The sequence below is a fragment of the Erinaceus europaeus genome, chromosome 19, assembly GCF_950295315.1.
Source record: "Erinaceus europaeus chromosome 19, mEriEur2.1, whole genome shotgun sequence".
NCBI classification, from domain to species: Eukaryota; Metazoa; Chordata; class Mammalia; order Eulipotyphla; family Erinaceidae; genus Erinaceus; species Erinaceus europaeus.
In genome coordinates, this window is record NC_080180.1 from 43,486,738 (window position 1) to 43,558,826 (window position 72,089).

Here is a 72,089-nt window from a genome sequence, read left to right on the forward strand (position 1 = left end):
ATTAAACTTAGAAATCTCATATGCTATTTATCAAGCTACTTTCTTTTAAAGATTTATTTTGTCAAACTAGATTAAGAGTAGAATTTTTAAAAAGCTAATTCCCAGAACTTATAGGGGGAAAAAATCAGAATTTTTTTTTCCCCTCTAGGGTTATTGCTAGGGCTCAGTGCCTGTACTAAGAATCCGCGGCTCCTGAAGGCTATTTTTCCCACTTGGTTGTTACTGCTATTGTTGCCACTGCTGTTGTTCTTGTTGGATAGGACAGAGAGAGGTCGAGAGAGTACGGGAAGACAGACACCTGAAGACCTGCTTCACCACCTGTGAAGCGAACCCCTGCAGGAGGGGAGTCAGGGGCTCAAACTGGGATCCTTACACAGGCCCTGTGCTTCGTGCCATGTGCGCTTAACCACTGAGCCACCGCCTGGCCCCCCAAAATCAGAATTCTTAAATGGCATGCATGAATTTTCAAAGTCTGAATGTTGTAAGTCTACTGTTTATCCACCTTCACTTACACCACTGATTTTTTTACAATACTGAACTCTTAGTAGAGTGTTGAGTGAATAGGCTTATGTCTCTGCATTATTTCGCTTTTTGTGTATTTTTCTCTAATTCCTAATTAAAGTTTTATTTCAGTATTATTTCCTAAGTTAAATATTCTCTAATACCCTGATCATTGCCTTCCCTCTACTATTTCCTCATGCTTTTTTTTTTAATTCTAGGGGTGTCCTAATGGCATGTTTCAAGAATTATCCAGCAGACTGTAAATATATTAGTGTCAAGCGTCATGACTTACTCACTCTGTTTCCGACAACCAGCAGAGAAACTGAGGTGTACTCAGTCTTGGTATGTTTTTACTTTACAAATGAATGACTAAGTGTCACCTTTCTATATAGACTTATGCCTTGAAATATACTACCCAATTATTTCAAGAGATGCATTGTGGAGAGACTGAGTCAGTCTCTGGCTACAGAATATATATTTAATTTTTTTCCTCACTCAGTTACTGTCATTTATACAAAGTGTACATGCTTTTTCACTTTCATTAAAATATATCATTTATATTTGGGAATTTACTTCCAATAGTGAAAATGATAGATTTATCCATTTATGTATGAACCCACTATAATTCAATGGGTTTTAATAGCTTATAAAAAGTAAAAATAAAAACCACAATTAATGCAAGGAAAGAGATACTACACTATGAAAAACGATATAGGGAGTGGAAACTTGATATTTTACTTTGTTAGGAAATAAAGGCTATTAAACCAGAATTTTTTTCTGCTGTTTTAGTTACAGTACACTTTTTTCTTCTTTTAAAATATTTATTTATTTATTTTTCTCTTTTGTTGCCCTTGTTGTTTTATTGTTGTAGTCATTGTTGTTGTCGTCATTGTTGGATAGGACAGAGAGAAATGGAGAGAGGAGGGGAAGACAGGGGGAGAGAAAGACAGACACCTGTAGACCTGCTTCAACACTTGTGAAATGACTCCCCTACAGGTAGGGAGCTAGGGGCTCGAACCTGGATCCTTACACTGGTCCGTGTGCTTTGTGCCACTTCTTTTATTTTCTATCACTTGTTTCCCTCTTTCCATTATTCTCATTTTATTGATTTTCCTGGTCTAGAGGGTTTTTGTAGTCTCTATTCACCTCTTCCAACGATTCAACGATTTTATAAGCCCAAAAAAGGTCATTAGTGACTATAATTAGAGTTTTAAAAAAATCACTAAAATATAAGAATGTTCTGAAGACCCTTATAATTGATAAAAGGGGAAATTTTAAAAATTTAAAAAAATTTTAATATATATTTATTTATTTCCCTTTTGTTGCCCTTGTTTTTTATTGTTGTTGTTATTGATGTCTTTGTTAGATAGGACAGAGAGAAATGTAGAGAGGAGGAAAAGACAGAGAGGGGGAGAGAAAGATAGACACCTACAGACCTGTTTCACTGCCTGTGAAGTTCTGTACCATTCCCACCACCAGAGTTCTGAATCTCCAGTGGGAGGTAGTGATTTTCTGTGTCTTCATCTTATAGATTTTAGAAAAGTTATTGATTTCTTCATCTAAACTAGCTTTTGATTATTGTTAGGACAGAGAGGTAGCTTCTAACACCCTTACATGAAAAATGAAGTCAATTTCAATTTTAACTTCAAATAAGTAAGTTTGAATTTTCATCAGTTTCACTAACCACACTTCAAGTGTGCAGTGGCTACAGACTAAATTTCTAGCATACTGAAGAGCACATTCCCATCATTTTACAAAATTCTCCTGGGTAGGGTTGTATATCGAAACACAGTGAAATCGTGTTACAACAATTGAAAGCTATTGGGGGGGGGGGGATCACAGTTAGAAAGATCTAAAAGATAAATTGTTACATGAAAAGAAAACACTAGATAAATCCCTAAATAACCAAGAATATCAATTTTAAAAGACCCTTCTTTTTTGCAAAACACAGAAACTATCAAGTTGGTCAACTAGTTAAAAGTCAGCATTAATCATTTTAATGTTTAAAAAAATTCAGTTAGGACAGTTACAGTTGGATAAAGAGAAAAAAACAAAAGGAAAACTTGTGGCTGTCATAAGCAGTGGATTCATAGTGAGGCTTATCAATAGCAGCAGTGGGGAAAAAATTCTACTTGGGAGGCTGGGTGGTAATACACTCAGCTAACCACACATAGTACTGAGCACAAGGACCTACACAGGAATCAGTTTAAGCCACTGGCTCTCCATCTTCAGGGGAGATGCTTCATGAGTGGTGAAGCTGGTCTGCAGATGTCTATCTTTCTCTCCTCTCTATATCCCTATCCTCTCCCAGTTTCTCTCTGTTCTAATTTAAAAAAAAAATAGAAAGAAAAAAAGAAAAGAAAAAAGTGACTACTAGGATCCATAAAAATTCGACTTGCATCTTCATGAAATTTTATATTTGGTTACTTGTACTATTTGAAGGAAAGACACTAAAATTGTTTTTGCTCTATACTGAAAAATATTTGAAATAGCAATTCCGTTTAAGAGAAAGTTCACTGGCCGCAGTACAAAAGATTTAAGCTTTGTTCTTATTACTGACACTTGTTGATGTGACAAGATTCACTTTACCTCTCTGTACCTCAGATTTTCCAAGTGTAAAAGTACTGCTTTAAACTAAATCAATGATCTATAAAGTGAAAATGTCTTTTAATACTCTGTAGACATTACCAATCAACTATATCACCCTTTATCATGTAGTCAAGACACAACCTCAATATCACTCTCAATACCATCAGACAGAAATTTACATCCAATTAATTGCTATTTGCACAGCTTTCATTCTTGTGAGTCTTTTACAGGTATAATGTTCTTTAAAATTGCACAAGATACATTCTCTAAAAATAAAAAATCATAAATGAAATTGGTGATTCAATCATAATTAAACACAGTAAAGATTCTGTGGACCTAAATAAATTTTGTTCCAAGGAATTACACTTTTGTGAAATGTATGTGATCTCCACAGAAGTTGTTTAACCAATTGTTTATCAATGCAGATACACAGAAAGTGTTGAGTGACCAACTTATTCAGTCAAGATGCTTACATTCAGGTCAAGGGATAGTCTACTGAACTGTGTAGTTATCTAAATTTATTGTTATACTGAATTGGATATCCTCTTTGGTGTCTTCATGATCCACTCCTATGCTCAGTGTGTGTGTGTGTGTGTGTTTGTGTGTGTGTGTGTGTCTGTCTGTCTGTCTTTTTAAAGGTCAATGATGATTTACAAGACAGTTGTTATCACATGGGTACAATTCATCATCCTTATGTGATAGGTACCTGCACATAATTGTATCCACCTACTTAGGTCCTCCTCCACCATGGTGCACCATGATTCTTGATTTATGGTATGGTGATTTGGCTAAATATTTCTGTTTCCCGGCTAGAAAATAACAAGTTCAGAAACTGACTCTTACTACCAAGAGTCCAACACTATCTGGACTTAAAATCAGAATAGACATTTACTAGTTTACCTAAGAGGATTTCAGTGATAATTCAGAGTCCTTCATATCACTCTGGTCAGGTAAGAGGCAAAAACATTCATAATCCTATCAAAGAACACTTTATTCACCTCAACAGATGTTTCCTAAAGGAGATGACATGTGAGCTGAACTTTAAAATAAGTACTAGCCACCGAGATGAAGGGAAGCATTGGGGAAGGGAATTGAGCAGAGTAGCTAAAGACTCTTTGCTATGGCTGCAAAGTGGAATTTTTTTTTTTTTTTTGGTAACTTTAGGTTTGTTCATGAGCTACAATTCATTTGAAAATGAGTACCAAAAAAGTAAGGTTATGGTTCACTTATGAATGATTATGATGGGGGACATTATGACATTAAAACACTTTAGTGGAACAGTGAGATCGGCAAAACTATTTCTTGAGGTATTCTGTGTTGGGGTTAAGAGAAGGAGGGAACACCAACCCAGAACAAACAAACGGACCAGAGCAAGGAGCTGAAAATATGTGACACACAGAGATACTGTGCAAAGTTGGATAGTTTATCACTGACTAGCCAGGGAAAATGAGCCAATGTGGTGAAAAAGTCTAAGATCTTAACAGCATAGACTTATCCCTTCTCATTCAAAACCCTAAAAATGGCCTTGTAAAATACTTTAAGTCTATCATCTTAGACCCTCTCATGTATAGAAAAAATCAACAGCTGCCTTTATTAATTCCATTAGTTCATTAGTAACTATTAGCACAAGAATTCGCTCAGTAATGTTTTAAATGAGATTTAGAGATGCACATAATTCAGAAAACAACTGCAGATTTTCCACTGGGAAAAGTGTCATAAACTAGTCACCATGTATGCAAAATTTAATGTTTAGTTATAAGATTGATGTGTGATTTACCTGCTGGTTACTACAAATTTGGGTATTGTGGAGAAGTCATCAGAAAAAGTGACACACATGATTGATTTATCAAAAAATTAATTGGTAGAAGAGATAAACTTGGGGAGTTTTTTGACCTCCACAATTCTATAGTCTATTAATAAGTATCAGCATGGATGAGTTATGATCTAGGCCAAATAAATGTGTCCATATCCCTTACCTCTCCCAAGGAGTGCACTATTTTTTCATCTGGGTTATGTTTCCTATCTGCACAGAGGTGGTCTTCCTCTTATAGTTTCTCACTTCCTGCCCTATCTGTCCTAGATAATGAAGAGAATAGCATGGTGCTGATCTATCTTAATGATATGATTTTATAAAAATCACTTAGGATTTTCAAATCTCTCCTCTTACTTTGAAATGAGAAATACTATCTGTAGGGGCTGGATGGGGACTAACCTGGTTAAGCATACATGCTAACAGGTGCAAAGACCTGGGTTCAAGTCCATAGCCCTTATCTGCAGTGCATAGACACTTCATATATGGTGAAGCAGGGTTGCTGATGTCTCTCTTGCTTTCTCCTTCTTTTATCTCCCCTCTCAGCTTCTTTCTTTCTCTATATTACATCAATAGAATATATTAAAAACTAAAACTATTTTTAAAAAGGGATAGTATGGGCTTGTAAATTTTTGTTAAATGCATGTTTATCACTTTTCTTTAGGCCAACTTCCTAGTAACTTAATAGACTAAGTCATGTGGCCCAGGAGGTGGCACAATGGATAAGGCTTTGGACTCTAAAGCATGAGGTCCTGAGTTCAATCCCTGGCAGCACATGTACCAGAGTGATGTCTGGTTCTTTCTCTCCTGTCATTTCTGATGAATAAGTAAATAAAATCTAAAAAAAAAAAAGTCACTAGTATATTTATTATTATTTCCATTCTGTTAAGATCATATCTTTTGGAAAGTGAGAAACTCTTAATGTGAAAACTAATTTATACTGACATAACCTAAATGTTAACAATGTAAATGTGATAGGTCCTACTATGAGTTACCAAGTAAACATTTACAACTGATGAGTACACTTTTCCAATGAACATTTAACACATAGCTCCTTTTGGTTATATCCTTATTTCCACCCACCCACCTCTACTCCCCACAGGGACTTACTTCACCCTCTAGGCTGGCTTTATCAAATATAGAGACAGAGAAAGAAACAGTGAGACAGAGGGAAAGAGAGAAAATATCAGCATGGAACTTCCTCCAGTGTGGTTGGAACTAGGCTAAAATCTAAGCCTTACAATAACCTATGCATGGATTGATCCCTCCCAGGAAAATTATCTTTCTGATGCATGTTCTTGATTTTAAATGTTATTTCTCAAAAAAGTCAAGTTCTACGGCCAAATTTAGGAAATTCTAGGTTTTGAAAAACCAATAAATTTAATAAAATGTTTTTTCTGTAGTAGTACTTTAATACTTTCACAAACATTATGAGTGTTAAAAAAAAGCCATAAGGAAACAAAAAACTGGATTATATGAGCTGTTATCGGGACTTGAATTCCACAATATAATCTAGGAAAACCTTGTAATTATAAGAATTTCATGTATCCAACAGGAGAACTTAAGTCCTTTTACTCTACAAGGTCAACCTCAAAATCATTTAATTGATACCCTATAAAACCACGAACACCTATATCAAGACTTCCTGAACCGTCTAGTCAAATCCTTAGTCATAATTTTAACATTTCTTAGATAGAACTAATCCATCTCATCTTTCTTTGTTTGTCTCTGAAAATTACTTAAATTCAATGCCCATGTTCAGCGGGGAAGCAATTATAGAAGCCAGACCTTCCACCTTCTGCATCCCACAATGACCTTGGGTCCATACTCCCAGAGGGATAGAGAATGGGAAAGCTATCAGAGGAGAGGATGGGATACAGAGTTCTGGTGGTGGGAACTGTGTAGAGTTGTACCCCTCTTATCCTATGGTTTTGTCAGTGTTTCCTTTTAATAAATAAAAAATAAAATAAATAAAAATTTAAGACTTATTTAGAAGGGTTCCCAAAATAGTTCACTTGGATAGAACACTACTTTGCTAAGTTTACAGCCCAGGGTCAAGCTTGGTTCCCCACTGCACTGGAAGTTGTATCAGTGCTGTGGTTTCTTTCCCTCACTATCAAAAGAGAGAAGATGGGAGAGGAAAGTAGAGAGAGAAGAAGGAAGGGAGGGAAGTGGAAAGGACGGAAGGAAACCAGGTAAGCCTTGAGCAGTGGATTACAAAAGATAACCATATAGACACACACACACAGACACACACACACAGACACACACACACACACACACACACCTTGCTTAGAAAATGTATATAACTGAGCCTGTCTCCAGTCTCTCTATCTTTGCACAAAATATCTTAACTTCATCTGCTGTTAGATACTAATGCTCCTGATTTCATCTCCAATAAGTTCCCAATTATATCCAGATAAACAAGACCAATGCCTGTGCATGCTTTCTCTAAAAACATCACATAAAGACTTTAAATAACTAAAATGCATGAATTGTAATTTATGTCATTTTTTTGCCTCAAATACTTTTCCAAAATAAAAGTGGTAGCCAGTAGCAACCTAGATGTCAATTAGTGCACATGCTGCTCTCCAGCTGATGCAAAAATATGATTACTTACAGTGAACAAAAACAGAAGAGTGGGTGAATTTACAATTATGGTCAATTGCCACATGTGTTGCTTTGCAATCTGGGAGCTTAAAGAGAAAGGTAATCTTATAACAAAGAGTAGCCTTCAGAATACCTGGGGTTTGGTGAGAAAAAAAACACACATTTTATTAAAAGCCACAGGAATAGAACTAAAACAAATAAATGACCAAAAAAGAAGTGAGATTATTATCTAATCCAAGCAGTTTTTTACTATCTCAAAAAATCCTGCTCTGTTATCCTCAGTTAGATAAATTTAAAATGATCAAATCTTTAAATATTTTAATAACTTTCTCATAGAAATATGAATATTTCTTAAGAAATATGCCTTTTTCCATTTTATTTTTAGCTATAAGCAGGTAATATAGGCATTTTTATTGAAGTTTTCTTAAGGAACAATCTATATGGCAAACGGTAGCACTTTTGGATGTATTTACATGCATTATCTTATTTATAGAGGTATTTCTATAGTTTTACAGACTTAATCATAGACAAAATAGTTCCTAATATGGGGGGAGGAGATGAGGTAAATGCCAGAGCTAGGATTCCAAATCAGATCTTCATGATTTCTGCCTGCATTCCTTATTCCTACTCCTGAATGAATCACAAATAAAACTTCACAGTCTGCTACAAGTGCCTAGAACAAGTCCACACTTGGGCTTATCTTCTTCCCACGTGAGAGTTCTTAAAGCTGTTACTAGTAGGTTCCTTTCCATACTTCCTAAGAGTAAACTGTACATTTGAAAACACACTGTTCTACATTGTCTTGACAATAGTTGCTTTAAGTTTTGCCTCTATTCACTGATAATCTATCTGTTCTGTAACAGTCGTAACCTAAAATATACACTGACTAGTGATCTAGCAGTGAAGTTGAAGGTAATGGGACTCCCTATGTGAAACTGTTGAAACTTGTAATAAACCTTGTAGTTACTTAACATATATGTTTACATTGAATGATAATTGAGAAATAGGTTGTTTCACCTGGCCCCTGCCATATATGGTCTTCACAGTTACAATTGTGAAGGCCTTATCTTTATAATTAGAATTGTGATGACCATACACAATTCAATAGAATCTCATTCTTGAATCAGCACCAAAGTATATTAGAAATTGAAATTACTTTACAAAACATCTAGTTATACCCTTCATTTTATAGAGAAGACAAACAAAAATAAAAGAAAGATGATCTCCAGGAACAGTCTTCCTCACTGAGAGTACAGCTTCATTTATTTTTCTATCTTCAATCACAATTATTTTTGAGCAACTGAATATATTTTATTTGTAGATACAGATTTTTAGTATATGTGAATATTTTTTAAAGTATTTATTTATTCCCTTTTGACACCCTTTGTTGTTTTACTGTAGTTATTATTGTTGTTATTGATGTCGTCATTGCTGGATAGAATAGAGAGAAATGGAGAGAGGAGGGGAAGACAGAGAGGGAGAGAGAAAAACACCTGCAGACCTGCTTCACTGCCTGTGAAGCGACTCCCCTGTAAGTGGGGAGCTGGGGGCTTGAAGAGAGTATATGTGAATCTTAGAGAGGACAGCTTAATCAAAAGAAAGCTTCAATAAGATTTCTCATGCAAATAATAAGAAAATACTTACACTTATCTCTATAGTAGTAGGCACCCTTCCCCTGAATTAAGCATTTTCATTCCTTTTACTTAAGCTCATTTTGAATACACAGTTAGATTAATACTACTGTGCTCTTATACTCTTTTTTTTCCAAAATTTTATTTATTAATGAGACAGGATGAGTGAGAGAAAGAACTAGTCATCACTCTGGTACATGGGCTGCCGAGATGAACTCAGGACTTCATGCTTGAGAGTCCAGTGCTTTATCCACTGCACCATCCCCTGGACCACCTCTTTGTACTCTTTTATAAACATGTTTCTGTTCCCAAGTAAGTTACTTTTGTGTATTTTCTTCTAAAGTTGGCAGTGTCTGACTGTTAAAGGAGATAATTATGGACAAAATTTAGACCTCCTAGAACTCAACTGTCTACAATTCTATTGTATAATTTTCCTCTTAAAACCTATAGATGTAAAACAGCAAGGGCAACAAAAGGGGAAATAAATAAATAAATATTTTTAAAAAACATCTATAGATGTACTTCCAAATTTTACCTTCACTTTAAAAGACAGAAACTGTGTAAGTAGAAAATATTAATTTTTGAAAAAGGATGGGTCAAGTATAAAAAAATCTGACATTCAGCTTAGTCTCATGGGATGCTGATGAAAATACGTAGTCCTTTTAAATTCAGCATGCTTATCTATAACCTGGAGCTAATAATACCTGTCCTACTTACCTCACATGGTTGATTTGAAATTAAATGTGATAATGAGGATGAGTGTGCTTTGTTAGCTGTTAGTCACTACCAATTAAATGATTCATTTATTCATGCATTCATTTATCTTTTTCCTTCTTTTTTATACCTTTTTTTAAAAAATATTTATTTTATTTATTTATTCCCTTTTTGTTGCCCTTGTTGTTTTATTGTTGTAGTTATTATTGTTGTTGTCGTTGTTGGATAGGACAGAGAGAAATGGAGAGAGGAGGGGAAGATAGAGAGGAGGAGAGAAAGATAGACACCTGCAGACCTGCTTGTGAAGACCACCTGCAGACCACCTGTGAAGCGACTCCCCTGCAGGTGGGGAGCCGGGGTTCGAACTGGGATCATTATGCCGGTCCTTGTGCTTTGCGCCACCTGCGCTTAACCCGCTGCGCTACAGCCCGACTCCCTTTTTTTACCTTTTTATAGCTCCTCTCCTATATCAGGCTCTCACTAAGCATAGGGACATCTTAGTAATCCAGTGATATGAATCCTATCCTTGTGGGTCTTACAGTCTAGTGAGGGAGACATACATGAACCACAAGATAGAGAAACAGTTATATAATCAAATTGTGATCAGTTGAAGGGAAACACTAAGATGCTTTGGCGATTAAGAATGGAAAGCTACCCTAGGTTAAAGGAAAATCTCTTTTAAGTTAAGAAAGTTTACACAAGTATGAGCAAAAAGTAGTCAGCTGAATTGTAGGTTAAGTATTCTCTGAGTATAGAACCTCTATACATATTTTATAATACTCTCAAAGAAAAATACTTTCTCAATTATTCAGAAATAACAAGCAGGTAGAAGAAAATGGTATAAGCCAGTGCTGGATAAATAAGAAGAAGCCAGAATACTCAGGATATTTTGTTTCTTGTGAAAATATTTGGTTTCTATTTTATGTGCAATAAAGTGCCATTAAAACAGTTATTTATACACTGGCATAGTATCAGCAGCATTTCTGAGGAACACTTCAGTGTCTATTTACACTGTATTCAAGATACAATTTTGTAATAAAAGAGAGAGAGAATGAGTGGTAAACTCAAAATTGGCTCAGATAAGAAATTTAGTATTTCTTTCTCTATTGAGGAATAACTGGATATAAGAACTACATGGGAATGCTGAACAAATAGTTACAGGTTTGAAGAAGGATCTGTAGTTTAGCTACAGTTTTCTTGCTTTTAAAAATATATGTTGTACTTGGGGAGAACTATTGCAGTTTCTGCTAGAGGGGGGGTGAGGACACAGAACACTGGTGGTTGGAAGAGTGTGGAATTATACCCCTATTATTTTACAATTTTGTAAATCAATATTAAATCACTAATAATTTGCTTAAAAACATAATGGTAAGATACTCCTTTACACTTGTGAGAATATCATACAGAAACAAGTATTGGTTGAAGATGTGGAAGAAAAAGGAATCCTTCTCCACTGCTGGTACGATTGTAAGTTGCTCTAACTCCTCTGGAAAACAAGCTGGAGAGCTCTTAGAACACTAGACATGAACTCATCCTATGACCTGACAATTCCTCTGCTAGGAATTTATCCAAAGAAAATGAAAACTATCCAAAGTGATTTCTGTACACCTGTGTTCAAAGCAGTGCAACCTGTGATAGTCCAAACTTGGAAGCAACACAGAAATCGTACCCATGTATTAACAGCTGTACTGTAGACTATTATTCACCTCCCCCCAATAAAAGTTATTTGGAAGGAAAAGAAGAAGGAGGAGGAGGAGGAGGAGGATGGGGAGGGGGAGGGGGAGAAGGAGATGGAGGAGGAGGAGGAAGAGGAGGAGGAAGAGGAGAAGGAGGGGAAGGAGGAGGAGGAAACTGTTGTCATAATGTTCCAAAACGCACATATATAACTAAGGCCAAATTGATGAGATGGTCTATTAGTAAATGGTGTTATTTAAATATCCCTTTTTTTAAAAAAAAAGAGTGAGTTGGATGGCTCCAAATATGTCTGTACAATTTGGGAACTAGTGAAAAAGTTCTTTCAACATCTTTCTCTTCACTGCATCTTGATTAGGTTTATGGAGTTTACAATTTCATTTTGTCAAGACAATGAGTTTGAAAATTATCAAATATAATTAAGTTGTCATAACTACATTGTCAACAAAAGTTGACATAATATAATCAGATTTGGCAGCAAAATCCACCCCAAACTACTATGAGGCACTGGAATCTATTTCATCCTACTTAGTTTGACTCTATTTCACAGAAATATAAACATATGTTATAAAAAGATGTCATAAATATTGCCTGCTGGCAATACTGTATAATATACAATAGATGTGCCTTATTGTCTCTCTCTTCTTCTCTCTCTCTACCTCTCTCCTCCACAGTTATCATAGGGGCTCAGTGCCAGAATGATAAATTCACTGTTCCTGGTGGCCATTTTTCCCCTTTTTATTGGATGGGATAGAGAGAAATTGAGAGTGGAAGTGAGATAGAGATAGACAGCGACTTGCAGACCTTCTTTACCATTCCTGAAGTGGACTCCCTGCAGGCGGGGTGGGAGGCTCAAACCTGGATCCTCTCATGAATCCTTATGCTTAGTACTATGTGCACTTAACCTGGTGCACCACTGCCTGGCCCCCAACTTACTTTCTCTTTCTTTCTCTCTTTCCCTCCCTCCTTCTCTTTCCTTCCTTCCTTCTTTTCTTCCTCTATTTCTTTTTTAAAGTTTTTTTAAATATTTATTTTTTATTCCTTTTGTTGCCCTTGTTGTAGTTATTACTGATGTCGTTGTTGTTGAATAGGACAGAGAGAAATGGAGAGAGGAGGGGAAGACAGAGAGGAGGAGAGAAAGATAGACACCTGCAGACCTGCTTCACTGCTTGTGAAGCGACTCCCTGTAGGTGGGGAATCCAGGGCTTGAACCGTTATCCTTAGGCCAGTCCTTGCGCTTTGTGTCACATGTACTTAACCCACTGTGCTACCGCCCTACTCCCCCTTCCTCTATTTCTTTCTTTCTTTTTTTATATTTATTTTTATTTATTTATTCCCTTTTGTTGCCCTTGTTGTTTTATTATTGTAGTTATCATTGTTGTCGTTGTTGTTGGATAGGACAGAGAGAAATGGAGAGGGTAGGGGGAAGACAGAGAGAGGGAGAGAAAGACACCTGCAGACCTGTTTCACCGCTTGTGAAGCGACACCCCTGCAGGTGGGGAGCCAGGGCTTGAACCAGGATCCTTATGCGGGTCCTTGTGCTTAGCGCCACCTGCGCTTAACCTGCTGCGCTACAGCCCGACTCCCTATTTCTTTCTTTTCTTTTCTTTCTTTCTTTCTTTCTTTCTTCCTTCCTTCCTTCCTTTCTTTCTTTCTCTCTTTCTTCCTTTCTTTCTTTCTTTCAGACAGAGGTGGGGGGGGAGAGAGAAAGAGAGAGAGAGAGAGAGAGAGAGAGAGAGGAAGATAGCGTCAAATTTTCCTAGATGGCACACATAGCAAAACAGCATACTATCCAAGTGAATATTTTTCAGGCCCCATTTCCTTTCTAAACCTAAAAAAGTCTGAATCCAGATATGTATCTGGACTTAAGGAATTCTGATAAGAGAACATGGCCCTGTACAATATTTACCTTCTTGAGAATTGTTGAGTATTTTTCATGAAATCACTGGTTAACAAGGGGAAATGGTGCACCTCATTGAATGCACACATTACAATGTGCAAGGACCCGAGTTCAAATCCCTGCCCTCTTCTTGCAGGGGAAAACTTCATAAATGGTAAAGCAGTGCTGCAGATCTCTCTCTTTCTCTCTCTCTCTCTCTCTATATATATATATATATATATACCTGTTTTCCCCTCCTTTCTCAATTTCTATTTCCTATCAAATAAAATTAAATATATAAAAAATGGTTTCTGTTATTACTGCAACTTCCAGGTAAATTTCCAAGAAAACCAACTGTGCTAAAAAGATAATTTAAGTCACATACTCCTTACTCTTATCTTAACAACAAAAAGATGAGGGATTTTTGGATGAATCATTTATGTTTTTCATTTATGTTTTTTGAAAGTAAATAGTTAAATAATAATTTAACTGATAGTTTAATTGTAGACAAGTAATAAGAAAATGTATTATTACTAGTCCTTTTTACAAATTTTCATTTACTGTTGATTCTGATTTTGTTAGGCCTAAATGTAACCATAGAACCAAGGGCCCCTCTGAGTAGACAGAGTCCAGAATGAGAGAAAGTTGGCAACTTGGGACTTTTTTCTGCTTGGAAAGAAGTAATGTATGTGACTTTAGTCCCCAAAGAAAAAATTCTTACCACATCCTTGGAGTTAGGAATCAAATTTTCATTATCAGTTTGACTTTTGAATGATCTTTTCTCTCTGCCCAAGTGAGAATACTTCTATGTCTTCCATCAAATGTTAGTGAAGCAAGCATGAGAACAGTGTCATAGTTCATATATACAGAGGCCAGAAAGTAGGAAAATAAAACCTCCATTAGCATAATAAGATCAAGTTCTGAATGCTTGCTCCAGCAAAATGGATCTGTTTTCCCATTTACCCAGACAGAAAGCAGTAATATACAGAAAGTAGATACCATGCAGTAACTGTATTGCTAGTTTTAGCTTTAGAAAATTGGAACATGGCTAAAAAGACAAAAAAATAACTATGATAATTATTTTAATAATAATTTAAATTGGCAATTACTATTATCTTAAAAAGTAACTAGCCTTAAATGAGTACATTCTTCAAGCTCTCAGTTAGATAGTGCTGTGCTTACTCTCTCTAATACATACAACAGCATTGTAAAATAGACTTTGTTTTATATTTTCATATTCAGAACTACATGCACAGAGATTAAGTAATATGCCCAAGGATGCCCATATTGTTAGAAGTCAAAGGATTGTAATTTAACAGAGGTCCACAGTAGTCCAGGATTTAAAATGAAATCTACTCTTGGAATAATAATTAAAATTTGGAAAGCATCTGGCAATGGAAAATGTGTTTTATTCCTGATTCAACAATTTATATGTTTAAAAAATGTTTAAGACAGAGACATAGGGGCAGGGGTAGATGGCATAATGGTTATGTAAAGAGCCTCTCATGCCTGAGGCTCCCAAGTCCCAGGTTCAATCCCCTGCACCATCATAAGCCAGAGCTGAGCAGTGCTCTGGGAAAAAAAAAAAAAGATAGAGACAGAGGCAGAGAGTGTGAAAGAGATTACAGCATTAAAGTTTCCTTCAATGCAGTAGAAGCCAGGCTCAAACTTGGTTAAGCACATAGCAAAAAAGCATGCTATCCAAGTGAGCTAGTAACCCATCCTCTATAAAAGATATTGAAAATGGTACTAGATAACCAAATATAGAGATCAGTCATTTTCCTTAAGCCATTTAGTTAGAGATTCTCTCATTCACTGTGCACTTTTGAGAATTTTATAGCCTCAATATAGGTCAGAAACTTCAAAGTCATAAAACTGCTTCTTGATAGTACCTTTACATATTTTCCTTTAGGGGGCTGGGTGGTAACACACACTGTTAAGTGCACATAGTACTAAGCACAGGGACCTGCTCAAGGATGCAGGTTTGAACCTCTGGCTCCCCACCTGCAGGGAGATGCTTCACAAGTAGTGAAGCAGGTCTGCAGGTGTCTTTCTATCTCCCCCTCTCCTCTCAATTTCTCTCTGTGCCATCCAATATAAAAGAAAAAAATGGCCACTAGGAGCAGTAGATTCATTGTGCTGGCACCCACCCCAGCAATAACCCTGGAGGCAAAAAAAAACTCCTTTACACTAACATCTTCACTTTGGAACTTAACTATCAAACCCTGCACATCCTGGTACCTCAGTCAAATGTCTGATTTACCCATTTAAGTAAAAAGGTGCTGATTGCATAGCACCCTCTAAAGCATATAAACTGTCAGTGAGGATTTAGCATTTTTTACTGAGTTAATTAACAAGATCCATATCCTATTATAATAAACCTCTTGGCAAATGCATCTGATAGTCACTATCTTATTTTAATAACTGCAATCTTTTCTTACAGCTTATCTAGAGCAGAGCCAAAGCTACAAATTTCATTTCCTTTCCTAAGTGCTGACTGAGCAACTTCTTTCTATAGACCTTGTTCTCCACTAAATCAAAAAAATCAGGGACAAGAGATTGAACGTACAATGGACAAGCAGAGAGGAATTTGAGGTTTAGAGGTTGAACAGACAACATGTGAATTTAAATTTTTCTAACCCAACCAAGCTCAACTATTTACTCAAATCAGAATCCTGTTAAACCCATTAAAGTTCAGAAACTAAAGTTACCTGCTCACCCAGATATTTCAGGTATAGGAAACTAGATCCAAAAGAACATTTGAAATATCTCTTAAGTTCTCTATTTTTTTTTCAGATATATTTCTCTTGAGTAATTTAATTCTGTAAAAAAACTGTTTTTCTTATTCCTCCTAATCTTATGTTCACTGCAAATGCCTGCTATAAAGAAGGATCATCGGTAACACACCAGGTTGAGCACACATAGTATAAAGTGCAAGGACCCACCCAATGATGAGGGTTTGAGCCCCCGGCTCCTAGCCCCTGTTCCCCACTTGCAGGGAGGCTGCTTCACAAGCAGTGAAGCAGGTCTGTAGGTGTCTAGTTTTCTCTCTCCCTATCTTGCACTCCCCTCTCAATTTCTTTCTGTAGTGCAGCAGGTTAAATGCACATGGCACAAAGCACAAGACCAGAGTAAGGATCTCGGTTCGGGCCCCTGGCGCCCTACTTACAGAGGGGTCGCTTCACAGACAGTGGAGCAGGTCTACAAAGTCTATTTTTCTCTACCCCTACTGTCTTTCCCTCCTCTCTCAATTTCTCTGCCCTATCCAGCAATAACAACAAGGGCAACAAAATGGGAAAAATGGCCTCCAGGAGCAGTGGATTCAGAGTGCAGGCACCAAGTCTCATAGATAACCCTGAAGGCAAAGAAAAAAAAGGATCTATTTAATGCAATTGTGTTTGGGGGCGTACATGATCTTTACGAATTCAGCCAAAAACAATCATTTGCCTAAGGGATAAGATAGAAATGTTTTTTTAAAAACAATGTAAAGGAGAAGAGGAAATCCTTGGTAATTTTATGCCTATTTGTCAAGATAGTATTTTCAAGAAGTAAAGTCCCTAACAGCTAACAACCTCGTCATTTTTAATAGCTGAGTAGTATTCCATCGTGTATATATACCACGATTTTTTAACTACTCATCTAATGTTGGACATCTGGGTTCCTTTTAGGTTTGGGTAATTACAATCTGTGCTACGAGATATACGCAGATCTCTTCTGATAGGTATTTCTGTCTAGGTTGTTGTTTTAAGAAATAGTTTCTCTGGTGCTTTTCTCCCTACCCCCCTTAGCATAACAGTAAAGATCATGCCTTGAAGACACAGGTCATTTAGCACTCTTGTAAAGAAAGTACCCTTTACTCTCTGGAGACTGAGGTCCCATGTATTACCCCAAAATACAGGATAACAAAAATACAAGTCTGCTTCTTGGAGCACAAGGTGACAGGAACTGGTTGAGAGCATTTGTGTCACCAGATACTGTCTGTTTGCTTACAGATTTGTTTCATCATCATATTCACTATTCTTTGCAAACAAAATCCTATAAACAAAAGCATTCAGAATTATTATAAGCCATCCCTTATCCCTTTCCTTGCCCCACAGTTGTATCAGAAAGCTTTCTTTTGGGGGACTGGCTTCAGATTGTTGGGCATGGGTATTTTAGTTGGAAAATGGGGAAAATCCAAAAGCAAATAACTTTATAGGGGTAATCTACTGCTATTTTATTTGACTGGATGGGGGGAGGAGTTGGTTCCTATTTTTGGTGGTGAGTCTGGTGACTGACACTGGTCATGCATAGTTGTGAAATTATACTTCCCAAAATATTATAATTTTGTAAAACTCTACAAAGTCAATAATTTTAAAAATAGTATGCCTCTACGTCAGAAAGGACAGAAATGACAAATGTTGGAGAGGATGTAGAAAAAAAAGGGACACTTCTTCACTACTGGTGGGACTGCAAAGTGGTCCAACCATTGTGGAAAGCAATTGAGATACTTATTCGAACATCAGGAATGGACCTACCTACCCTAAGACCCAGCAATTCCTCTCAAAGGCATTCCTCTCCAAAGGAGACAGAAATACCTATCAGAAGGGATCTGTGTATACCTAGTATAGCATGGATAGTAACTGCCATAACATAAAAGGAACCCAGATGTCCAACATTAAATGAATGGTTTAAAAAAATGTGATATATATACACAATGGAATACTATTCAGCTATTTAAAATGATGAGGTTGTCTCCTTTGCATCCTCTTGAAAGAAACTTGAGGACATCATGTTGAGTGAGATAAGCCAAAAAAAGAAGGAAGAATACCAAATGATCTCATTTATTAGTGGGACTTAATAAAATAGGGATGGGGAGGGAGAGTGCAAAGTGAAACACGGACTGGACATGATATACTGCACCAAAGCAAAGGACTCAGGAGGGAGCGAAAGGGAGGATAGAAAGAAAAATCTGGGAACATATTATATAATGAAATTTTATGCATATGTCAATGAAGGCCCTAAATCTATAACCCCCTCTGTTAAAAAAATAGTATGCCTCTTGGGTTGGCAAGATAGCTCACCTGGAGTGCTGTCTGCTTTGCCACACATGATCTGGTTCCAGTCCACCACAGAGAGGAACTTCAGTGCTATGGCTTCTTTCCCTTTCCCCCTCTGTGTCTCTGTCTTTCTCTTTGTCTAGCAGAAGAAGTCATTCTAGAGTCATCAAGCCCCATTAGTGAGGGGGAGAAAAAGTAAGGTTCTTTTTTATTGAATAAAATAGTTGTTATGAAAGGGGGGGGGATTACAGAAGATGGTGGAATGAGAAGCTGCTAGTGGCTTGAGCTCCGACCACATCTACTGGAAACAGTAGGATTTTTTGCCTCTAGTAGGCCAGTCAATAAGGGGTCCTAGTGGTGACACCAAGGAGGTGACTATAACTCACTTTGGGTTAGAAAATAGAGAAAAAAGAAAGGGGAAATTTTTCTTTTAAATTATTATTCCCGAAGCGCGCCCCCTCCCCCTTATTCCCCCCCATAACCAGTCCCTGGGGACCAGAGATCTGCTCCTAGCAGGCTCCCCTGCTGAGCTTCTTTCTTTACCAAGATTCCTGTCCCACCAGGGAGTGTCATTCATTCTAATTCTATTCCCTTCTGAAACCTTTGGCCTTTTTTCTTTCTAAGTAACCAATCAGCTGCCTCTGCTCAGGGGGCCTGAGGCAATCTGGAGCCATCCAAGCTGAAGACAGAACAGGTTTTTTACTCTGTTCTATTTTATTATTAGTACAAGATAAACACGTACCCCTTTTCCCGTCTCCTTCAGGTTGACCAGAATTAACTCTTAGTGTATTTTCTATTGCTAGGGGACAGGGTGTCTTATTCACTGCTAAAATAACTTGTTTCACTTTTCCTACCATTCATACCCATTCTCTCCCTCCCCCCCCAACATAGCTAATTAAATAATAAAAATAAATAAATAAATAAATAAAAACTCTTTCCTTTCACTGATCTTTTATTACCGTTCTTTTTCTTATATTTTTCTTTTTTCTCTCTCTTTCTTTTTTTCTTCTTTTTCTCATCCTTTCTTCCTTCCTCCTTCAGCTTTCTGAATTCACTGATAACGTTTAGGAATTATTTTGGGGAAGAAATCTGACTCAGAGTGGACTCTCTCTGCGTGTATCTCTGTTCTACTTCCCTTTCTCCTCTAGCTACCCCTAGAATATACAGTGGATAGTAGATTTGCATAACTGTCTATTCCTGCTATTCTTGTCTAGTCCTGAGGGTTTTTTTGTTTTTTTTTTTCTTTCTTACAATCAGCTGCCTCTGCTCAGGAGGCTTGAGGCAAACTGGGACAGGTTTTTTAACCTGCTCTAATTTATTATTAATATTATTTAAAGGTGTATATCTTCCCCCTCCCTCCTTTAGGTTGACCAGAATTAACTCTTAGGATATCTTTCATTGCTAGGGGACTGGGCATCTTATCCATTGTGAGAGGAACTTGTCTCAATACTCCTACCTCCTCTACAGACTCTCCCCTTCTCCCTTCTCCTAGCTAATTAAAAAATAAAATAAAATAAAAAATAAATTAATCAATTAAAAAACTTTCCTTTCACTGCTCTTTTATTACAGCTCTATTTCTTATCTTTTTGCTTTTCTCTCTCTTGTTTCTCTTTTTTTTTATCTTGTCTTCCATTTCCTCCTTCCTTCTTCTTTGTCTTTCTGAATTCACTGATATTCATTTGTAAATTATTTTGGGGAAGAAATCTGACTCAGAGTGGACTCTTCATGTGTATATCTCTGCTCTACATCCCTTTCTCCTCTTGATACCCCTAAAATATATAGTGGAAAGTAGATTTGCATAATTGTCTATTCTTGCTATCCCATCTTTCCTTTTTCTTTCTTCTTCACTTGGACTTGGTTGCTATTTTTTCACGGACTGGAAACATTGTTTGGCTAACTGGTAGTGACTAAACTGCGTCAATACTTGCTTCAGTTGCTATTGTAATTCCTGAGGTTGGTGATTGCATTTGTCATAAAGGTATTTAGTACAGTGTTGCCTGTACTCAAAACACAACAACTGAGGAACAACAGAACATAAAAATAAGAAGCACATAAATAAAAAAAATGGGTAGATCAAAATCAAATAAAACTGCTACTCCAATGAATGAAGATTGACAGACTAGACCTCTTGGACATTTTCAGAGCCCTTCACCCCAAAATACTGGAATACACATTCTTTTCAAATCCACATAACACATACTCAAGGATAGACCACATGTTAGGCCACAAAGACAGCATCAATAAATTCAAGAGCATTGAAATCATCCCAAGTATCTTCCACAATGGAAACTAACTAACATTTAACAACAAACAGAAAATTATTAAAAGTCACAGAATTTGGAAACTAAACAACATACTCCTTAAGAACTACAGGGTCAGAGACTCACTCAAGCAGGAAATTCAAATGCTCCTGGAAAAATATAAATGAAGACACAACCTATCAAAATATTTGGGAACAGCTAAAGCAGTATTGAGAGGGAAACTTATAACAATACAATCACATATTAAACAACAAGAAAAAGCTCAAATCAATGACCTTACTGCAAACCTCAACTTAGAGGAAGGGGAACAAAGGAACCCTAAAGCAACCAGAAGGACAGAAATCACTAAAATTAGAGCAGAAATAAACAACATCGAAAATAAGAGAACCATACAAAATATCAATGAAGCTAAAATTGACAAAGCTCTAGCGAGACTCACCAAACAAAAAAGAGAGAAGACTCAAATTAATAGAATTGTAAACGATGGAGGACATATCACAACTGACACCATAGAAATCCAGAGAATCATGGGAAAATTCTATGAAGAACTATATACCACCAAGCTAGAAAATCTGGAAGAAATTGAACAAGTCCTAGAAACATATGCCCTTCCAAAACTGAACCAAGAAGAACTACAAAACCTAAACGCACCAATCACAGACAAAGAAATTGAAACAGTTATTAAGAATCTCCCCAACCACAAAAGTCCTGGACCAGATGGCTTCACAAATGAATTCTACAAAACGTTCAGGAAACAGTTAGCACCCATACTTCTAAAGCTTTTCCATAAGATTGAAGAAACAGGAATACTCCCTTCCACATTCTATGAAGCCAACATCACCCTGATACCAAAAGCTGATAGGGACAGAACAAAAAAGGAAAACTACAGACCAATATCTCTGATGAACATAGATGCCAAAATTTAAACAAGATCTTGGCCAACCGTATACAACAGCACATCAAAAAGATTGCTCATCACGACCAAGTGGGATTTATCCCAGGAATGCAAGGTTGGTTCAACATACGTAAGCCAATCAATGTCATTCACCACATCAATAAAAGCAAAGCCGAAAACCAGATGATTATCTCAATAGATGCAGAGAAAGCCTTTGACAAAATCCAACACCCATTCATGCTCAAAACTCTACAAAAAATGGGAATAGATGAGAAATTCCTCAAGATAGTGGAGTCTATATATAGCAAACCTACAGCCAACATCATACTCAATGGACAGAGGCTGAAAGCATTCCCCCTCAGATCGGGGACTAGACAGGGTTGTCCACTGTCACCGTTACTCTTCAACATAGTATTGGAAGTTCTTGCCATAGCAATCAGGCAAGAGAAAGAAATCAAAGGAATACAGACTGGAAGGGAAGAAGTCAAGCTCTCACTATTTGCAGATGATATGATAGTATACATAGAAAAACCTAAAGAATCCAGTAGAAAACTACTGGAAATTACTGGCAATATAGCAAGGTGTCAGGCTACAAAATCAATGTACAAAAATCAGTGGCATTTCTTTATGCAAACACTAAATCTAAAGAAGACGACATCCAGAAATCACTCCCATATACTGTTTCAGCAAAATCAATCAAATACCTAGGAATAAAGTTGACCAAAGAAGTGAAAGACTTGTATATTGAAAACTATGAGTCGCTACTCAAGGAAATAGAAACTGATACCAAGAAATGGAAAGATATCCCATGCTCATGGATTGGAAGAATAAATATCATCAAAATGAATATTCTCCCCAGAACCATATACAAATTAAATGCAATACCCATCAAAGTTCCACCAAGCTTCTTTAAGAGAATAGAACAAACACTACAATCATTTATCTGGAACCTGAAAACACCTAGAATTGCCAAAACCATCTTGAGGTAATGAAACAGAAATGGAGGCATCACACTCCCAGATCTCAAACTATATTATAAAGCCATCATCAGCAAAACAGCCTGCTACTGGAACAAAAATAGTCACACAGACCAGTGGAACAGAATTGAAAGCCCAGAAATAAATAGCACACCTATAGACATCTAATTTTTGATAAGGGGGCCCAAAGGATTAAAAGGAAAAAGGAGGCTCTCTTCAATAAATGGTGCTGGGAAAACTGGGTTGTAACATGCAGAAGAATGAAATTGAACCACGTTATCTCACCAGAAACAAAAATCAACTCCAAATGGATCAAAGACCTGGATTTCAGACCAGAAACAATCAAACACTTAGAGGAAAACATTGGTGAAACACTTTCCCACCTACACCTCAAGGACATCTTTGATGAAATAAACCCAATTGCAAGAAAGACTAAAGCAGAAACAAACCAATGGGACTACATCAAATTGAAAAGCTTCTGCACATCCAAAGAAACTATTAAACAAACAAAGAGACCCCTCACAGAACAGGAGAAGATCTTCACATGCCTTAAATCAGACAAGAAACTTAACACCAAAATATATAAAGAGCTCAGCAAACTTAGCACCAAAAAAGCAAATGACCCCATCCAAAAATGGGCAGAGGATATGAACAAAACATTCACTCCAGAGGAGATCCAAATGGCTAACAAACATATGAAAAACTGCTCTAGGTCACTAATTGTCAGAATAATGCAAATTAAGACAACATTGAGGTACCACCTCACCCCTGTAAGAAAGGCATACATCAAAAAGGACAGCAGCAACAAATGCTGGAGAGGATGTGGGGACAGAGGAACCCTTTTACATTGCTGGGAATGTAAATTGGTCCAGCCTCTGTGGAGAGCAGTCTGGAATACTCTCAGAAGGCTAGACATGGACCTTCCATATGATCCAGTAATTCCTCTCCTGGGGTTATACCCCAAGGACTCCATAACACCCAACCAAAAAGAGGTGTATACTCCTATGTTCATAGCAGCACAATTCATAATAGCTAAAACCTGAAAGCAACCCAGGTGTCCAACAACAGATGAGTGGCTGAGAAAGCCATGTATATATACACAATGGAATACTATACAGCTATCAAGAACAATGAACCCACCTTCTCTGACCCATCTTGGACAGAGCTAGAAGGAATTATGTTAAGTGAGCTAAGTCAGAAAGATAAAGATTAGTATAGGATGATCCCACTCATCAAAAGAAGTTGAGAAAGGGGAGTCGGGCTGTAGCGCAGCAGGTTAAGCGCAGGTGGCGCAAAGCACAAGGACCGGCATAAGGATCCCAGTTCGATCCCAGGCTCCCCACCTGCAGGGGAGTCGCTTCACAGGTGGTGAAGCAGGTCTGCAGGTGTCTATCTTTCTCTTCTCCTCTCTGTCTTCCCCTCCTCTCTCCATTTCTCTCTGTCCTATCCAACAACGACAACAACCATAATAACTACAACAATAAAACAACAAGGGCAACAAAAAGGGAATAAATAAATAAAAATAAAATATTGAAAAAAAAATTTAAAAAAGAAGTTGAGAAAGAAGATCTGGAAGGGAAACTAAAAGCAGGATCTGACTAAATTGAAAGTAGGGCACCAAAGAAAAACCCTGTGGTGAGGGGTAGACATACAGCTTCCTGGGCCAGTGGGGGGTGGTGGTGGGTGGGTGGGATAGAACACAGTCTTTTGGTGGTGGGAATGGTGTTTATGTACACTCCTAGTAAAATGTAGTCATATAAATCACTAGTTAATTAATATGAGAGGGGGAAAATTTAACTGTATGTCTCAAAGTTCTTAAAACACACTGAGTCTTCTTAATATATTGGCTGTGTATTTGATACGCGGACTCCCTCAAAAGCCTAGACCAAGTCAATCAGGAGCAACCAATGGCACAGCTACATACAAGATACTGGGTACTATACAGCAAACCCTAACAAAAGGATTTTTCAAAATTAACCCAATTACCAAATAATGTGATGATAACATTAATTATCCATTCTCTTTTTGAAGCATAAGACAGCAGGAACCTCACAGGAACCTCTCCACTATAGAGCCTATATTTCCCCCAGTCCTGGAACCTTAGGATAGGGCCCACTTTCCAGCATGCCTCCCCCAATACATATCAAATAATATTGTAACTCCCGATCACAACCTAATCAATGCAATGATTGCCACCTCAACATGCTTCAGCTCAGACTGTGTCCAGAGACTTCAGGTGTGGAATGACAACCCTTCAGTTCATTACTCGGGTGAGACCTTTCCTTTCATAGTATTCTCTAATTCCATCCCAGGTGGTTCACTTTCTAACAAAGTCCCAAAACCTAGATATACACCAGTTTCTGTGAGAAAGAGCATATGTTCACACGTATCCATAAACTACTGCAAAATATATACCTGAAAGCAGAAGTACACTAGAGTTTGCAGTGAGTACCTACCTAACACTTCCTCTCCACTATTCCAACCTTTGGGTCCATGATTGCTCAACAATTTGTTTGGCTTCGTATGTTAACTCTCTTTTCAGCCACCAGGTTCCAGATGCCATCAGGATGCCGGCCAGGCTTCCCTGGACTGAAGACCCCACCAACGTGTCCTGGAGCTCAGCTTCCCCAGAGACCCACCCTACTAGGGAAAGAGAGAGGCAGATTGGGAGTATGGACAAACCAGTCAACGTCCATGGTCAGCGGGGAAGCAATTACAGAAGCCAGACCTTCCACCTTCTGCAACCCACAATGAGCCTAGGTCCATACTCCCAGAGGGATAGAGAATGGGAAAGCTATCAGGGGAGTGGATGGGATATGGAGATTGGGTGGTGGGAATTATGTGGAGTTGTACCCCTCCTACCCTATGGTTTTGTTAATTTATCCTTTCTTAAATAAAAAATAAATTAAAAAAAGAAAGAGAGAGAGAGAATAAAGATGACAAAACCAACAGTTGAATATCTGCATCTAAATATCTTTCCTTGGCTTTCATTTCAGTGAAAGGAGAATATTTCCAATGATTTGGAAGGTGTCCACATGAAACACTCATCCAACATCTACTCTTCTGGGTCAGCCATGTCCTTGGATCTGTGGTCAATATGGGTAAGAGTGATGTTCCAAGATTAGACAGTATCTAGACAGATACTGTGTATGTCCTCACTTGGCTTAATTTTTTTCTGATGGAAAACACCTTATAAATAATAAATACTTTCAATTTGATCACTTTATTAGGAGTTAATGGTTTACAGTAGTTTTGAAGTGTTATCTGAAACAAATGAATCATAAAAAGAAATTACAACGTTCTACTTTAGTTAGCGATCACAGAAGATGTTTGAGTATCATGTAATTAAACTGAGGCCTAAAATAAGATCACATAAAAATGTGGGGTGAAAATGTCAGGCCAGAGATGGGTGGGAAGTATATTGTGCAAATAAGCCACCTAAAACAAACAAATAAACAAAAAACTATGACAGAAAGAGCTTTGAGCAGTAATCGCATAGCTGGAAGGAAAAAACAGTCTAACATTTGAGTAGCAAGCTTGAAGAGATGTAGATATGTTATAACCACTAAGATTCTTGTGCATTATGCGTAGTGAAAAAATACATGTATGTCTATATATAGATTACAGTAAGATTAGTGTAACTGTAGTGTAAGACACAAAAATGACATGACTCCCTTGAAGTGCAACAGATAACGATGTGAAGCGTTAGATTAGACAGCAGACACTACTAGTAATCTTGGCTAAAAGAGATGACTTATTGTCTTTTTTTTTTTTAATAATAAAAAGGAAACACTGACAAAACCATAGGATAAGAGGGGTACAGCTCCACACAATTCTCAGCACCAGAACTCCATATCCCATCCCCTCCCCTGATAGCTTTCCTATTCTTTAACCCTCTGGGAGTACGGACCCAAGGTCATTGTGAGATGCAGAAGGTGGGAGGTACTTGCTTACCTGCTGAACATGGACCTTGACAGGTCGATCAATACTCCTAACCTGCCTCTCTTTCCCTAGTGGGGCAGGGTTCTGTGGAATCGGAGCTCCAGGACACATTGGTGGAATTGTCTGTCCAGGGAAGTCGGTTTAACATCATGCTAGCATCTAGAACCTGGTGTCTGAAGAGTTAACATATAAAGCCATACAAATTGTTGACTAATCATGAACCTAAAGGCTGGAATAATGCAGATGAAGAGTTGGAAGGGTATCCATTTTGTAGATAGCTAGTAGGCATATTTTAGTTATATTCCAAAGGGCCTATGGCTATACTAGTTTTTTTCTTTTTTCCCCCGAGACTGAAATCTGATGTGCAGGTGGATCCAAGTTATTGTCTGAGGAGATGATGTCATGGCTGGAAAAAGGACCAGAAAGCTGGATCAGGGAAGAGAGCAGCTCCCAAATATGGGAAAGGGGTATAAATATTGTTGATTATAAACCCCATTGATTTGATGTGATCTGGGGCCCATATTCAGCTTAGGAGTCTATGTGACCTCTGCATCCCTGTAGATCTGAGCTCACATTCTGTGGTCATGAGTAGGAACATTCCATGCTGCCCCAGTATCAGGACCCATATTACTCAGATGGAACATAGAGTATGTTGTCCATCTTCCCTTCAGAGGATGGAACATTTTCTACCATTGTTGAACCAAGTTGAGGGCAAGGTCCTATGTGGGGCCCACAAAGGGGTCTATTTTGTTGTTCCTGATAAAGATGACTAGTAACAATGGAGAGAGGGATTTATTCAAGGTCTAGGCCCATCATGTCTGTTTGGAAATCTCAGGACTCCCCGAATAGGGAGGGTCCCAGCTGATGAGGTGGCCTGATAGTGACTAAAGAGTCATCATTAAAGTATGCCAGTCTCTTGCCCTTATTCAGCTTATTCAGCTTTTGCAGTCCTTACTTTGCTAAGTTTAGCTTTGGAGTGAGTGAGGGAAGTGTAATAGGAAGTAGGTGAGGAGGGTATCTAAGTCTAAGTAGACACTATTTCATTATGAAATTTATACTGACTCACTGTAGACTATTGTGTTCTTTTGCTTTCAGGTATATATTTTGCCCTAATTTATGGTTACATGTGAACATATGCTCTGTGTCATGGGACCTGTATCTTGAAGATTTAATTAAATGCTAAGAGAACTGAGGCCTCCCCCCAAAGGAGGACAAATACTTAAACCTGTCTGTGGGGCACCAGGTTAAGCGCATATAGTAAGAAGGTTAAGGACCCGAGCAAGGATCCCGGTTTGAGACCCCTCCCCACTCCCACCAGCAGGCGGGTCACTTCAGAAGCAGTGAAGCAGGTCTACAGGTGTCTATCTTTATCCCTCTATCTTCCCTCCCCTCTCAACTTCTCTTTGTTCTATCAAAATATACATATACATACATATGTATATATATATTGAAAACAATGGTCCCAGGAGCCATGGATTTGTTGTGCAGGCACACAGCCACAGTGATAATCCTGGAAGCAATAGAAAGGGGGTAGGGGTTAAGGTGATGAAACAAAGATACATATACCATTATATAACTTGACCAAAAGTTACACCACTATTAATAAACTCAAAGATATTTCAGTCTAGAAATGAAACTTTGATTCAAAGTATTTGAAAACTTAAATTCCAATAAAAGGTAATCAGGCACATAAATAAAACTAGTCAAAACCTTCCATAGGCATACTGATTGAATTTTTCTCATATTTTCTGATTACATTTTAGCTTAATATTTCATATTTTTCTTTTAAAAATGTTTTTTTTTCCTAGAACAAGATTTTTATTTTTTTTATTATTTTTTTTTATTTTTTATTTAAGAAAGGATTAGTGAACAAAAGCATAAGGTAGGAGGGGTACAACTCCACACAATTCCCACCACCCAATCCCCATAACCCACCCCCTCCCATGATAGCCTTCCCATTCTCTAGCCCTCTGGGAGCATGGACCCAGGGTCGTTGAGGGTTGCAGAAGGTAGAGGGTCTGGCTTCTGTAATTGCTTCCCCGCTGAACATGGGCGTTGACTGGTCGGTCCATACTCCCAGTCTGCCTCTCTCTTTCCCTAGTAAGGTGTGTCTCTGGGGAAGCTGAGCTCCAGGACACATTGGTGGGGTCTTCAATCCAGGGAAGCCTATCCAGCATCCTGGTGGCATCTGGAACCTGGTGATTGAAAAGAGAGTTAACATACAAAGCCAAACAATTTGTTGAGCAATCATGGATCCCAAGCTTGGAATAGTGGAGAGGAAGTGTTAGGGAGGTACTCACTGCAAACTCTAGTGTAATCCTGCTTTCAGGTATATATTTTGCAGTAGTTTATGGATACGTGTGCACATACGCTCTCTCTCACAGAAACTGGTGTATGTCTAGGTTATGGGACTTTGTTAGAAAGTGAACTACCTGAGATGAAATTAGAGTGTACTATAGAAGGAAAGGTCTCACCCGAGTAATGAAGCTGAAGGGTTGTCATTCCACACGTGAAGTCTCTGGATACACTCTGAGGTGAAGCATGTTGATATGGCAATCGTTGCTTTGGTTAGGTTGTGATCGGCGGATGCAATATTATTTGGTTTGGATTGGGAGATGCATACGGGAAAGTGAGCCCTATCCAAGGGTGCCAGGACTGGGGGAAGTAGGGGCTCTATAGTGAAGATGTGAGGTTCCTGCTGTCTTAGGGTTCAAAAAGACACTCAATAGTTAATATTATCATCACATTATTTGTTAATTGGGTTAACTTTGAAAAGTCCCTTTGTTATGGTTTGCTGTACAGTACCCAGTATCTTGTATATAGCTGTGCTATTGGAAGCTTCTAATCTACTTGGTCTAGGCTTTTGAGAGAGTCCGCATATCAAATATGTAGCCTATCTATTAAAAAGATTCAGTTTGTCTTTTGAGAACCTTTGAGACATACAATTGATTTCCCCCTCTCATATTAATTAATTACTGATTTATATGTCTACATTTTGCTAGGAGTGTACATAAACACCATTCCCATCACCAAAGGACCATGACCCATCCCTCCCGCCCACTCCCACCCCCCACTGGCCCAGGAAGCTACATGTCTACCCCTCACCACTGGGTTTTTACTTTGGTGCCCTACTTACAATTTGATCAGGTCCTGCTTTTAGTTTCCCTTTCAGGTCTTCTAAGTCAGCTTCTGTTGATGAGTGGGATCATCCCATACTCATCTTTAACTTTCTGACTTAGTTCACTTAACATAATTCCTTCTAGCTCTGTCCAAGATGGGTCAGAGAAGGTGGGTTCATTGTTCTTGATAGCTGCATAGTACTCCATTGTGTATATATACCACAGCTTTCTCAGCCATTCATCTGTTGTTGGGCACCTGGGTTGCTTCCAGGTTTTAGCTATTATGAATTGTGCTGCTATGAACATAGGAGTACACACCTCTTTTTGGTTGGGTGTTAGGGAGTCCTTGGGGTATAACCCCAGGAGAGGAATTATTGGGTCATATGGAAGGTCTATGTCTAGCCTTCTTAGAGTTTTCCAGACTGCTCTCCACAGAGGCTGTACCAATTTACATTCCCACCAGCAATGTAAAAGGGTTCCTCTGTCCCCACATCCTCTCCAGCATTTGTTGCTGCTGTCCTTTTTGATGTATGCCATTCTTACAGGAGTGAGGTGGTATCTTAGTGTTGTCTTAATTTGCATTTCTCTGACAATCAGTGACCTGGAGCAGTTTTTCATATGTTTGTTAGCCTTTTGGATCTCCTCTGGAGTGAATGTTTTGTTCATATCCTCTGCCCATTTTTGGATGGGGTCATTTGCTTTTTTGCGGCTAAGTTTGCTGAGCTCTTTATATATTTTGGTGATTAGTTTCTTGTCTGATGTATGGCATGTGAAGATCTTCTCCCATTCTGTGAGGGGTCTCTCTGTTTGTTTAATAGTTTCTTTGGATGTGCAGAAGCTTTTCAATTTGATGTAGTCCCATTGGTTTGTTTCTGCTTTGGTCTTCCTTGCAATTGGGTTTGATTCATCAAAGATGTCCTTGAGGTGTAGATGGGAAAGTGTTTTACCAATGTTTTCCTCTAAGTATTTGATTGTTTCTGGTCTGACATCTAGGTCTTTGATCCATTTGGAGTTGATTTTTGTTTCTGGTGAGATAAAGTGGTTCAATTTCATTCTTCTGCATGTTTCAACCCAGTTTTCCCAGCACCATTTATTGAAGAGAGCCTCCTTCTTCCATTTAATCCTTTGGGCCCCCTTATCAAAAATTAGATGCCCATAGGTGTTGGGATTTACTTCTGGGCTTTCAATTCTGTTCCACTGGTCTGTGTGCCTATTTTTGTTCCAGTACCATGCTGTTTTGATGATGATGGCTTTATAATATAGTTTAAGGTCTGGGAGTGTGATGCCTCCATTTCTGTTTCTTTTCCTTAGGATGGTTTTGGCAATTCTAGGTGTTTTCAGGTTCCAGATAAATGATTGTAGTGTTTGTTCTATTCTCTTAAAGAAGCTTGGTGGAACTTTGATGGGTATTGCATTAAATTTGTATATGGCTCTGGGGAGAATGTTCATTTTGATGATATTTATTCTTCCAATCCATGAGCATGGGATATCTTTCCATTTCTTGGTATCAGTGTCTATCTCCTTGAGTAGTGACTCATAGTTTTCAGCATACAAGTCTTTCACTTCTTTGGTCAACTTTATTCCTAGGTATTTGATTGATTTTGCTGAAACAGTAAATGGGAGTGATTTCTGGATGTCTTCTTCTTCAGATTTAGTGTTTGCATAAAGAAATGCCACTGATTTTTGTACATTGATTTTGTAGCCTATACCTTGCTATATTGCCTAACAACTTCCAGTAATTTTCTACTGGATTCTTTAGGTCTTTCTATGTATACTATCATAGCATCTGCAAATAGTGAGAGCTTGACTTCTTCCCTTCCAATCTGTATCCCTTTGATTCCTTTCTCTTGCCTGATTGCTATGGCAAGAACTTCCAATACTATGTTGAAGAGTAACGGTGACAGTGGGCAGCCCTGTCTAGTCCCTGATCTGAGGGGGAATGCTTTCAGCTTCTCTCCATTGAGTATGATGTTGGCTGTAGGTTTGCTATATATAGACTCCACTATCTTGAGGAATTTCCCATCTATTCCCATTTTTTGTAGAGTTTTGAGCATGAATGGGTGTTGGATTTTGTCAAAGGCTTTCTCTGCATCTATTGAGATAAGCGAAACTTCTATAAAGAACTATATGCCACCAAGCTAGAGAATCTGGAAGAAATGGAACAATTCCTAGAAACCTATGCACTTCCAAAACTGAACCAAGAAGAACTACAAAATCTAAATGCACCAATCACAGACAAAGAAATTGAAACCGTTATTAAGAATCTCCCCAACAACAAAAGTCCTGGACCAGACGGCTTCACAAACGAATTCTACAAAACTTTCAGGAAACAGTTAATACCCATACTTCTTAAGCTATTCCATAAGATTGAAGAAACAGGAATACTCCCTTCCACCTTTTATGAAGCCAACATCACCCTGATACCAAAAGCTGATAGGGACAGAACAAAAAAGGAAAACTACAGACCAATATCTCTGATGAACATAGATGCCAAAATATTAAACAAGATCTTGGCCAACCGGATACAGCAACACATCAAAAAGATTGTTCATCATGACCAAGTGGGATTCATCCCAGGAATGCAAGGCTGGTTCAACATCCGTAAATCAATCAATGTCATTCATCACATCAATAAAAGCAAAGCCAAAAACCACATGATTAAAAATGTTTTATTGCCTTTACTTATTTATTGGATAGAGACAGCCAGAAATCGGGAGAGAAGGGGGAGATAGAATGGGAGAGAGACAGAGAGTCACCTACAACACTGCTTCACCACTTGCAAAGCTTTCCCCCCATAGGTGGGGACCAGGAGCTCGAACCCGGGTCCTTTTGCACTTTAACATGTGCACTCAACCAGGTGCGCCACTACGCAGCACCACATCTTTCTAAACTTAAATCTGCACATTATAACATTGTAGTTGATGCAGTCCTCTGGGTTTTATATAATACTTATATGTGGAGAAACTCTGTTTCATAACGTGTTACAAAATGAAGAAGCTGACTTCCCACAGAGTCAGCATATGGAACCTCCTAGTCATTTCTTTAAGCAGCTGCCACTATATTAACCATGAAATTAAAAGGCTTCCTTGGCATTGCTTGTTTTTAGTATATAATAGCATATACAGAGTAGTTACTGGTTTGCATTTTGCAGAAAGTTAAATAACTTGTCATTAAAATTTCAGAGCAGGGGAATCAGGCATTAGGCAACGGGTTAAGCGCATGTGGCATGAAGCGCAAGAACCAGCCTAAGGTTCCCAGTTCGGCCCCTGGGTCCCCACCTGCAGGGCAGTCACTTCACAGGCTGTGAAGCAGACCTGCAGGTGTCTATCTTTCTCTCCCCCTCTCTGTCTTCCCCTCCTCTCTCCATTTCTCTCTGTCCTATCTAACAACAACAATAATAACTACAGCAACAATAAAAAACGACAACAAGGGCAATAAAAGGGAAAATAAATGATTTGTTTTAAATTTCATATCAATCAAATTGATGTTTATTTAACACATACCATGGGATGCACAGATTTTCATTTGTTTCTCAAATAAATTTTCAGCAACCATGAAAAAGGTTTGCATAGGTTTTTTTTTTCCAATTTGTACAAGGTTATAAGATTAATTAAGAAAATCTGTAAAAAATTTCATCATAATTGTAACATAAAGATCCCATCTCCCTTTCAAAGCCCAGTATAATATAAACGTAACTCTTCAAGATAAACTTTATGAAGAAGAATTTGAAGTGTCGCACAAACATTTCTCATTTTTCTATAGAAGCATCCCACAATCATATCCCTAATAACTTTCAACAACATATAAAAACAGACAAAGCAGGGGCCGGGCAGTAGCACAGCAGGTTAAGCAAGCATACATGGCGCAAATCTCAAGGACCAGCGTAAGGATCCTGGTTCAAGCCCCCAGCTCCCCACATGCATGGGAGTCGCTTCACAGGCGGTAAAGCAGGTCCGCAGGTGTCTGTCGTTCTCTCCCCCTCTCTGTCTTCCCCTTCTCTCTCATTTCTCTGCCCTACCCAACAATGACAATATCAATAACTACAATAATAAATCAACAAGGGCAACAAAAGGGAATAAATAAATACTTAAAAAATGAAAATTAAAAAAAAACAGACAAACTTCATGGTATAAGAAGGCATAAAGATTTGGGAAATTGAATAGAAAAAATGTATATTTAAAAGACTTCTAGAATAAAAGGCTATAAAACCCCATTTTCCATAGTATGAAAGTGGTATACATTTAAGATTACTCTTAAGAACTTGAGAAACTGAAAAATTTCTATCTTGATCCAGTAGCTGTAATCCAGTCAATGGATGATAACCACAGTAAAATATGAACACTCTGGGACCCAGGAGGTAGGCTGACATTTACTATAAGTCTGAATAGATCACAGGGCTATATTCAGTAACCACTTTCACAAAGTTGAGAGAGTTTCAGTGCAATCTAGTAGACACAGTCTGAACTCTGTAAAATGCATATGCATGGAAGTAAACATAATACACTTGAAGCATAATAAATTATTCACAAACACACCCCAAGCATTTCTTACAGATTTATGAAGTGATTTATATGGAAAAAAAAATATATATATATACATCCTATTTCAACCCCTTAAACTCATACCACTCTAAAATTGACCCAAAAATAAAATAAAAGGAAAGGAAAAGAAAATCTCTATGGCTTATAGTTTTGAAAAATGCATTCAAGTTTTTTCAGGTAAAGAGACTTTTTTGAATATGGTATAATAACCAAGATAAAATCTTTCTTGGAAGATTATAATCACGGGCAAATACTAAATTTAGTATTTGCAATATTCATTATCTCCTAAACAAGAAAATTATGTTTATGTCTAAGGAAATTTATTAGTAAACTTAGTAGACCAAAACAATGAGAAGATTAATTTCCTCTGACCCAAGGTAATGAAACTGAGTTGAATTGCTACTGGGTTCACTTTTGGTTTTATAGCTGGAATTATGATTCCTCATGGAATTTAACCTTTAACAGGAATAATTATATTCAATACAAGAAATATATTTATTTATACTTCCTCATCTGAAATTTCTAAACATTTGTCTCCCTAATTAAAAGTTTCATTTTATAATCTTACAACCATTATACATAAAATCTATACTATGTATTTTTCCGAAGAAATATATTCTAATATTTAGAGAAAATAATGAAACAGTAATGCAATTAATTAAAGATAGCCAGAGTGCCTAACACTCTGCTGAGAATTACATATATTATTGCCTTTAATAATTCAGGTTAAATGTGAAGGAACACCTTCTGACGTTAATTTCTTTGATATAAAAAGTACTCTTAATTAAGCGCAGGTGGCGCAAAGCACAAGGACCAGCATAAGGATCCCGGTTCGAACCCCGGCTCCCCACCTGCAGGGGAGTCGCTTCACAGGTGGTGAAGCAGATCTGCAGGTGTCTATCTTTCTCTCCTCCTCTCTGTCTTCCCCTCCTCTCTCCATTTCTCTCTGTCCTATCCAACAACAACGACAACAACAATAATAACTATAACAATAAAACAACAAGGACAACAAAAGGGAATAAATAAATAAAATAAATATTTTTTTTAAAGTACTCTTAAAAGGAAGTACAGGACTTTTTTTCTCTGCAGTCTTCTGAATACAGTATTTTTCTTTATCTTAGAAATGGTCTTGCCATGGTACTGCATAGTGGCACACCTGGTAAAGGACCTGAGTTCAGGCCCTAGGTGCCTACAGGCAGGGCAGCAGGTATCTTTCTCTCTCTCCCTCTCTGTCTCCTCATTCTCTCTCAATTTCCTCTGTCTCTATCCAAAAATAAATAAATAAATAAATAAATAAATAAATATAAATAAGAGGGGCCAGGTGGTGGCACATTTGATTAAATGCATAAGGTTCAAGTCCTCAGTCTCCATTCCCCAAATTTGAGCGGAAGCTTCATGAACATTAATGTAACACTGAAGGTGTCTATCCTGAGCATTAATGTAGCACTCAAGGTGTCTGTCCCTCTCACAATCATCCCATCTTCTCTCAACTCTTCTATCAAATATAAGAAAAATAAATCAATAAATATTTGCGATAAGGAGAGAGACAGAGGTAGAGAGAACAAGAGAGAGGAGAGAGAATGAAAAATAAAAATGGCCACTGGGAACAATGGATTCATTGCACAATCACATAACCCCAGCAATAACCCTGGTAACAATAAAAACAAACAAACAAAAACCAGAAAAAGAAATGGCTTCAATAGTAGTCAAGGAAATTACCACATCTTGCACCAAAAGAATGAGAACATTCCATAAGTCATATTATTATTATTATTATTATTTTATAGTCCCAAGTTATACTGGATCTCTCATTGTCCTATTGAACAATTATCATCAAATTATTATCAAACCATAGGTGATAACTCAATTACTATGGACATTTCTATTGTCAAATGATCTGCTAATAGCTACTTTAACCATCAAAAGCAACAATTGTCTGTCTAGCTCAGGTTTTCTTTATCTTTTCTAACACCAGAAGGGCAAACCTCAATATTGTTACCTATTGCCTATTTAAAAATATATATATACACACACATGAGAGAATTATTGAGGAGTATATTTATATACTTAGCATGAAGATAACCATTCTCACGGTTGGCTATGTGAATGATGCTATAAAGCTTAAAATGAATCGAGGAGGGAAAGTTTCTGATTTTATGACACAAACATCTAAATTCACAGGTTATGAATATAGTCAGCACACTGAGCTTTATAAGCACAATTGTTCAGTGCTTGTTTTGGAAAATATACAGAATAAGATTAATGCATTGAAAGTAACTTTTTTTTGTTCTTCTAGACTTGATCAGAGGGTTTGAGTCAAATCTGAATCAAAATAGAGGACACTCCAAGAGTTGTTTTTTTGTTTTTTGGGTTTTTTTTGGCTCCAGGGCTATCCTTGGGACTCAGTGCCAGAACAAACCCACTGCTGCTGGCAGAGATTTTTTTTCCCATTATTTAATTGGATAGGACGGAGAAAAATTGAGAGAGGAGGGGAAGATAGGGAGAGAGAAAGAATAGACACCTGCAAACCTGCTTCACTGCTTGCTAAGCAACCTCCACTGCAGGTGGAGAACCGGGGACTCGAGCCAGGATCCGTGTGCGAATCCTTGAGCTTGGTACTATGTACACTTAACCTGGTGCACCACCACCCAGTCCCTACAAGTCCCTTTCTATCTCAGAGACAAGATGGCAGCTAGTCCATGAAGGAAGTAGTTTACTACAGCGTTGTGGACATCAGGGCATAGAGGATGTTTAATCACTATCATACAAATTGAGCAGCACCAATAACTTGTGGTTAAATATGAAAAAGAAAAGTTTCAAAAGGAGAAGATTTTGCTTGATGGGTAGTAAACAGGTTTTTTCATTTAAACGAAAGTTGATTCTGCAGCATCAGCATTATCAAGCAAAAATAAAAAGAAATGAGTACTTTGTGGCAGAACCATACAGAAACAAATAGTTTCAAGGATTTTGTGTGGGAATTTACATTCTAGAAATCAGAAGAACCCTACTGTTTGTGCTTTGAGCAACACCAAATTGAGAACTAAACTGTAGCATGGTAATTACAGTGGCATTGGAAAGACCTTCATTCAAATAGGTTCCCAGAATCTTGGTTCTCTTATTTCCAATTTCAGCAGTGCCAATCCACTCTCTGTTTCTCACTTGCTGTGTGACCTTGGGTGAGTGATGTAACTTCTTTAACCCAAATGATATTAAGATGAAATGAAATACTTCACTGGAAGCAATGCAGAGCACCTGGCACATATTATGTATTTTAATAAGTATTAACAGTGAGAGGTATAATTAAAAGTTTCTTCCTAAAGACTGACTCTCTGAGGCAATCAATTTTGAGAGACAAGGGTAGTATGAGAAAGAGAATAAACAGACCTAGGTAAGAAGGTCAGCACAGAGAGGCAGCCTGGGGGGGGGGGGGGGCACGGGGAGAAGTAATGAGAGTAGACAAAACAGAAATAAGAGAGGTGTAGAAAGAAAGCACAGAGCCAGGGAGAATGAGAAAGAGAGGGGGAGAAAGAGAGAGGGAGAGGGAGGGGGAGAGAAATGAGGGGGAGAGAGAGAGGGAGAAGGAAGAGGTTACAGGGTGCATGCATACCATGTCTGAAAAGCTGAGCACATAAAAAAAAAAGAAGGAAACATGAAGACAAGAATAGAGTAGATTTAGCTGCTTTAATGATTTAATGAAAGTTAAATGTTTATGAAAAATATATAATAAATGCAGTTGTCCTGGTGCTTGATTAGAAGTGAGTGTTTTGCAGATACTTATCAAGAAATGAGAAATTCTGCTCATGTATCAACAACTATACTGTAAACCATTTGTTGCTTCCATACAAACAAAGTAATTTTTTAAAAAAATAAACATAAATTCAAAGTGGTAAAAAAAAAAAAAACAGACAGAGAGAGCGAGGTTGGTTGGTGGTGCAGTTAGTTGAGCACCTTACAATGCAAAAGGACCCAGGTTGAGTCCCTGCCGCTACCTCCAGAGGGAATGATGGAATGATTCACAAGTGATGAAGCAGTGCTGCAGGCATTTCTCTTTCACTCTCCCCATCCCCCCTTTCCCTCTTGATTTCTGGCTATCTCTACCCAATAAATAAATAAAGTCGTTTTTTTAATTTAATAAAAGTAAAATTAAAACATAATATTTTCTTTCACACATTATTAAAGAGGTTTTAGAGATGGATATATATATATATATATATATATATATATATGAATATCTGAGTAAAAAACCATGTTAACTGCCTGGACCTGCCCTCACCATAAAGCAACCATGGTAGGGACAGCCCCAGTCTCCGAAGGGAGGTTGGGGTATCCTGCCCTGCCACTCAAGGAAGACTGGACCTGAAATGAGTGTACTCTGAAATGTTCCCAGCTCTGACCATGAGATGAAAGCTCAGACCAGCTGGAACTCAGAGGTTACACAGTTCTCAGGGGCTAAATAAATACATTTGCTCTGGGTCAGGTAGATGGAGGTAAATAGTTAATTTTATCCACAGAACTTTTCTCAAGAATGGGAGCTACTGACTTCCCTAATCTAACTTTCTAGCCTTTTTCTCTGCTCTGACACCATTTTTTCAGACAATATTCTTATCTAGCTTCAGGCTAGCTATCAAACTCAAGCAAAACTACGGTAATTGTTTGTCCCTAGGAACATGCCTGAAATAGACTTTCCAGCTTTCTTCTACACTAAAATCCTTAATCTCATCTACTCTACTCCTACCTTTGGTTCCTGTTCATTAACCATTTGTCTCAATTTATGTCCTGGCACCTTCCGGACACCAAATTGCAGATGCTACCATGATTCTACCCTGACTTCTCTGGGCAGGTGACCTCACCAGTGTGTCCTGGAACCTTACCTCTCCAGAGTTCTGGCCCACTAGGGAAAGGTATGGGCTGGGGGTATGGATCAACCTGCCAATGCCTATTGCCCATGTCCAATGAAGAAGCAATTACAGAAGCCAGACCTTCTACCTCCTGCACCCCAAAACAACTTGATCCATACTCCTAGTGGGGGAGAAGCGATAGGAGGAAGATAAGAAGGCTCTGAACTCCAGCTCCATCAGCATCCTAAGAGAGAGGAGGAAAAGGAAAGGGACATATGGAAGTAGTAATGTTGTCATGAGTGGCTTAGAAGGGAAGAGAGGATTGGATCAGAGAGAAAAATGGGACAATTATGTATAAATGTAGACAGATAATTGTAGAGATGATGGTTGGCTCATGTCTACAACCTTGGGGAAAACTGTGGTGGCTTACTGTGGGGAGTATTTCTTAGGATAATTGGCAAGAAAATTAAACATAGTTACTGTTGTCATCTTGAGCTGAAAACAAGATAGATGAGCTCTTCCCAGACTCCTAGAAATTTGGTTCAACTATGATTGGATTATTCTATCAATGAATCAAGAATGAGTAGAAGTGAGGTCACCTCCAAGTTTCCCTGGACTGAAGACCCCACCAATGTGTCCTGGAGCTCCACTTCCCCAGAGACCCACCCTACTAGGGAAAGAGAGAGGCAGACTGGGAGTATGAACCGACCAGTCAACGCCCATGTTCAGCAGGGAAGCAATTACAGAAGCCAGACCTTCTACCTTCTGCAACCCACAATGACCCTGGGTCCATGCTCCCAGAGGGATAGAGAATGGGAAACCTATCAGGGGAGGGGGTGGGATATGGAGAATGGGTGGTGGGAATTGTGTGGAATTGTACCCCTCCTACCCTATGGTTTTGTTAATTAATACTTTCTTAAATAAAAACATAAAAATAAAAAATAAAAAAATTAAAATTTAACAAAATAAAGATGCACCACACCCTAATTTACTTGTATGTGAAAAATAAGTATATCCAGCTAAGTATTTGTATCTTCAGTTTTACTTGTTACAAGTAGTACAAATAACATAGACAGCTCTTAATACTATTCCTTTATAAGTATGAATACATATGAATTATATTTAAGAATATGTAGCATCACCTAAACAGTAATACGAAGGGACAGTGAGTTTTACCTACTAATAAAATGAATTATAAAATTAACTGCAGACCATTCATTTAATGGCCTACCTTGCAGAAATTAAAAACCATGCTCAGTTACATATGGAAATGTATATAAAGCAGAAGGCTAAAAAATAACAGCGTCCAAATCTGTCTGTGGCATGTAACCACAATTTATATATTATCAGCGTAACTTCAGTTCTCTGGAGGTGTTAGAATTACAAGCAATTTTACGTTGCATTTTTTATTCTCCAAATATTTTAGAACATTAATTGGCTATATTCAGAAACAATGCATTCTCTTTAATATTACATGAGAGCAAACAGGAGAAAAGAAGAAAAGGAGAAAGCTCAAAGTCTGTGCTTTGAAGCAATGTACTTCACGATTTTGTCAAAACTGTACTTTGCAAACAAGAGTGTTTCTCCCCAAGTGGTATGTTGTGAGTGGGGCACAGATGTGCTGAGATATTGATCCTTTCAGTCCTTGGCAGCTGAGCACTGTCCAGGGTGATCTACGCCCCTAGGTGGTCACCGAAAGTCATCAGAAATCTTGTTATTGACACTAATGTCCCAGATAAATGCCATCACTGTCTACATGTAACATGTTATAATACTAGGAATCATCAGCATTACATCCTTGTTAAAGAAAAAAAAAAGAGAGAGAGATTTCATCAGCACACAGTTTCCTTGTATTCCAAGAGGATCAAATTCTCACTAAGTAGAGGGTTTACATTAGAAAAAAAAATGCTGGAAAAGCTAACATCTAGAAATCACGCAATCTATATTAAATCACTACTATTTTTTAAAAAGTCACCACTAATACAAACAGTAAATCTGGAAGTACTAATTTTAATAAGTTAAAATAGTGATGCTATTTTTCTCTGGCAAATTTTCCACAAGACCTAGGGGAGTTGTATTTAAGGGTTGGGTGCTAAACATTTCTCTTCATCTAGCTGATGTGTTTCATATACCCATTCAAAGAGAGACTTAATAAAACATTTAAAAATAACTATACTATATTTGTAAAAATGCTACAATATGTTATCAGTCAGAAAATGACAAGAAAGTGAGCCAGACTTTTCATATTTCACTGTTTTGATGAGCATGAATGAAGCATCTGAAGATAAAATACTTTCTAAAGCTCTAGGACACATACTGAAATCTGACAGAATATTAGCATATGAATGATACAGAGCTGGGAAAAAAATAGTTCATTTAAAATAGTTTCTTATCCTGGCTTACCACTATGTGATGTGAAATGAGTTCCAAAGAGTATGCTGCCTCCATTGAAATTTACTTCATAAAAATAAAATTGTATATTAAATGCTTTGCAAGAAATAAAGAAGTTCCCCTTCCATCATCATGCACACTTGCCGGTGATGATTAAACAAGAAAAAAAAAAAAGCATCAAAATGTGTGTCTTAAAAAAGAATTGGGAGATGATCGCTCCTTGTATTTTCCACCAAAAATAAAAGACAGAAATAAACTTCAGGTTGTAATTATAGTTTGCAGTTGTTACATTTAATGTTATATTTTTAAGCAAAAAGGATAGATTTAGGTTTTCCTCTGAAATTTTATAGTAAGTTAGAAACTGAATTGTATTTTTAAAAAATCCTCTGTTTTAAATACATGTATATATTTTAAAGACTCTAGACACAGAAATAACCTAGAGTTTGAGAATTGTGTAAATAAGGTTTAGTGAAGAAATTTTCTTCCCACCTCCAGCAAGACACATATGACCAGAATAACTAGTTATCTGCAGACCAGCAGCCTAAATGGAGGAGCTGGGTGTTCCTCATGGATCTGTTCAATACTCTCATGTCCCTCCCCTCTCCTACCTCTAAGAACTGCATTACACACTGCATTACAACCATTTGTCCCCTGATCTGTAGATTCCAGAAGCTGGAACTGTCCTCATCTCTACATCTAACATTATATATCCTGTTACTTTTGTATATGTTAAACAATAAATATGTGTAAATAAATAAATTCACTCATTCATGTTATGTAAACACAGTTACTAAGGAGTCATGTGTCAGACACTATCCCAAATGTTAGGAAAAAGTCAGGAACTAAATACAGTATTTTAGCTGCTAGTGTGCAGGACAAGTGCCTGTGAGGTCCCAGTTCCTATCCCTGACATTGTATATGCTGAAGCAATACTCTGGTCTCTGACTATGCCTCTTACAAAATAGACAAGTTCTAAAATATATAGCATTGTGTACAATGGGCATCCCCTTGAATAGTAAAGGGATCTGCACAGAGAAGCTTTGTTTTCAAAGACAGCTACAGTAGAAAGAAAGTCCTATATCCCATCAGGCCATCTACAGCCAAGAGAGAAGAGGTCCCAGGAATTCTTGAGACAGACCTGAGAGATTCTCACTAAAAAACTATTTGGTCTTGAGTCCACCTGCATATTAGATGTCAGGCTCAGGCAAAAACTAGTAAAGTCATGGGCCCCTTGGAATATACCTAAAATAGACCTACGAGCTTTTTCCAAAATGAAGACCCCAAATCTTCATCTGCAATATTCTTGCCTTTAAGTTCATGATTATTCAAAAATTTGTTCTGCTTTATATCTTAACTCTTTTTCAGCCACCAGGTTTCAGATGCTAGCATGATGCCAACCTGACTTCCCTGGGTAGACAACACGTGTTCATCAATATGTCCTGGAATTTGGCATCCCCAGACCTCTGCCCCACTAGGGAAAGAGAAAGACAGGCTGAGAGTATGAATTGACTTGTCAATGCCCATGTTCAGTTGGGAAGCAATTACAGAAGCCAGACCTTCCACCTTCTGCACCCCATAATGACCCTGGGTCCATACTCCCAGAGGGATAAAGAATAGGAAAGCTACCTGGGGAGGGGATGGGATACGGAGTTCTGGTGGTGGGAATTGTACCCTTTTATCATATGGTCTTTTCGATATTTCCACATTATAAATAAAAGTTAAAAAAAAAGAAAATTATTTTGGAGAAGCACACAAGCTAACTGTGGGTATAAAGAGTAATGTGAAATAACTAAGGAATAACACAATGCTGAGTTCTGTAGAGGTCCATGGGATATAAGCTATCAATCATAAATTGACATTGTATATGCTTTGCTTCTGAATGTCTTTAAGCATGGCATCAAAAAAGTATCTCCCATATGCCAATTTTGAACTTACTATATACAGATGTGCTCTGATTTTGAAATGAGATCTAGAGCAAAATTTCACTTAACATTTAATAATTCTCATACTTTAAGATCTGTATTATGAACTAGGAAAGCAGTTCAGTGGGAGAATGTAGGACTTCCATACATGAGGTCCCAGGAATCAACCATAGCTGATTGATTCCTCTCCCAAAGACACCAAAATAGCTAAAATCCAGTAAATGCATATTAAAGGATTGAATATTTTAGATGCATTCAATTTGCATTTGAACATTCAAGTTATGAGTCATTTAACATCACTTTCAAGACAAAAGTGAATCTAACACTGAGGAAATACTGTTTTTCCATCTACGTCTGCCAGGAGGGTCCTGGTAGCTTGTGATTTTGGAACAGTCAAACAAAACATGTAGCTATATGGTCACACAGCTAGGCGTCACATATATGCAATTAATACATGTATATTAGATTTCATCTTATTTCTGAAGAAAGGTTAGAAGTTTTGGAATTTCTATCCTTGAAAATAAAAAAGTACCAAAGAGAAAATCCCAATCTTCTGGATAGTAAATTAAACATAAGCATATAAAATTTTAGATAAATAGCTATAAGGTTGAAAAGAAACTGCGTATTTGTTCATTATTAAAATTATCAGAGACAAAATTATATGATACAATAATAAAAGCATTAAATATATGATATCCTGGCCAAGTCTTTGCACAGTACAGAAAGCTGAGAAAGCAAGCAAACATAAAAGCAGAAAAGACCAATTCAAAAGTAAGATGATGATTTTTACGTTATAGTTATAATTTGTATATTTCTATAGAAGACAGAGTATCGACTTATTCTCTTGTTCATTGAAAACTAGCATTAATATTTTATAAAATAACATTGACTTTACTACTCTAAATATCATCTAAAAGAGAATTTCTTTTCATTCAATTATTAGTTGTTGTTTTTTTCTTCACAAAACAAAAGTTTCCACTGGCCTCTTGGAGGTCATTACTCTTTTATAAAATGTAAAAAATATTTTCTAATTCCTAAGACCATAGCAAGTCCTTCCTACCAACAAGTAGACTACAGTGTTTGATTTCCTTCAAAGGAGAATATTAATGCCTGAAAGAATGAATATGGCCTCTTACTCTTTTGATAAAATCTGAATGTACAGCAAGCACAACTTGCTTTAATTGTTACTGTTAAAAAGCATTCACCCAATTAAAAAGAAATAACACAAGAGAAAGGTCACTTCAAAAATCACCTGATTTACCATTAAGCATTATACATTTAATGCAGAGGAAATGTTTACTATTTAAAGCTATTCTAAGAGAAGCAATATGACTTAAGAGGGAAGAATTTTAAAACAAAATATTAAAAACATTTTGCTGTCGATAGCTTTAGAATCTTGGTTTGAGGGACCAGGAGGTGCTCACATTATAGAGCATAAGGACCCAGGTTCAAGACCCTGGTCCCCACCTACAGTGGGGAAGCTTCATGAGTGGTGAAGTAGGGCTGCTGGTGTCCCTCTGTCTCTCTCCCTTTCTATCTTCCCCCTCATGATTTCTGTCTCTATCCAATAAATAAATAAATAATTTTTTAAAAGAATATTGTTTTGGGGTTAATACTGTTTCTATTAGATTTTGTCTTTGGTGGTACTGCAAAATGATGCCAACCGGACTTGCCTGGGCAGACAACCCCACCAATATGTCCTGGAGCCCTGTTTCCCCAGAGCCCTGCCCCACTAGGGAAAGAGAGAGGCAGGCTGGGAGTATGGACAGGCCTGCCAACGCCCATGTTCAGCAGGGAAGCAATTACAGAAGCTAGACCTTCCACCTTCTGTACCCCATAATGACCCTGGGTCCATACTCCCAGAATGATAAAGAATAGGAAAGCTATCAGAGGAGGGTATGGAGTTCCGGTGGTAGGAATTAGTTGTGTGGTGTTGTACCCCTCTTATCCTATGGTTTTTGTCAGTGTTTCTTTTTTATAAATAATTTTTTAAATAGTGATTTAATTTTTAATTTTCCTCAAAGTAAAAAAAAAAAACCCTTCCCCCTATTTTATTTCCCTTAAAGATAGAAAGCAAGCACAGCATTTTATTATATTCACAAGCACCCTAGAAGACAGTACACAGGAAGGAGGGCATCATGGCTCACTGTCACCAAACCCACAAGCCAATCACATCTACAGACAAATTCCATCAGAGAAAACAAAACACTCAAAATGCTGCAGGACTTTAGTCAAGAAGAAATAAATCAAAGGTCAGTGAACACCATAAAAGTCTGAAAAGATTATTTGCAGATGATATGATAGTATACATAGAAAGACCTAAAGAATCCAGTAGAAAATTACTGGAAGTTGTTAGGCAATATAGCAAGGTATCAGGCTACAAAATCAATGTACAAAAATCAGTGGCATTTCTTTATGCAAACACTAAATCTGAAGAAGAAGACATCCAGAAATCACTCCCATTCACTGTTTCAGCAAAATCAATCAAATACCTAGGAATAAAGTTGACCAAAGAAGTGAAAGACTTGTATGCTGAAAACTATGAGTCGCTACTCAAGGAGATAGAAACTGATACCAAGAAATGGAAAGATATCCCATGCTCATGGATTGAAAGAATAAATATCATCAAAATGAATATTCTCCCCAGAGCCATATACAAATTTAATGCAATACCCATCAAAGTTCCACCAAGCTTCTTTAAGAGAATAGAACAAACACTACAATCATTTATCTGGAACCTGAAAACACCTAGAATTGCCAAAACCATCTTAAGGAAAAGAAACAGAAATGGAGGCATCACACTCCCAGACCTTAAACTATATTATAAAGCCATCATCATCAAAACAGCATGGTACTGGAACAAAAATAGGCATACAGACCAGTGGAACAGAATTGAAAGCCCGGAAGTAAATCCCAACACCTATGGGCATCTAATCTTTGATAAGGGGGCCCAAAGGATTAAATGGAAAAAGGAGGCTCTCTTCAATAAATGGTGCTGGAAAAACTGGGTTGAAACATGCAGAAGAATGAAATTGAACCACTTTATCTCACCAGAAACAAAAATCAACTCCAAATGGATCAAAGACCTAGATGTCAGACCAAAAACAATCAAATACTTAGAGGAAAACATTGGTAAAACACTTTCCCACATACACCTCAAGGACATCTTTGATGAATCAAACCCAATTGCAAGGAAGACCAAAGCAGAAACAAACCAATGGGACTACATCAAATTGAAAAGCTTCTGCACATCCAAAGAAACTATTAAACAAACAGAGAGACCCCTCACAGAATGGGAGAAGATCTTCACATGCCAGACATCAGACAAGAAACTAATCACCAAAATATATAAAGAGCTCAGCAAACTTAGCCGCAAAAAAGCAAATGACCCCATCCAAAAATGGGCAGAGGAAATGAACAAAACATTCACCACAGAGGAGATCCAAAAGGCTAACAAACATATGAAAAACTGCTCTAGGTCACTGATTATCAGAGAAATGCAAATCAAGACAACACTAAGATACCACCTCACTCCTGTAAGAATGGCATACATCAAAAAGGACAGCAGCAACAAATGCTGGAGAGGATGTGGGGACAGAGGAACCCTTTTACATTGCTGGTGGGAATGTAAATTGGTACAGCCTCTGTGGAGAGCAGTCTGGAAAACTCTAAGAAGGCTAGACATAGACCTTCCATATGACCCAATAATTCCTCTCCTGGGGTTATACCCCAAGGACTCCATAACACCCAACCAAAAAGAGGTGTGTACTCCTATGTTCATAGCAGCACAATTCATAATAGCTAAAACCTGGAAGCAACCCAGGTGCCCAACAACAGATGAGTGGCTGAGAAAGCTGTGGTATATATACACAATGGAATACTATGCAGCTATCAAGAACAATGAACCCACCTTCTCTGACCCATCTTGGACAGAGCTAGAAGGAATTATGTTAAGTAAACTAAGTCAGAAAGATAAAGATGAGTATGGGATGATCCCACTCATCAACAGAAGCTGACCAAGAAGATCTGAAAGGGAAACTAAAAGCAGGACCTGATCAAATTGTAAGTAGGGCACCAAAGTAGAAACCCAGTGGTGAGGAGTAGGCATGTAGCTTCCTGGGCCAGTGGGGGGTGGGAGTGGGTGGGAGGGATGGGTCACAGTCCTTTGGTGGTGGGAATGGTGTTTATGTACACTCCTAGCAAAATGTAGACATAAAAATCAGTAGCTAATTAATATGAGAGGGGGAAATCAATTGTATGTCTCAAAGTTTCTCAAAAGACAAACTGAATCTTTTTAATATATAGGCTATGTATTTGATATGCGGACTCTCTCAAAAGCCTAGACCAAGTAGATTAGAAGCTTCCAATAGCACAGCTATATACAAGATACTGGGTACTGTCCAGCAAACCATAACAAAGGGACTTTTCAAAGTTAACCCAATTAACAAATAATGTGATGATAATATTAACTATTGAGTGTCTTTTTGAACCCTAAGACAGCAGGAACCTCACATCTTCACTATAGAGCCCCTACTTTCCCCAGTCCTGGAACCCTTGGATAGGGCCCACTTTCCCGTATGCATCTCCCAATCCAAACCAAATAACATTGCATCTGCCGATCACAACCTAACCAAAGCAACGATTGCTACCTCAACATGCTTCACCTCAGAATGTATCCAGAGACCTCACGTGTGGAATGACAACCCTTCAGCTTCATTACTTGGGTGAGACCTTTCCTTTAATAGTACACTCTAATTTCATCTCAGGTAGTTCACTTTCTAACAAAGTCCCATAACCTAGATATACACCAGTTTCTGTGAGAGAGAGCTTTTGTGCACATGTATCCATAAACTACTGCAAAATATATACCTGAAAGCAGGACTACACTAGAGTTTGCAGTGAGTACCTCCCTAACACTTCCTCTCCACTATTCCAAGCTTGGGATCCATGATTGCTCAACAAATTGTTTGGCTTCATATGTTAACTCTGTTTTCAATCACCAGGTTCCAGATGCTACCAGGATGCTGGCTAAGCTTCCCTGGATTGAAGACCCCACCAATGTGTCCTGGAGCTCAGCTTCCCCAGAGTCACACCCTACTAGGGAAAGAGAGAGGCAGACTGGGGGTATGGACCAACCAGTCAACGCCCATGTTCAGCGGGGAAGCAATTACAGAAGCCAGACCTTCTACCTTCTGCATCCCTCAAGGACCCTGGGTCCATGCTCCCAGAGGGATAGAGAATGGGAAAGCTATCAGGGGAGGGGGTGGGTTATGGGGATTGGGTGTTGGCAATTGTGTGGAGTTGTACCCCTCCTACCTTATGCTTTTGTTCACTAATCTTTTCTTAAATAAAAAATTAAAAAAAAAAAGTCTGAAAAGATAACTAGGTATGTGCACACTTGAGTGCACCATAGCAATTGCAGAGCATGTTGGGTCAGCCATGGTAACCTGTGTCCAGCCAGAAGCTATTTACACAGAGGAGGGTGATTCTCAGAAAATCGGGCATTTCTAAGAGCCTTCAGTAAGGCAAAGTTAAACATATGATGACTTGGGCTTGCTGGAAAGGAGAGGAGGAAAGGGCTTGTCTTTGGTCTACGATGGCTATGTTTAGTCTAATAGCTTCTAAAATTTCATAAGTCATGCCTAGAAGAATCAGAAAAACACTTCTTCCCACATCCTGCCTTTCTCCAAGGGGGAAAAAAAAGGCTGTTAGAAGAAATTTAAATCCAAAAATTCACCTTGTATGCCCTCTCTCTAATTTATCCAAAGCGCTCCCTCCAGAAGCTTTTCTATGTGCCTGATCAAGAGAAGTAAGGTTAAGTAATTTTGAATTGTATTTCTCCCTGGTGACATTTGATGTTTTCAGCTTTAAAAAAAAATGCACTGTTCTCACACTTTTTTTCTGCTAAGCACATGTACATCGATTATTTTTCATTTTGCTTGTTACATGCTTCAGGTTCTAATGGATTTCATAATTTAAGTCAATAGAAATTTTTTCTTTTTTTTTTATTAGAGCAGTTACACTTCTGAATAAATAAATGTTCTGTTCTCTTTTTCAACTGGAGTTGTATTTCATTATTCTGTGTCTATGTAATTTAACCTTTCAATGAAAGACAATTTTTAACAGAAAACTTGCAAACTCCAGATGATCACAGGGCTATAATCCATAGAATGGGTAATGATACTAGTTAATAATATATTGAGTCCCCTCATGTGGCAAAAAAATTAAGATGCATATATGTACAAGCTCTAGAGTTGTGCTGATGAAAAAAAAATGGTTTCTGTCCTTGAAGAGCTAACACTCCGATAGCCTGAAAAAATATTAAGCAGAATGGAAATACAGTAACAGATCTGAAGCAGAGACAAATTTTTCCCCCATTTTCATGAGATATAACTGACATACAATGTTGTAGTTTAAGGCATCCAACATAATGATTTGATGCAAGTGTATATTACAGAAATGATTATCACCAGTTTAGTTAACATATACCACCTCACCAAGTTATAAATACTCTTTTTTACTTTCCATTTGTAACATTCTAACAGCTTTCCACTATTTAAATAAGTCATTTGACTTGAAACTACAGAGGCCGAGTGGCAAGTGTGTAAGCAGAGAGATTATTCACAAGAATCCACATAAGAAATAATTAGAACTTGGACCAGGGTATATCAGTAGAGTTGTATCTCTATGCCGAAAGTATTTTTTATTTAAAGGTAATTTTGCTTAAAGATTGAATTGCAATATAAGAAATATCATGGAGTCAAGGAGTGAACATTAATTGTAAATATGGGGTTGTCACTGTAAAATGGAAAAGGATGCAGAAGGGGTATGTGTGTGTGTGTACATGTGCTCAAGCACACACTGGAGAAAAGATCAGGAGTTTGTGCTTCTGTATATTATTGATTTCTCTTTCACCACTAAATGTTATACATTCTCTCATCCTAATCCTGAAAGATCCAGAGGGATCTCACTGGGTGTGGGAAAAATTTGAATGGTAAGAATGACAAAACAAGCACACAAAGGGCTGTCAAAGGACTTACTCCATCATTTTTCCAAAACTGAGAGAATGTGAATTCCTAAGAACTTGAAAGAATTCTGATTATTAACATAAGACTAGCATTTCAACTATTGAAGTTAGTATTTGTTGAGATTAGAACTCATCAGACAGCTGGAGACAGTTCACAGGCCCTAGCCTGGCAGAACAAGGGTGGTACTATGGTACTGGCAAAAGCTCTGATGCTGTTTCTCTGTCTCTCTCTCTCTCTCTCTCTTCCCCTCCCTTCCTCCCTCTCTCTCTCTCTCCCTTCCTCTTGCTCTACTCTCTCCCTCCCTCAGTGAATGAATGAATGGGCACCCTGGAAAAAAGACTGCATATGCATGAGGCCCTCATTCTTTAAAACAAACAAAAAAGCTCCTCATAAACTTTTGTTATTATATGAAGTGCTATGAGAAAAGTACAGAATTGGCTTGCAGCACCATCCAAAGTAGAGAAGGAAGTGGCCAAGGGAGGCACAGCAGTAAAGCACTTGCATACCTGAGACCCTTGGCTAGATCTCTACCACCATATATACACAAGCCACACTCTGCCCTCTTAGCCTTTACCCACTCTCCTACAATTAACAACTACAACTTTTTAGAAAAGAGAGATTGGAAAGGAAATAAACTTGCTCCAAGAATATAGTCTATACCGCATATACTAAGGATATACATGCATGTATGCACATATACAAGAGAAAAAGTAAAAGTAAGAAAGAGTAGAAATGTTTTGGGGTCAGGCTATATATAGCACAGTGGGTTAAGTGCACATGGTGCAAAACTCAAGGACCGATGTAAGAATCCTGGTTCGAGCCCCCAGTTCCCCACCTACAGGGGAGTCACTTCACAACCGGTGAAACAGGTCTGCAAGTGTCTATCTTTCTCTCCCCCTCTGTCTTCCCCTCCTCTCTCCATTTCTCTCTGTCCTATCCAGCAACAATGACATCAATAACAACAACAATAACCACAGCAATGATAAAAACAACAAGGGCAACAAAAAGGAAAATAAATCAAATATAAAAAAATTTTTTAAAAAGAAATTTTTTACAGCAAAACATTTTCTAAAAGTCTGTTGTCTCAGAGTACAGGGGTACAGTTTCAACCTCCCCAAAATATCTGTTAGCACACCTCACCCACTACCAAGATGTCCCCTTTCTCCACTGCAGGGTACTGGGTTCTTGTATAAGTACCGCGAGTTAACCGATTGCGCCACTGGAGCTCCAAAGGGTACTGGGTTCCTACACTCTTATTTTCCTTTCCCTCTGTCCCCTCAGTGACCTCAGATCTGCAGGCTTAGGGGAAGGGCTTACCCATGAGCGATTTGTGTCTTAAGTGATTATTTTCTTGAATAGTATAGATTGACCATTCAGAAAAGATCTTAGTAACAGATGTAGGACTGAAAATGTTTTTGCCCATTTTGAAAAGTTGGCATTGTGTGTCATGATTCAGTAATTCTGCCTGAACATTCAGATTGCTTTCATGAATAAGCAGAGTAGAAGGAGATAACTCAGAATCCACACATGGGAGAAATGATCAGAGCTCATTATGATTATTTTCATCCCACCTATAATTCTTTATTATTTTTTTTTGCTAGAACTCAGTTGATACATTTCTATTTTTTATAAGTTGCTGCAGCGATCTGACAAAACATAAGTTTTATAATTTTATTAGCCATTGACTGGGCATGAGATTAGAACCAGAAATATAATTGTAATGGAAAAAAATGATCCTGCCATATTAGAATTTATAGTATAGAGAAGATGACAAACATTGATGATGATCATTTTAAAACTATCAAATGCAACCTGGGAAACACCACAGAGGGAAAATGTGGATTTCTATGAGTTCTGTTCTCACTGAAGAGGTCAAGGCATGCTTGACTGAGGATATTGATTTGGTATCCTAGAGAAGACAATGAACCAAGTAAATACTGTTTCAGCAGAGGAGGCAACATGGCAATCCTACATCAAAGAGTGTGTTTAATTTTAATATATCTGTTTTTAAATTTTTTTTTTAGTCCAAGGTAATGGCTCTAGCTGATAGAGGGCAGGGCCTGCAGGCCTGAGAATCCTGCCTCCATCCCTAGTGACACACATGCCTGACAGCTTATTTTCTCCCTGCCCCAGGTAATTCCATCTCATACAGAATCACTTGAATCCTTGTTAAGAAAAAAAAAAAAAATCTATTTTGAAATAAATACGAAGCATTTTTGCAAACTTTCAAAAAACATGCATCTTTTAAAGAATGAAAAATTCCATAGTTCGTGTCTTCTTTGTCAGGAATAAATAAATAAATAAATAAATAAACAAGTTCAAAGCAATTGGATAAGTGAATAAATGATAATTACGTAGCTCATTGATTGATATTCTCTCTTTTGTTCTCTATCATTTGTCCTTTAGCTATTTGCTTCATTTCATCCTCTCGCTCATTCTTAGACTTTAGACTGTCCAGAATACTGAGTGATTTCTCCAATCTCTTTGGAGCAGCTGTTGTCATCCAGGTTCTGAGTAGAGGTGGAATGATGCCTTCCTCTGAGATCTAACAGTTTCTCCCAGGACTAGAGCTATAATCAGGCATCAGAATAGCCTGAAGTTAACTGTAGCTTCCAAGTCTTAAAAGCAATGAGGCCAAATGGAAGTCCCCCATAACAAGAAGTCTTAACTCTTTTAATGAAAATTTGACCTTATACAGGCTTTCACCATGTTGCAAAAATTTGTAGCCACTAATCCTTCCTTACACACAGCTGCCAAATTAATCTTCCTAAAGTACAACAAAGATATTATCACTCCAGGTTCCTACTAAGAATGATGTGTTCTGTCCAGGGCAGCACACATTAAGAAAAATCTGATGCCTGGATTAAAAATAAATGGGAGTGAACTCTGGAGGGAGAACCTTGGAAGGAAATAGGAAAAGTCTTATCATGCTAAGGACAAGGGACAAATCTATAAGGCAGGAACAGCATAGGAGACAGAGGTAATTTAAGAAAACTCTTTTTTTTATCAAAGTAGAAGTAGTGTGTTACTATTAAATCTATATTTTATCTTTTTTTAAAAAAAGCCCAATAAAAATAGCAAACTGTTTGGGTCCAACTTTGATTTTATCACTTAGCGTGTGGTTCGGATTTAAAATTGCTTCTAGAGAACCATAAATGAGATGTTCGTACTTTTTCCCAGGAGGTATAAACTTTTACTGTAGCAGCACTCTCTTGAGAGTGCTACTTACCTGTTCCTTAACAAAATTTATCTTCTAGAATTCCAAATAAAAACAGCTTTTAATTACTGTTTTCTCCCATAAAGTCATCCTTATTGCACCTCTTTCATTAGCTTCCATTTCATGCTTAGTTCTACTATTTACACTTACATTTCTATCATGCCTGTACTTAGTAACTTTGTTTTTAAATTGCTTGTGTTGAATATCATCTTACTGATTATGACTTCATCAGTGAATAATTTCTGGATTAAGCCACATTAATACTGTAGTTTGATTCAATACTCAATTCAATCCCTTGAAATTTTCAGGATAGAAAATAAGAAAAAGGAGGAGACAGAGAGGGAGAGGGAGAAGGAAAAGAAGAAGAAAGAAGAAAGAAGAAGAAGGAGGAGGAGGAAGAAAAGGAGGAGGAGGAGAAGGAGGAGGAAGAGGAGGAGGAGGAGAAGGAAAAGAAGAAAGAAGAAGAAGAAGGAGGAGGAGGAGAATGAGAAGAAGGAGGAGGAGAAGGAGGAGGAGGGGAGGGGAGGGAGAGGGAGGGAGAGGGAGGAGAAAGAGAAGAAGGAGGAGAAGGAGGAGGAGAAGGAGGAAGAGGAGGAGGAGGAGGAGAAGGAAAAGAAGAAAGAAGAAGAAGAAGGAGAAGAAGAAGGAGGAGGAGGAGGAGGAGGGGGAGGGGGAGAGAGAGAAGAAGGAGAAGGAGGAGGAGAAGGAGAAGGAGGAGGAGGAGGGGAGGGAGAGGAAGAGGGAGAGGGAGGGAGAGGGAGGAGAAGGAGAAGAAGGAGGAGAAGGAGGAGGAGAAGAAGGAAGAGGAGGAGGAGAAGAAGGAGGAAGAGGAGGAGGAGAAGGAAAGGAAGAAAGAAGAAGAAGGAGAAGAAGAAGAAGAAGAATGAGAAGAAGGAGGAGGAAGAGAAGGAGAAGGAGGAGGAGGGGAGAGAGAGAGGGAGAGGGAGAAGGAGAAGAAGGAGGAGGAGGAGAAGGAGAAGAAGGATGAGGAAAAGGAGGAGAAGGAGGAGGAGGAGGAAGAGGAGGAGGAGAAGGAAAAGAAGAAAGAAGAAGAAGAAGGAGGAGGAGGAGAACAATAAGAAGAAGGAGGAGGAGGAGAAGGAGGAGGAGAGGGAGAGGGAGGGAGAGAGGGAGAAGGAGGAGGAGGAGGAGAAGGAGGAGGAGGAGGAGAAGGAGGAAGAGGAGGAGAAGGAGGAGAAGGAAAAGAAGGAAGAAGAAGAAGAAGAAGAAGAAGAAGAAGAAGAAGAAGAAGAAGAAGAAGAAGAAGAAGAAGAAGAAGAAGAAGAAGAAGAAGAAGAAGAAGAAAGAGGAGAAGGAGAATGAGAAGAAGGAGGAGAAGGAGGAGGAGGAGGAGAGGGAGAGGGAGGAGGAGAAGGAAGAAGAAGAAGAAGGAGGAGGAGGAGGAGGAGGAGGAGGAGGAGGAGGAGGAGGAGGAGGAGGAGAAGGAGAAGAAGAATGTGACATCAGCGGTCTGTGCCGCTGCTAGCTGTGGCCCCGCTGCAGCTCTAGGTCCACGTGGGCTCTCAGGAACTGAGCCAAGGCTTATGCACCAAGCGCTATTCACCAGAGATCTTCGAGAAGACCAGGCAGCTGCTGTTGCGCGGGGTCCAGGCCTACACACACCATGGGGGAGGAGGGCTGTGCTGTTGTCCAGCTGCCAGAGTCCCCAAAGCCTGGCCCCACTGAGACCCCACGGGCCATGAGAGGCCAGATGCTTATTGGCCCGGACAGCCACCTGACCAGAGCCAGAGTCCAGGCATCTGAAGTGGAGCCATCGAGGGTACACAGATCCTGCTCCTCTTGTGTGCTGGCTGCTAATAGAAATGCCAAGTGCAGCCAGTGTGAGTGCGCCCTTTGTGGGCGGTGTGTACGCACCTGCAGAGGCTGTGGGGCCCCTGCCTATGCCATGTGTGCCCTTGTGGACTGCACTGAATTCCACAAGAAGGTTCTGTGTGCCAGCTGTGCCATGCTGGAAGTCTGAGTGCCCTGAAGAATTGGTGGGAGGGAGGTAGTGGTCTTCCTGAGGGCAGAAAGAATAAACCTTTGTATTTGGACACACACACACACACACACACACACACACAATTTTGTTGTCTACCTGCCTTTCAGCCTTCTCCTGGGTTTTTTTTTCATATTTCCCGTTCACCAGAGAACCCACTTCATATTTTTTTCTTGCTTCCATGCCGTGCTTTCACCATTTCCTCCTGTCTTCTACCAAACTGTGATCTATTGCCCTCCTGTATTCCGTCATTTCTTCACATTGAGGCCTTCAAGGGTGATTTTGCTAACTTTTTCTCCATAGGTGCCATCCATAACTGTAATTATCACTCAATCTTCTTCCTGCCCCTGTTTCAACGTCCTTAGAGTTCACTACCTGTTCATTTTCTCTCAACTTTTCCTTACACCTTGCTGTCACAAGAAAAATAAAGAGGGTTTTATTGTATTCTTTTAAACATAAAATCAGTGTTTTTTTTTTTTATGGAGGATTTGAAGTCTCCTTTGATGTATCACAAGAGAAAATGCCCTATTGAAACTAAGTGTTTTTCTACACAAAGGTACACACAAAGCTACACTCTCTTAATAAGGGAATCTACTCTACTGTAGAATTTTAAAAGCAAAATAAACCAGGAGACTACTCATTTTAATTTTATTTTATCTGAGAGTAAATGGAAGTCAATTATAGATATCTGTCGGAGTTCAAGTTTTGTATTGTATGTTGTTGTTGCTGATATTGTTGTCATTGCTTCTATGATCTACCAAATAAATGTTCATAATCATTCCAATTCAGTTCAATGCTAAGAATATTAATTAAGCAGCTCCTCAGTGCCCAGTTTTAAGGAAAAATATAAAAAAACTACCATGCAAGGAGCATCTTCCAGTGTACAAATACTTGAACCAAAGAAGATCATCATTTTTACAGGAAAAATAAATGAACCTCACTCATAGTTAGTTACTTGCAAGAATCACAAAGCTATGAATGAGCAAAGCTTGAATCTAAAACCTGGTCTGTCTCCACCCAAAGTTAGCTAGTGTTTGCTTTTACCATTCAGGGCTGACTTCAAAATAAACACAACCACTTCAGTTTCTCAGCTAGATGGTTTGCAGCTCAGGAGTCCCAAAATTAAGTGACAGTTTTCCCTGGATTTCTGACTGTCCCAAGAGTGTTTTATTTAGTTACATGAGTCACTGTGCAGATACCTCGGCAGCAATGGCCGCCTCATTGTTTGGTGTGGTATATGTTTAAAAATGCATTGATAATGCTAATCTGAGCAGAGTGTGGGGGAAAGAAAAAGCAACAGGTTTAGTAATTAACTTTAAAGTCACCCTTTTTAGAATTAAGAATCATAATTATTCCCTTTAAGGATATACTTAATACTTATTCCATTAAAGGAAGGTTTGTCCTCTCTTTTGTAACTTTGTTTTTAATGATTTTAGTTTAAAAAAATCATTTAGTTTTATCATTATCCATTATGCTCCTTCACTTTCTCACTCAATAGTCAGTGACTCGTCTTTTGATCCATGTTATCGTGATTTCCTTCTCTATAGCATCAATATACATTAGGATAAATAAAGTAAGACCAACTTTTTCACTAGGTTATTATTTTTAGATACCATATAGCAGCACATTGCTTTAAATTTGAGAAGCCTGTTAAAATAGATGACAGCTTTTGCAAAGTATGACTTTTCTAAAAACAAAATCCCACATATTTAGATTAGGCTTTTAATTTCTTAGTAGTTAAACACTGTTGACTAAGTTCTCTCATATCTACTATGCCTTTGATAATTACATCAAAATAGCTGGGTTAGAAGGTTTTCTCCTATTTGTTCTCAAGCCCAGGCTATTAAATTTACATTAGTATTAGTATTTAATCCTATATTAACAAAAGGATTATGTAAATATGCACTGATTTGGAAAAAGAAAAGGAAAATATTTAGATAACTCATTTCTCTTAGGAGGGCAGCACCACAGTTCTGTCTCATCCTAGTCAGATGGGAGTTCAATTGAGGAAAAGGATTTTGTTTGTGTCATTTATACTTACTGATGCTGACATATATTATTTTTTCAAAGTAGAAGCAACTTGACATATATCATTTGTTCACAGAGGACAAAAGTGACCTTAACTTAGGTTTACCTGCATTTGCTTTTGTTTGCACCGCTTTCAGAATAGGAAACCAAGCCTTAGAGTGGTTTCAACTACTGCCGTGTCATGAATTTACAATGCAGTGAAACCAAAACTTTTTAACCCAAGTCTCCTTATCTGAAAAGTACATGTTTTGTCTCTTCACCAAACTTTCTCATGTATACATAAGCCCATAAAGATAAACTATTTACTTCTCTATTGAAAAACAATATAGATCCTCATGCAAATCAATGGTCTAAAACTGCATTACAGCACATTGTTATATATAACCAGTGACTGTGGACTAAAGGTTCTCAATAAAATGGTAAATTTATTAAAGGCTTCAATCCTGCTGAGTCTGTCTCCATCACCACATACAGCAACACAGTCTACAGTGAGATCTCTAACAGCTTGAAATAAAGAGGCTACACTTACAGATGCCAAGATTACTGCAGGAGCTAAATCCAGACAGATGTTTTTACTTTTTTTTTTTTTTTTTTTACTATTTTTGAGAGAGAGAGAGAGAGAGAGAGATCACAACAAAAATCTCCCTTCAAAGTGGTGAAGACCCAGCTCAGACCTGGATCATGCACCTCACAAAGCAGCACATTATCCAAATGAACTATTTTAAGGAGCCCAGGCAGATGTTTCCACAAGGTATATGTATCTGCCTTATGTCATTTAAGACAGGAACCAGTGAAGTATTAACCCTCCCCCCAAAAGAATGTATGATAAGAACAAATAGATTTAACATACATTTTCCAAACTTTGTTCTCCAAACACTCCATTGAAAAGGCCTATGTTGGTATTTTCTAGCTTCAAGACTCTCATTTAGTTGCTCTGGATAGCACAAAGGATACTCTCTGTGTGGTGGAGCATTCACTTTGATGTTCTTCTCACCCATATATATTCCCTCTCTCTCCCACTCTTGGGCCAAGAAGGTCGGTCAGAAATATTACATAAGTTCATTTCTTTGTGTCACATAAAAATCTCAGAGAGGCATAAAGAACATTTTAACATTGATATTTCCTATGAGAAAACTTAAGCTTAAAGAGTTGGACTGACTTGCCCAAGATTGTTGGCATTTACATGGAGTGGTAAGTCTTAGTAGTCCATTCATTACATCAAGTTGCCTAAGAAAGCTCAAACCAGACCCAATTGCATGGGGATAGCTTTGCAAGTGGTGAAGCTGGGCTGCAGGGGTCTCTCTGTCTGTCCCCCTCTCTAGCACTCTCTTCTCTCTTGATTTCTAGCTGTCACTATTCAATAAATAAATAAAAATAACTAAAAAGTTTTTTAAAAAAGCAAACTCAAGCCAGGGAACACAGAAGGTGGCCAGAACCAGTTAAGTATTGAATATGACTGATCAGATTGACATGTAAATTCCACTGGCAGCCAAAATGTGCTCCACCAATTCTTCAAAGGACTCTAGTAGCTCACAAGACGAGACTTTTGCTTTTCAACTTACTTTTGTCTATGTGAAACCTACTTCTTGTTTCTGACTTATCATTTGTTTTTTTTTTTGATCCAGAGTTCACACAGCCAAATCTCCCAAGAGGCTCAATCCACACTTGATTCCTGTCCTTCAAAAGGGATGTGGGTTAAATAGGTCCCTAGAGAATAAAATCTGCATGTATTATGCTAAAGTTGTTCCTATTTACTACTTTTAAATTTAACATATTGGGCTAGGGAGACAGTTTAAAGGTTATGCCTGAGGCTAGAAGTCACCAGGTTCCATTCCCAGCACCATTATAAGCCAGAGCTGAGCAGTGCTCTGATCTTTCTCTCTGTATCACTATATTTCTGTACCTCTCTTGGATTTAAATGAATAAAATATTGTAATTAACATATTAATCTAATCTGAAGAATATAAGTAATGCTGAATTAACTAAAAATGAATATATATACTATATATATATATATCACTGGAAAAATAGTTCACTTGAATAGTGTGCTTCTTTGGCAGGTGTGTGATTCAAATTTGACATCAGCCCCCACCTCACTGAAGAAAGCATCCATACTGTGGTGTCTTCCTCTATCTAAATTTTAATAAAGTAATTAAAATATGATTATAACAAATAACATATCTCACTTTTTTAAAATGTCTGGGTCCTAAAAAGGACTAAAACAACTAAGTGCCTTCTGTTGACTATTCTCTGATTTTTCAGATCTCTCAAATGAATAGAGATTATATCATTATAATTTGCTAACTTTAAATGGATATACTTCCCTTTCTCAATACCACACTAAAGAGTTCACTTCCACGTATAGACTCATTCCATAAACCTCATACTCTTCCAAAGCCCATCCTGTTGATTCTTTTATTTATTTATTTTGCCTCCAGGGTTATGGCTGGGACTTGGTGCCTGAACTACGAATCCACTCCTCCTGGAGACTATTTTTTTCCCCTTTTGTTGTCCTTGTTGTTTATCATTATTATTGTTGTTGTTGTTGCTGTCATTATTGCTGGATAAGACAGAGATAAATGGAGAGATGAGGGGAAGACGGAGAGGGGGAGAGAAAGATAGACACCTGCAAACCTGCTTCACTGCCTGTGAAGCAACCCCCCTACAGGAGGGGAGCCTGGGGCTCTAACGGAGATCCTTCCGCAGGTCCTTGTGCTTCCTCCATGTGCACTTAACCCACTGTGCCACCGCCCAGCCCCCATCCTATATTTTTTCATCACAATGGATTCATCATTCCAGAGTGCCTTTTCTTTCTTTCTTTCTTTCTTTCTTTCTTTCTTTCTTTCTTTCTTTCTTTCTTTCTTTCTTTCCTTCCTTCCTTCCTTCCTTCCTTCCTTCTTTTTTTTTCTTTCTTTCTTTCCTTCCTTCCTTCTTTTTTTTTTCTTTCTTTCTTTATTTCTTCTTATTTTTTTTTTAGCAGGTGGGGAGTGAGGAGAAGCAATCCTGAAGATTCCTTCCATGCCATACTTTTCCAGAGTACTTGGTGCTTGAAACTGGATGGTGCATATGGCCAAGCAGGGCCTCACCGGATGGGCTCTCTGGCTGGCCCTCTATTTATCCATTTCTACCTCAACATTTACAGTCATCCCCATGCCGTGTCTGTAATGAAAGCCTGGTCTTCTCAAACAGTCATATCCTACTCAAATATCAGTGAGTATATGAAAGATCACTTCTCTATAGTCTTTCTAACAATTTCAAAGCATCAAAACAGCTCCCTCCTTTCAACATTAGTATCACTTGTCAACTGTCAGTTAGTTGACAGTGGGGAAATTTTGCCTGAGTTCAATAGATATGGGGCACATAGCCCTAGGATAGACCTCAGCCTTTAATATTCTTGACAATATCTGGGAGAGCATCAGTAAGATAACCACTGCCTTTGGGGTAAACCAAAGCAACAAAACAGAATCAGTGAAGAAAAAGATAGTAAATGTAGTTTGGAAATAAGAAGTCTGTTCAAAAGAATAGAAAGTGTCCCTAGGCTAGAACGGTGATTATTTTTCCTAGACATCACCAAAATTATCATCACTATCCAAATAATCTCTCTGCGTAGTATTTTTTTCAAACCTAAATTCAGAGATCTTGGTTCACTGGTGAAGATTTAGTTTACTTTGAACAATATTTATTGAGCATCTACTATACTATTTCAGATTGTAAAAATAGAGGCTGGGCAGTGGCACACCTGGTTGAAAGCAGATGTTATAGTGTGCAAGGCCAGGGGTTCAAGCCCCCAGTCCTCACCACCTCCAGGGGGAAGCTTCCTAAGTGGTGAAGCAGGGTTGCAGGTGTTTCTCTGTCTCTGTCCCTTGGATAGGGCCCACTTTCCCGTATGCCTCTCCCAATCCATACCAAATAATATTGCATACGCCAATCACAACCTAACCAACGCAACGATTGCCACCTCAACATGCTTCACCTCAGACTGTGTCCAGAGACTTCACGTGTGGAATGACAACCCTTCAGCTTCATTACTCGGGTGAGACCTTTCCTTTTATAGTACACTCTAATTTCATCTCAGGTGGTTCACTTTCTAACAAAGTCCCATAACCTAGATATACACCAGTTTCTGTGAGAGAGAGCTTTTGTGCACACGTATCCATAAACTACTGCAAAATATATACCTGAAAGCAGAAGTACACTGGAGTTTACAGTGAGTACCCCCCCTAACACTTCCTCTCCACTATTCCAAGCTTGGGATCCATGATTGCTCAACAAATTGTTTGGCCTCATATGTTAACTCTGTTTTCAATCACCAGGTTCCAGATGCCACCAGGATGCTGGCCAGGCTTCCCTGGATTGAAGACCCCACCAATGTGTCCTGGAGCTCAGCTTCCCCAGAGACACACCCTACTAGGGAAAGAGAGAGGCAGACTGGGAGTATGGACCGACCAGTCAACGCCCATGTTCAGCAGGGAAGCAATTACAGAAGCCAGACACCTTCTACCTTCTGCAACCCTCAATGACCCTGGGTCCATGCTCCCAGAGGGATAGAGAATGGGAAACCTATCAGGGGAGGGGGTGGGTTATGGAGATTGGGTGGTGGGAATTGTGTGGAGTTATACCCCTCCTACCTTATGGTTTTGTTAATTAATCCTTTCTTAAATAAAAAAAAAAAAAAAGAAAAGCATCCTGTCAGGGGTGGGGGTATAGCATAATGGTTATGCAAAGAGACTTTCATGCCTGAGGCTCTCAAGTCCCAGGTTCAATCCCCCACACTGCCATAAGCCAGAGCTGAGCAGTGCTCTGGTAAAAAAAAAAAAAAAGAAAGAAAGAAAGAAAGAAAGAAAGAAAGAAAGAAAGAAAGAAAGAAAGAAAGAAAGAAAGAAAAGCATCCTGTCCAGGAAAAACAGACAGAAAATACAAATTGTCTGAGTTGGAGACAAGTCTGTCAGGTTGGCAAAAAGAACAAGACAACCACTGCCACAGAGACTCGGAATTGGAAATAAAATCTCAGAGGGAAGGAGTGAGGGGAGGGATGCAAGAGAACTGGTGCTTTTACTCTGAATAAAATCAATTATGAGCTGAGGAATTGTAAGATCTGCCTTGTTATTCTCCAGGGAGCACAGACTGTGATAAGGTTCAGCAGAACACAAGTGTTATGATAGGTGATGTGATTCAGAACAATCCTCCCACTGAGAGTTAGAAAAACAATATTAAAAAAAAAAATCAGGAACCATGTTTCCTGTAGGGATTTGACTCTGCTTAGGGTGAGATGCCTATGTGGCTGAGAAACCGAACAGTGCTTCCAATGGACACAAAAGAGGGGACAAAATCTAGAACTCAGAGGTAGTGATGGAATGGGAGCTGGTAACTGCCTGGCCTGTATGTTAGGAAGAAGAAAAAGTACTGACTTATACTTAGAATTTCTCATACAAAATATTCACATTGTAAATAAAAGAGCAGTCACTAATACAGTTTTTTTTCCCCTTTCTTTACTTTTCTCTTTACTTTTTTTCTAAACAAAGGTAGTACAATGAATACAGTGTTGAAATCTCAAGCATCCAGAGTTCAATACCCAGCAGCACATATACATACAAGAGTGGTGCTCTGATTCTCTCTCTCTCTACTTCTATTTCCCTCACAAATAAATAAAATACTAAAATTAAAATAGTAATTTTTAAAAGTCAATAAACTCAAGTTAAAAAAAATTGAGGAGTAGGTTGGTGTCACACCTGATTCAAGCCCCCATTCTCACCTGTGGTGCCCACCTCTGGTTCCTACCTGCAGGAAGTGTTTCATAGGCAGTGGAACAGTGTTACAAGTCTCTCTCCCTCTCCCTCTTTCTCCCTCACCCTCTCTCCCTCTCTCTACTCTCCTCCTCTATTTAAAAGAGAGGAGGACAGCAAAAGAGAAAGAAAAAATGGCCATTGGGCATAGACTAGGAGAGAAAGAAAAGGTTAAAAACATTACTTAAACAAATAAAATGATAGAACTGCCATTAAGTGAAATGCAAAAAGCTTCAGGGTCTAGTTTGTTAGGGAGCTAGTATGAGGAGGGAGTTGAGCATGGACATTTGAATTTGAAATCGCTGGTTTCTATTATTTATGATCTGTTTACTGGTAGGTAAACAGACTTAACTTAAAAGTGGAGGCCAGCTGCTCTCTGGATCTCCTTGCAATAGCCTTTAAAACGTTCCTGGGTTTGGTCCTGCTTACCTCCCAGCCTCAGATTTCTCCTCTCCTCCTGTGCAAACCCTGATGTTTCTTCCATTCAGAACTAACTGCAGCTCCTCTGAGTCTCTCCTAATTGTGGAGCCTTTCATACACTGCTCTTTATACTCAAAATGTTTTCCCACTCTTGGAATAAATGGATTAATCTTTTCAGCCAAAGAATCATATTCCCTAGAAATCCTTCTCTCAAGACCCAATCTGGGTTGCATAATGCCTTTTATCATTACATTCATCCTACTGCTTGCCACTTTAGTGCCACTTTTCACTGCTATATTGCAATTGCTTATTTATTTCTCTGTTTCTCCCACTAAACCAAAAGAACCTGCAGGGTAGACAGCAGACCCTCTGTGCATACCAGATGGAATAGTGTCTGATATATTATCTAGTGGTAATAAAATACTCTTAAATTAATAAACTCTTTAAGGTATACACAAACTGAAAACCTGACTTTAAAAAGTCTTTCTGTGCCTGGGCTCAGGCATGCCCCACCCCCATCATATTGAATGAAACATTAGTGCTATGGTCTCTTTCACTATAAGTCAATCAATCAATAATAATTTGGGTGGGCATCCTAAAAATTTGATTTTTTCTTTTTTATTAGTGATTTAGTATTGATTTACAAAACTGTAAGATAACAGAGGTATAATTCCATACCTTTCCCTATACCAGGGTTCTGTGTTCCCATCCCCTCTGTTGGGAACTGCATTAGTTCTCCCAAGATCACAGATATGAATTGACTGTCATATATATTTTTTTTCCTATGCTACTACCTTCTCATTCTAAGTACCACCTACTACTTCCAACTGTACTTTTTTTCCCCTCTTCTGTTTATGAGTTGTAATGGAATTGAAATTCAGAGCCCTCTGATCATTTTCCCCTAACATTTACCCCTCTTGAGTATGGATCAAAATTCTTTATGGGGTGTAGAAAGTTCTGGTTTCTGTAGTTACTTCTCCACTGGACACAGGTGTTGGTAGGTCAATTCATATCATCAGCCTATTTCTGTCTTTCGTTAGTGGAGTAGGGCTCTGGAAAGGTGAGGTCCCAGGGCATTGGTCCCAGGAATCAAAGGAATAAAGATTCGAAGTCAGGATGGAATCATAGTAGCATCCACAACTTGGTGGTTGAAAGGCGTAAGATATAAAGCAGGAAAAAAAAAATATGTTTAATAAACATGAACCAAAAGATTTAGAATAGAGCAGATGAGAATAGAGATCTTAAGAGTGAAAAGAAGCTAGAAAGTCTATTTTAGGTATGTTCCTAGGGTCCCATGACTTTAGTTATATTTTCTGGAGCTAATATGGATGTGGGTGCAAATTTAAAGGTATAAAAATATCAGATAACAATTGAAGAAAAAAAAAAGAAAAGTAACAACCCTCAAGGTTTTCCAATATAACCTCTGGAAAGCCTAGCACACACACAGTTTTTGAATCGAATAGATAGAATTCACCTTACACTCACAATGTCATTCCATGTGTGAATTCCTGATGACTCCTACCAAAACCATCTGACAACTGTCTTGTAAATCACTATTTCCCCTCAATAAAGTAACTAAAAAAAATCCAATAAGACTCATTTTCTTTGGTCATAAGCACCTGAAAATAGGTAAGCTCGTTATGAATAAGACTGCCAGGAGCTTTTCTCCTGCAGAGAAGAAAAGGATCTCATTGTCAGAGGGAGTTTGAAAAGCAACACTTACTTACCTGATACTGGGTTTTCAATGTCCCTTTAGTCTAGCACTTCAAAGAGGTATGTCAATGCCACTTCGACATTTTAAGTCATTGTAATCTTGTCTTTTTTGGTCACTGCTTCAAATCTTCCTATCTGGCCATAAGCCTACCTCATCATAACTTGGGATAAGGTTTGTCAGAAGGATTTCATCTAGCTAGCATTTTTTCCCTCAGATATAGAGCTGCCTACTCCCTTAGAGGCAAAAAAAGTATATAGAAATAAATAAACAGTTTGAGTAGGCATTGAAAAAAGAGGAGGCCTCCACGTGTAAGAGAAGGATACTTACAAGAAACCTTCAGGTTAAACTATTTTGAGGGGAAAATGCCATACAAAGCTAGTATGTTATTCTTTCATCTAATTTGTGATTCTAATTATGTACACAGAAGAGAAACAGCAACAAATTTTTTGCTTAGAAGTTAGGGTACTGTCCAGCAAACCCTAACAAAAGGACTTTTCAAAGTTAACCCAATTACCAAATAATGTGATGATAACATTAACTATCGATTGTCTTTTGGAACCCTAAGACAGCAGGAACCTCACATCTCCACTATAGAGCCTCTACTTCCCCCAGTCCTGGAAACCTTGGCTAGGGCCCACTTTCCCGTATGCCTCTCCCAATCCATATCAAATAATATTGCATCTGCCGATCGCAACCTAATCAACATAACGATTGCCACCTCAACATGCTTCACTTCAGACTATGTCAAGAGACTCCACGTGTGGAATGACAACCCTTCAGCTTCATTACTCAGGTGAGACCTTTCCTTTCATAGTATACTCTAATTCCATCCCAGGTGGTTCACTTTCTAACAAAGTCCCAAAACCTAGATATACACCAGTTTCTGTGAGAGAGAGCATATGTTCACATGTATCCATAAACTACTGCAAAATATATACCTGAAAGTACACTAGAGTTTGCAGTGAGTACCCCCCAACACTTCCTCTCCACTACTCCAAGCTTTGGGTCCATGATTGCTCAACAATTTGTTTGGCTTTGTATGTTAACTCTCTTTTCAGTCACCAGGTTCCAGATGCCATCGGGATACCAGCCAGGCTTCCCTGGACTGAAGACCACACCAATGTGTCCTGGAGCTCCGCTTCCCCAGAGACCCACCCTACCAGGGAAAGAGAGAGACAGACTGGGAGTATGGACCAACCAGTCAACGTCCATGTTCAGCGGGGAGGCAATTACAGAAGCCAGACCTTCCACCTTCTGCAACCCACAATGACCCTGGGTCCATGCTCCCAGAAGGATAGAGAATGGGAAAGCTATCAGGGGAGAGGGTGAGAAATGGAGATTGGGTGGTGAGAATTGTGTGGAGTTGTACCCCTCCTACCCTATGGTTTTGTTAATTTATCCTTTCTTAAATTAAAAAAAAAGAAGTTAGATGTAAATCTCTTGTTCTTTAAAACATATATAGCTATGCTTTAAAACTATTTTGTATCTTAATGTATATCATTTTTATGCAGATAAAAGGCCATTATTAGTCTAGTGACTATTAACTACTTCAAGTTAAAATTATATTAATCTAACAGAGTACTCCCATTATTTTTTACTCTCTATACAACATCTCTGAAACTCAAAAATAAAATTTTTGGTGTTGGTGTCTGGCTTTGTATTACAGAGCTCAATGAAAGGGAGAGAAAGCGGCAAGGCAAATTCTAATTGAAGAAATCCATCTCACAAGAATCTATAACAAGAAGAAAAACAGGTGTGTTGCTAAGCAAAGTATTTTTCCCACTGCCCTATTGATGCCCTTTTCAAATATCTCATATATGAGTCCAAAGCCGCTGTCACTAAACCACTTTGTAGGCCAGAGCTCATCTATTTATTTATTCTCCTGCTCTTTAGTGATCTATATGTTATTAATTGCTTTTCTCCTTAATCTTCTAGAAGTACAGCACAGATACGCAATACTTGTTAATTAGGACATAAAGATCTTTCACCTCATATACAGAAGATTCCAGCACTGTAGACTGTTCAAAGCATAATGGTTAACAAAAGATATTAAGTTACCAAATGGAGGAGGATACAATTTTAACCATAAAAATTATACAAAGGAAAGAAGGATGAGAGCCAAAACTTATTAATGTTCATCCTAATGAACCTTTAGAGGAAATGAAAGGAGGAATCATGAGGACGTAATAATCAAGAAATAGAAGTGAGCACTGAGCATGCTCTCTACACATTCTCTGTGCTCACATAAGCATACATCTGGTTTCTAATAATTTCACCCTCCAAGATATTCTTAACAAATTGCTGACAATCATTCGTTGGTCCCTATCAATTTTCTGCATCAATATGACTACATGTATTATTTTAAAAAATGGGGAAAATAAAGTTTTAAATTACATCTAGATGTTTTGTGATATGCTGGTTCTTTTTGTTGTTGTTGCTTATTTATTTAAAGGTTTTATTTATGAAAAAGATAGGAAGAGAGAGAAGGAACCAGGCATCATTCTAGTACATGTGCTGACAGAGACCTCATACTTGAGAGTCCAATGTTTTATCCACTGTGCCACTCTCCTGAACCATGCTGGTTTTTTTCTTTTAAACCAACATTCATATTCCATTCTGAAAGTTGTGGAAGCAAACAAAGAGGACTCTAAATCCCCAATTCTAGTGTCTTAGTCAAAGGTGATGCTTATTAGAATTACCAAACAACATTATGCAAAAAATAATTTAAAATCTATCAAAAAATATCTGTTACTGAATCCAAAATGAACTTGCCTGAGTTCTGAATTAAACATTTCAGTCAATTTGTACAAGAACTGTTAAAGAAACACATGGTCGGTCAGATCTATCATTTTATTATCCCAAATACAGCAAAGATCTATAGGTCAGATGGGGGACTACTGTTTGCCTTATATTTTCCTGAGAGGTGAAAACCTCTTAACTGAATCCTACACTTAATCATCGCCAAATCCCAAGCCATATCTCCGGATCCCTGTTTCGATTTAAAATAAAATTCATTTTCTGCTGTTCTGTGTGAATTTGCTTTAGGCTTGGCTTAGAGATTTATGAATAACTTTTGCTGTTTGCTTGCTGACCACTTCAGCACTTCTGATCCCCAAGGGGGATTTCCACAAGGTGTGTTGGAAAGGGGGTGGAGGGGGGAAAGCAGTGGGCTGGAGAGAGATTTTATGCAGCTAAACACAACACCCTCATACTTGATACCGAAATAAGTATTTTTGAGGATGAATCTTCTGGATTCTAATAGCACATTTGATATGAGAATATAAAGACATCTGAAACTTAATCCATTACACTATTATTGCAGGATTCTACTTCTGGAGAAAGTGCCGCTACACAACAGAGGGGAAATCTGATCGCAGTGTGTATTGTGCCTTTCTTTCTTCCCTCCTTCCTTTTTTCATTCCTTCCTTCTTTCCAACCTTCCTTCCTCCTTTTCTTCCTTTCTCTCTCTCCCCCTCCCTCCCTTTCTTCCTTCCTCCCTCCCTCCCTCTCGCCCTCTCTCTCTCTTTCTTTCTTCACTCTGAAAGAGCAGAGTTTCAATGCACCTTATAAGTGGTCACACCAGGGAGTCAGTTCAGGTCCTAGCGCAGCAGGTTAAGCGCATGTGGCACAAAGCATAAGAACCAGAGTAAGGATTCTGGTTTGAGCCCCTGGCTCCCCACCTGCAGGGGGGTTGCTTCACAAGTGGTGAAGCAGGTCTGCGGGTGTCTATCTTTCTCTCCCCCTCTCTGTCTTCCCCTTCTATCTCCATTTCTCTCTGTCCTATCCAACAATGATGACATCAATAGCAACAACAGTAGTAACTATAGAAATAAAATAACAAGGGCAACAAAAGGGAATAAATAAATAAATATTTTTTAAAAAGAAGTAGTCACACCATCTTTACTATTTTTATTTTATAAACAAATTAAATTAAAAATATATAGAAATTAAAAACCAAAAAATGTAATATTTACCCAGAATCTTTTATCTAAAAAAAAAAAAAAGTAGTCACACCAAAACGATCCAGAAAAATATAGACTATAGAAAGACAAGACCCAAACCCAGGCATGAAGCTAAAGCTTAAAAGCCTTCTGGGAAATCAAATTCAGTTGCTCTATTCATGGAAACAGCTACTCCTTGCAGTTGTTCTTCCAACCCCAGGGAAACAATGTGAGATCTAGTTCATTTACATGTATAAAATGAGATTTGTACACACCCCCTATAGCAGTCCTGACCTATGACATTCTGCCATTCTTGAATTTAAAACTCTGAAGCTAAATTGCATTTCTTGCCATATATCAAGTCCACCACCCCACTTCTACTAGGCTCACAATTGACCAGAAATGTCTAGCAACCTCCATGGTACAGTTCTGTAATTACACTTCTTTCTTGTCCAATGGTGGGTCTGTTCTGTATATTTTCAAATCCCCTATGATGTATATCATTAATGAGATAAGGGAAAAATAAATAGAAATAGTAGAGACTTTAATCCAGTGGAAAAAGCAAGATAATACACAGATGGAATCAGTGGTGATCAATTAGATGGATGGATTAGGAAAGATACACACTGGATGGATGGATGGATGGATGGATGGATGGATGGATGGATGGATGGATGGATGGGTAGATGGATGGATGGATGGATGGATGATAGGTAAATAAATGCAAATTATTTTAGGTAGAAATAGATTAAAGATATAGAGACAGAAAACAGATTAACAAAATACAGAGAGTTTAATAAATCAATATGAAAATTACATAGAGATGATAGATTAAATGGCTAATTGATAAATAGGCAAAAGCTATAGACATTAGAGTTATAGATAAGATACATTTACCAAACATCTCCTAGATATTGACAGTATGGTATTCACCATCTTACATGTCACTTAAACAAGAACCTATTGTCTCTATTTTATAGAGTCATCCAGAAATATAGTAGATAGCACTCAAACAGAAAATACTAAAAGAAGAAAGTAAACATAGATGCCTGATTCTTGGAATTCCTGTCTTGTTGTTTCCTTGAAAATGTAGCTTCTACAGTATGGTCCAATAAATTTCACTCAGTTGTAAGGAGAAATATGAACTATTGTCTTAAGAGTCTGAGAGTGTTTTATTTTCCAGGCTGTTTTAATTTCTTTCTTCATATACTTCCCACAAAGAAGGATTCCAGTTATGGCAAATCATTTAAGGGAGATTAGGTCAAAAACTCTATTGCCTCAACCTAAAGAAAATAGGGTTTGTTTGTTGTTTTTTTTTCAGAGAAACCAGCATATCAGGTGGCCCACGGGGCTGAGGACAGTAGTCCAAGCTCTAGTTCCTCTCAGCCCCCAGCACCCCCTCCATCCTACTCAGTCATGCTCATCTCCTCTCATCCCAGGGTCCTGTCAGAGCATTGGCCAAGTGAAACCTTCTAAGACACCAAGGACAGCAACTGAAGGAGATATTACTTATCAGGGATATTAGCTCAAGCCCACCCTGTTAAATAAGTTTATGGAAGGCAACTGGACACAGAAATTACCCACCCACATGGTGGCAATATAAAACCCCTACCTCCAAGCCTACTGCTACACCACCTCATCCCTCCCCATGACAAGAGAACAGGATATAGTAAGGAGACAATAACAAAGGACACTCTGAGCTTTCAGAAAACATTAGAAGAAAAATAAATAAATAAATAAATAAATAAATAGAAAACATTAGAAGAAAAATAAATAAATAAATAAATAAATAGAAAGAAAGAAAGAAAACATTAGAAGGGGGCTGGGTGGTGGCGTACCTGGTACAACTCACATGTTATAATGCTCGAGGACCCAGGTTTGAGTCTCGAGGACCCAGGTTTGAGTCCCCCTGCAGGGGGAAAGCTCTGTGAGTGGTGAAGCAGTGCTGCAGATGTCTCTCTGTCTCCCTTCCCCTCCCAATTTCTGACTGTCTCTATCCAATGGATAAAGAAAATTTAAAAATAATAACATAAAAAAGAAAACATTAGAAGGTATTGATTCAGTATTAAAAGACTCCAACTGTGAGAACAAACACCAAAGATTGATAGCTGTAAACCCTGGTTATCATGTAGAAGGTACCTACAAACTACCACTGCCCAGACCTACAAAGAGCACTAAGTCAGAAGTCTGGTCTGTGTATTATGTGAAAACTCCTCAATAACTGTTGATGTGTCATCTGTTACCTAATGCTTTGGTTCGTTGCAGAATTTCCTCCACTTGATATTCAGGCTCAAGCACAGTAATCTAACCTCCAGCTATACCCCCTCTATCATTAGGGGGCAGTTAGACACGCTCAAAGAAAGCTGCTTCCTACCAGCTTAACTAGAAAGAACTCTATTATCTAGTCCCTGTAATTCCCATTTATCATAATCATGAAAGCTGAAACAGACTAAACTCGAGGCAATTGGCTAATTGGTTTCATTCAACAATAGTGGCAAGTCTGAGACAGAACTCTCAAAACACAAGGAATTAGTCTCCCAAAAGGAACGGGAGACTTTTCTCAAAGAGGAAAATGGGTGATCAGTGTAGAGCTGTGGATAGTTCAGAA

The 72,089-nt window shown here is 38.2% G+C and overlaps 1 pseudogene; it reads left to right on the forward strand.

Annotated features, from left to right (window-relative positions):
* The first annotated feature begins 36,272 nt into the window (after positions 1 to 36,272).
* Positions 36,273 to 55,577, forward strand: LOC103126898 (apoptosis regulatory protein Siva-like; annotated as a pseudogene).
* The last annotated feature ends 16,512 nt before the right edge of the window (positions 55,578 to 72,089 follow it).